The sequence below is a fragment of the Amblyomma maculatum genome, chromosome 5, assembly GCF_055883805.1.
Source record: "Amblyomma maculatum isolate TAMU_Amacu chromosome 5, ASM5588380v1, whole genome shotgun sequence".
Taxonomy (NCBI): domain Eukaryota; kingdom Metazoa; phylum Arthropoda; class Arachnida; order Ixodida; family Ixodidae; genus Amblyomma; species Amblyomma maculatum.
The window spans coordinates 71,245,748-71,317,836 of record NC_139348.1 but is presented as its reverse complement, the minus strand read 5'-3'; the positions used below and the strand labels follow the sequence as shown (position 1 = coordinate 71,317,836).

The 72,089-nt window shown below is 44.2% G+C and overlaps 1 protein-coding gene across 1 annotated transcript; it reads left to right on the top strand.

The window, feature by feature from the left end:
* Positions 1 to 19,171: 19,171 nt before the first annotated feature.
* On the top strand, positions 19,172 to 62,240 carry LOC146188485 (juvenile hormone acid O-methyltransferase-like). The gene is made up of 5 exons (XM_084603117.1): positions 19,172 to 19,274; positions 36,555 to 36,811; positions 52,043 to 52,409; positions 55,334 to 55,493; positions 62,011 to 62,240. The coding sequence occupies exons 2-5, from the start codon at positions 36,555 to 36,557 to the stop codon at positions 62,217 to 62,219; spliced, it is 993 nt and encodes a 330-aa protein (XP_084459243.1). The 5' UTR covers positions 19,172 to 19,274; the 3' UTR covers positions 62,220 to 62,240.
* Positions 62,241 to 72,089: the final 9,849 nt, after the last annotated feature.

Below are 72,089 nucleotides of genomic sequence, written 5' to 3'. Positions count from 1 at the left end.
TATCCCCTGGAATTAAAATAGACATAAATGTGTCAACAGGTTTATTGCTGAAAAATATTGGATTTGAGTGAGAATCTGGCTTCGAAAACTTCATATTTTCGAAACATTTCCGACACTGTCATCCTGCAGTGCTGTCCGAAGTCATAGCTACGCGGGTAGCAGAAAATGGTTATCTGGGGTAGGTTATCTAATACACTGAACATATCCCGGTCCCAAAATGCGAATCTAGAGCCGGCCACATTACAGAGCGTTTAATCATCGTGCTCTGAGGACATACCTTCCTGCACAATTGCGCAGGCGACTGCTGCTGGAGAGGTACTGGGTTGAGAGTTATTTTATGTATTTTTATTTATATGCCATGAGGCCCTCTCCCGAAGAGTCATAGAAGACAGTCACTTTTACATGACGGATTACAAGCATCTGAAAAAATATCCTCTTTACAGATATCACAGAGATAAGTTTCTAAGAGAAAAAGCAAGGGCAATCTAAAGATATTTTTAGAAATGTATTTAACTTTAAACGAAAACTGATACAGTTTTACATAGTCCTAAGTACTCAGCCATCTGCACGCATAATACTGAGCAGGTAATACAGCCTTATACTTTATACATCAGCACAGGAAATGAAGGACTATGTAGAAGCTGTCAGAAACACCGTCAAATAATAAAACAAAGAAATAAAGCTTCGCTATTTAACGCGCCCAACGACTTGTACAATACACAGCCGACATCAAAAGGAGATATGTTTTATGCGCAAATACCAAATAGCACGACTTAATGTTTAAAAAAAATTCTTCTGCGAAATATTGAGTTAATTTTAACGTGTGATTTTAGCGTGAAGGCATGTGATCAGCGCGGAAGAAATAATGTATCTCGAAATAGTGAAAAACCCATACTGTAGTTTATGAATAAAAATTAGACGAGCCTTTGGAGGTCCTTTATAATGCCGTGGCAGCAATCTAAGCTGTTGTCTGAGGCTTGATACATCAGTTACCAGCTCATGTAGAGAAAAAAAAATACAGTTGCTTTATTTTGAAAACATTAGGTGCAATTTGTTAAGTAAGCTTGCTGAGGATGCCAGCGGACGAATGTGCGATCATGTTCACACAATACAAGCGATGTTTAGGATAGTTATGCCTCAGGGCTAGGTTGATACACAGTGCGCTGATGAAGCATAACGCTGTAGCAGCCTTGTTAGTGCAGTGCAATATTACTTGAACTAACGTCATTTAAGAGAAGTATTCTGTTCTACGAACTGCATCACATTCCCCCACGAAAGCTCTATTGAACTGTATGCAATCGTCCTTCATTTGAATTAAATTCAGTCATATTGCTCCTTTCAGTTCAAAGAAGATTTTCCGTGGCGTCGTCCTGTGTCTCCAACACCCTAAGTATAACGTAGAAGGCAAAGAATGGCACTGCAGAAAATAAGGCCGGGTTGTTCTTGCTCAAGTGTTGCTTAGGACTTCAACAAGCAGAACCCTCACTTTTTATTGAATTTTATTACGTAGAGAATCATGTTTCATTGCCGCGTGACGAAGATTGGCTGTCGTTTTGCTTTAAACTAAATTCGCTATCCAAATAAGACTGAAGGCAGCCGAATTCATGGCTTGTACTGCACGCCTAATTGGCTAGACAGTCATAGCCAGCCATAGTCAGCCATAGCCAGAGCCTAAATCCCACTAGGCGCTTACCCGGCCTCGGCGGCCGCTTTTCGACGGAGGCGAAAAGCAAGGCGCCCATGTGCTGTGCGATGTCAGTGCACGTTAAAGAACCCCAGGTGGTCGAAATTTCCGGAGTCCTCCACTATGGCGTCTCTCATAGCCTGAGTTGCTTTGGGACGTTAAACCCTAGAAACCAACCAACCAACCAACCAACCAACCTCTAATGAAGGCGTAGTACGACGTATTCTGGCTAACCATGACCTGCGAAGCAATAATCTACTTGAAGAAAATGACCTTTACTGCCAAGCAGATCGTTGTGATGTGCAACGCTCACGTGAGTTTGCACAGATTGAAATCAAAATCACTGCTGGTCTAAGTTCAAAGCTGCTGCAAAAGGTCACTGCATTCTTCGCTTGCAAAGGGGCGCGGTGACAAATAAATGAGTTGAGGTATGATTTGATTACCCGATATTTCCTGGAGGTAATGGACACAAACCTGCTCACACTTAAGTTTCGCGAACTTTCCCTTCAAGCAACTTTTTCGTAAGGTGCATTCAAGTTCGTTCATGTAAAGTTTTACTATAGTGAGTTCAGAGCTAGTGCACACATGTTCAATGCAAACATCTCATCGAGAAGTAGGCATGAGGTACAACGCGACGTTGTTTAGAAAACTTGATGTATTTTTGGTTTTAACAGTATTTATTTCTATTTTGCTATTCAGTGGTATGAAGCTGAAATAGCATTTAAGTCATCCTTCAAGACACTACTCATGAAAGCGGAATTTCGGATAGGAAATGACACAATCAACTCCGAACAAACATTTCAGGCATAGCTGTCATAATGCAACTCATTTACGTACATGAGAGAAAGAAGTGGCCCAAGACGACGCAACGAAGCGCTCCCGATTTTACTAAAGCAGGAGGGAGGACATTTTCATCCGTAACTCATCAAATTCGATTGAATTAAAATATTTTTCTTCTTTAAGATTGTAGGCGATAAAACCAATGACTGAGACAATCTATTATTTGATTGTGATGAACATGGAGGGAAGAAGGTTCCGACAATTATCGACGAAGAAGGCATCAACGGACAGAGACGAATAAATAGACTGGCGGATACATAAAATGCCTAAACCTGCGGCGACCATATACTCGTTTGAATGCGTACCGGTTAAAACGTAGAGCTTAGAAAACGTCACAACGCGCACGATTTTCGACCATATGTTACGTCCTTTAGGACCTTACAGGAGACGCGAGTGAAGTCGGCCTGTAGTTATTAAATGTATTTTTGTTGATGTCAAGAAAGGAATGACCTTAGCGAGTTTCCAGCCATTAATCACACAGATAGGAAGGGACTGCAATTGAATTCTGCAATAAGGGCTCCACTGTCAAGTGTGCCGTCAAAAAAGTCGTACATGAGTTTGCTCAGGCCAGACAGTTTGAATACAGGGCAGCGGGGCACATCTGCTTGACAAACACGAATAAGGATAAAAACAGCATTCGGATTCAATTCTATTTTCAGGATCTCCAAAATAATTAACTGACAATTCCAGGACTATAAATTATGGAGTATCTTGTCCGCAAAAGCGGGTCCATATACCCTGAATGTAGTCACGTGGAAGGGGCAATACTTTCAGCAATCAACAGAGAGACAGGCATGACACTGAAAAGAGCGTTTTATTGTCCTGACTTGTGCCCTCAAGTAACCTAGAAAATCTGCTGTGGCAATAGCCGTAAAAGGTGCTCGCTGCCAGTCTAGTTTTGAATATGCCCACTGCTCTCTGCAGTGATCATTTAAACATGACGACGAAGCATCTACATAAACTGCCTCAAAGAAACTAGAACAACATGGAACATTGTGTAAGCAGACACAGTTGGGTTTAATCATTCCAGACACATACCGGCGCACCTATATACGCATAAAAAATGATAAAGTCGCGCCCGTTCGTTCGAGCGTGCCCAAACAAACAAATAAAAATACACGTGGCATTTCTCAGACCGTTCTGCGTTTTACAAGTGAAGTGATAAAACGCACGTCAGCGCGCGTTTGGTTTGGTTTAGTAAAAGTTTATTTCCCACAGTAGGGGTCCAGACTCGGCTAGGCGCTAGTAGCGCGCGTTGCCATGAACACATAAATATTGAAATGTCGCGCGAGAATATTCTCGATGGTGAATTATGCACGACATCCACAAAACACTAAAAAATATAACCTATAGACGCGTATTTCCAGTACAGATTACACTGTTTTCTACCGTTATCTATTAGCACGAGTTAGCGCAGACTTCTGCTTTGTTCCGCCTTAAAATACTGCAGGTGAATTATTCCTTAACTGGCTCGGGAAAAGTATTGCATGGAACTCCGGAAGGGTGCCCTAGTTAAAAAGCATTATGAAGGTTTACGTATTTGAAATTCAGCGTTCTAATAGCGCCTTAACTTAGAGGTGTTGTTTTCGATCTTAAAATCCGGAAGCTCCAATAGCCAGCAGATTTGCACCTGAACCGCCTGTCGAGGCTTTCATCTGCTTAGGACATAAACACTTGGGAAAAATGGCTCAAAATATTTACCATATCATCCTTTTACAGGTAATGAACATTCTGACAATGATGGAGGAAAGGCGAATGGCAGAAAATTTCGAACGACAACATCAATTGATGTTCTAAGGCTGTGGGACAAAGATGGATGCAGCATTAAATAAAGACCGTCTAGACTGACAGCATCGATTTTACGACATATCAAGCAGCTTCAACATTTGCTGACTGTTAATGAACTGGGTGTAGACTGTAGAATGCTGAAGCTCAGAGAAAACACTGCAAAGTGCGCTCTTTCTCCTGACTTGCCACTGCAATTGTTCCAATTACAAAAGCACCATTCTTCGCACAACCGGCAGGTTTAATCGAGTGACCAGAAGGATAACGAATGGCATCTGATTTTCGCTGACAAACCTACGTGGTCCGCTAGATTTGCTCATGCATTAAGCACATGCCCAAGTTATGCGGGTTCCCGCGAGATGTTTCCAAAAACTTGCTACAAGGTACGCAGATATCTGGGCGAGTTGTGACAGTGATTTTTCTGTATCATCGATCGATCTCGCAAAGAATTGTCTTTCGTGTAAGTCGGTTTTTGAGAACACGGTGATTTTTTTAGTTATGAAGAGAAATTGCGGAACCCTTTTTCATAGAGAACATGTTTATGCATAATGCTGTATTATTTTTATTTTCATTATTCGTAATTTTTCAGGCACTAGTGTTTTCCCGATTTCTGCATATATTATTTTGCCCCGTGTATTTCCATCCTGAAGTTAAGTTGAAGTGAGCGCCTGTTGCGCCCATATATTCACTCCGCGTCCGTGAAGAGGCATACATGTTAGCTATGTTCGAACAAAGTATCATGTTTTGCAAGCTCGTCCGCTGTCTGAAATAGTCATTAAAGGATGTATAAGAAATTAGCACTAAATACTCGTTCGAACGCTATGTGATTGCTATGCTTCCACAAGATTGAAAAGCAAGTACAGCACCCTTCCATGTCTCAAGTGCTGACATTTGTGGCACCACCAGGTTGTCGCGAAGAAACCTCCCTCTATAAGAAATAAATTGCACTGGTCATCTATCTTGTGATAAGGGCGGCTCATTTAGGACTTGAGAGAGACATATATCATTGGAACCACATTTAGCAGCTCTTGAAAAGCGCTTTTTAAAGGTTTAGTACTCCTCGAGTCACCTACATTGTCAGTGCTTTCCTTGATGACAGCCATCAGGGAGCTCCTGTATGTTAGGCTCCATCTGGAAAACATAGCTTGTTTACTGCATTGCGAAGGCACCAAACTTAGAAGATTTTTGAATTCTCCCCATGACGGTGTGACTTTTGGGAAAAGAGGTGTTGAATCAAGCAAATTATGATTTAAAAAAAATGGGATTACTAGTTTCAACTAGTCTCTCTGAACTAGGTAGAATAGGCGGGCAGTACGGTAAGCGCTCTCTCCTTGTTTCCTGTTGAGTGGAGAACGCATCACCGAACTGCCTAAGGCAATAAGGAGCTAAGGAAAGGAAATAAAGGAAGTCATTCGAAAAGTATTATGAAAATTAGGAAAAAATTAAGCTTTGCGTCAAGGCTACACGCGAAACACCTTTAACACCACCTTATCATTGCGCCAATTTCTTTCTTTTTCTTTTTAATTATTTCAATTTTATTTTTATTATTAGTGTAAAATTAGTACGCTTCTCAAACACACATTAGCAAATCACATGCAGCTCAACGCGTTCACGAGATGCACCTCAGCACGCTTGGTACCAACGACCATTCGCAGCATGGTATTTTTCGGCATGGTAGTACCATGCTGAAAGTAAAGCGTAAAGTATGCTGAAAAAAGGGCAGATGACCTGGGTTCGAACCCCAGTAGAGAAAATTTGTTTCATTCTATACATTTCATGACTGTATTTTAAATGTGGGATGTCTTAATTTTCCGCACGTGGTCATGCGGTTGTGACGTCATTGCTCTGTCGGCCAATCACGATTTTTCGACATTAATATTACCGACACGCTGGTGCCGCAAACTACTATTATGAGGCCGACGGTTTTTAGACCGCAAAAGATTTACACCATTGGGAAATTCTCCCAATGCTTCGGAACAACACGGACACCACTTTGAGTTATGGATTAATCCACTCTCGCAGTACCATCTGCTGTCCTTCTCGGTTAGCTCAAATGGTAGAGCGACTGCACCGAACAGGCGGCGGTTTCGGCCTCGAACCCCGGACCAGGAGGAGAAGGAGGACTAACTTTATTTAACCCCAGACCAGGAAGAATTTTCCTTCGGCGACGAAGGGTCTGAGAAGGCAGTGTAGCTCTCCTTTGTAGCCGTATCGCTGCCCAGATACTAATCACTCCCTTATTACAGCGCCAAAATTTTCAGGTACAGATAGACCAGATAGTATACTGCGGAGCGGCAAAATCCAATGAGTAACAATTACCCTTAAGGAGAAATGATCAATGAAGGCAAATTAATTCTTCAACGTTACCGTCTTCATCCTCGGCAGAGGGGTATACGCGGGAACTGATAAACTGGCCCTGCAAGGAACATAAAACTTGCAAGTTGCGTCTATGTTACTACCTCGATTACCAAGAGAGGAATAGAACTCTTGCATCCACTAGATGTAGCTGACTAAACACGAAGTCAATGAAAAACAAGTAAGTAAGCCCTCACGAAAAAAGGAAGTCAAGCCAAGACAGGATGAAAATAAAAACTATATCAAGCTTAATCAGGGCGTCAGCCGTCTATCTTAATCTACCATAAATCAATATCATTAATTAGAATTCCTGCTTTGCTCAGGGCTCGCCTTATATATTTATTTAGTATTAATGATTAGTACGTGGTTGCACTGAGAATGTCTCAGGCACAACCTAATATTTGCGGTGCCAACAACCATTCGCCTGTATCACAAAGCCAAAAGTAACAAGCCAATCCATGCTTTCATCGACTCCAGCAGACCTGCGTTCTCGTAAAACCCCCATTTTCGAGCTAATTCGTTGCATATATCTTCCACAAGAACAAGAACTCTGCGCTAAGGGGCATAATGAAAACAGGTGTTTAAGCCGTTGTACAAACGCGAACATAGCTTTCATCTGTAAACGTTGTAAAGTGAATAGTATTTAGAGAAATTGCGTGCATGGCAACGCAGTGCAAATCATCCCCTTGAGATGTTGTTAAGAACGAGTATACCTGCCTAACTCTGCAGATGATCACTCAGTTATGTTTTGTGCATTAATTTTTATTTATTTATTATATTTATGATCATCCTCATGGCCAGGGGCATTTCAAAGTAGTGTGGTTTCAAAAAAGAATGAAACAAAGGTTAAAGAACAAGATTAAAAAATACAAGCATTGAGTTCCTGGTCATAACCCCCCCCCCCTTTATAACTGAAATAGTAACAATATAGCTGTAAGGGCCAGGCAAAAATAACTCCAGTAATGTTAGCTAAGTTGGCACGGAATCGCAGGTTGTCTTAATTGCTGGCTGTCGATCCGGGAGGATGTTTCCAATCTGCTGATGTGCGGAGAGTAAACGACTGCGAAAAAGCTTTGGTTTTGTATGAAGTGATGCCGACTTTATGTGCATGATCAAGCCGGGATGAGATGAGATACGGAACAGCAATGATGTCATATCATTGATGGGGCCATTGTCGAAATGTTTATGAAATAGGCATAACCATAAGCATTTTCGACGGGAGGCTAAAGTAGGACGATATAGCTTGTATTTCATGGAGGTGGAGCTTGGATCCCAAATGGCTGATGCGTATTCGAGTTTTGTGCGTTAGTTTTAATGAAGTAGGAGCAGTGGAGACATTACGGCACAGGTAGCCTAGCATGCTGTTAGCGTTGTTAATAGCAGTTTTAATGTAGAATGATCATGTGGGAGAAGAAGTTGTACGGACGCCAAGATATCGATATGCTTTGACAGCCTCGAATACAGTGTTATTCAGGTGATATGTATTAGAGTAGCTGATATTCGAGAAACACGTAAAATTTTGCATATTGAAGAATTCCGTTGGATTAGCCATAATTTACACCACGTGAATATGAAAGCGAGATCGTCTTTAACAGCACGGACATCGTTAATGTCGTTAATTTCCCGACAAACAACGCCGTCACTTGCAAAAAGGTGTATGTATGTTAGAAGATTAGCTAAGTCATTAATATAGGTAAGTCATTAATATAAATCAGAAACAGGAGAGGGGCTAAACCCGAACCCTGGGGCACGCCAGATTCGACGGGACCTAATTGGGAAGACGTATTGTTAGTAGCTACGAACTTAGAGCGGTTACAAAGCAAATATTCAAGCCAGGAGAAAAGTTGTGGATCGAGGTTAAGTTTACTTAGCTAGAGGAGTAGTAGTTTATGGGGTACTTTTTAAAACGCCTTTGCGAAGTCGAGAAAGACGCAGTCGGCTAATGAGCGGCGAGTGAGGGTCGCATGAAATTTGTGTGTGAATGATACTATTTCGCAGGACAACCGCTTACGGAAACCGTGCTGTGTATTAGTAAAAAAATGGATTTGATTACAGGACGTTCGCAATGCCAGAATACAATATATGTTCTAATACATTACGTAGAATGCTTGTTAAGGAGATGAGGCGGTAATTCAGTGGTGAATTCATCTTCCTGACCTTCCAGTCTGCAGGTAGGGCACCAGTGTGGAGGGACTGCTGAAATATCTTAGACAGTAATAATGAACAGTACGCTTTAGCACTCTTTAGAAATTTTGAATTGAATAAGTCACTGCCTGGGCTAGAAAATGTTTTAGGGATTCGAATATATTCACAATACCTCCGGGTTCAATTATTATTGGATCCATAGTTAGGTAGTTATAGTTTTTAGTTTAAAGAAATGGGGTGTAGTTACTCTGAACAAAATCACTGCAGAAGGCGGAGTTCAAAACTGTTGCGCGTTCTTCATCAGGGATGGAAAGGCCAATAACGTCTAATAAATAAATGGTGTTAATACCCGTTAGATTAACCACCCTTCAAATCCTTTTTGGGTTTGTGGAACGAATGTTAGGAAGAGTATTATGAAGGCAATTATGCCTCGCGTTTTTAACTACAGATACGTCAGCATTGTTAGCCTCGTAATACGCCTCCATTTTTCTTGACAACAGGACCTTTGGTCAATTCGGTACAAGCCGTTTTAAATATGCGTTATAACACAGCTTTTTGAGAGGTAAGATATAGACCATAACGGAATATAAGTATTTGTTAAGTCATTTATTTTAGTAAGAAAGAGATCCCAGTTAGCGTCAACAGAGCGGTTATCAAAGCCCACGGAAAACAAGATGTTAAGAAATTCAGCGAGTTCCACCGTTATAGGCCTAAAAATTAACTTTTTTATAGTCACGGATTTGTTTGGTAAACTTTCGAGCTGGTGAAGTATGTACGCAAATGCCAAATGAGTGCGATAAGTGGTCACTGAGTCCAGGCAGGTACGTAACTTTTTAGGCAATATCGGGATGTGTGGTTTGTAATTAATCAAGGGTGTTAGCGGTGGTGTTGGTAATTCTCGTCTGTTGAAATGCTATTTGGATAATTCAAAAGTGGAACAAAGGTTTATGAAGTCGGTGCTTAGACTAGAAATTGGATTCCTGCAAGTAACCAGGTTGGTCACGAAGGTTAGGTTGTTTTGTCTCTGACTAAAGGACACTTTTGGCACAAAACATTATGGGTATGCACAAAACGCAGCTCTCAAGCCACAATTCTTTCACAATTGAAACTACCTTAGGAAGGGTATTATTCTATTTTTGATTCGGTTCCCAGCTAGCTCACCAACAGACCACTCACCTTTCCTCCTTCCAACAAACAAAATTTTGAGAACTGCAGCGCCCTACGGATATTCGCTTTGCATACTTAAGGGAACGTGCTAGTCTACCAGCTGACTGTATAGTCGCGAGTAAAAATTATGAATACAAATAACGAGCGCGAGGAGCTTGGATAGTACCGCGGTTCGCAGGCATACTTATCGGGCTGTTCTCATTTTTGCAGTAGAGGAAGGGGGGGGGGGGGGCAGGAAGAAAACTGAATCAAGCGAGCCACCGCCAGAGCGTCGAAGTGCCGCCTTTACGTGACTGTGCAAGTGGCATTTCTTAAATCTCAGACGTCATGACCAACGACAGCTTATATTTTGTTCCTTTTATATCCGCAAATAAAAAGATTATAGGAAACCCTATAATCAGCTTCATGACCTAAACATGTGGCTGATTGTTTGTAGAGAGATGTACAGCGTTCGTGAGCATAAGAAAGCTCGACGCAAATTAATTTACATTTTCAAATGGTATCACGCTGTGTTAGGGTGTCCATTTGTTTTTTTTATCAGTTCCGCGCCTACGGAACACAATCATTAGGATTAGAAAAGCTGGGCATTAGTATGGCGTGAAAATGACGTGTAAAAGGTATGTCTGCAGCATGACCTTGTTATCTCCAAGAACACATTGAGCCTTAGTTTCTTTTCTATGCATAGAACTATACGTACAGTGGCCCATTTTGACAAAATAAACAGCACTTTAATCCTCTTTATGCTCTTTCCCATTCCCGCCATGTAGAAAGCAGCGTCGTCACGGCTATTGCAGCTGTGGGGGATAGCCAGCGCACGAAGATAGACATGAAAAAAATAGCTGCCCAGCGTGCCCTCCAGGCCCAGTATATAGCTCTATTTTTCGAGCTTGAATGAAAACAAAAGTGACAGGCTCCGGCAAATAACATTTTTTTTGTCCTTCGCGAACATTGCCCTTTAGAAAAACAAGTGTCCTTGGTTAATACATTAGTTTTTCGCCATGGGAGGGACTTCAGAGCAGCAGGTTTCGGCAGCTAGGAGATGGGTAGTGCAGAGCCTCGCCTTTATTTAATGTGTTGGGTTAATCATTCATCATCAATTTCTTGATGTAGCAGACTTTGGAGAACCACTGGAAAGATATAACAGCGGTGCGAATAAAGTAGTATAGGAGTACACAGGCATTTATTCATTCATTTATTTAAAATACGCTCAGGGTGCAAATGTACCTTACAAAGAAGAGGGGCGGATAGAGGACATAATATATATATATATATATATATATTGCTTAGAAGAAGAAACTCGGCAGTAGCGCGAGAGGAGCCCTCGTGCTAGGCCAGCCAATAAATCATCTTTCACCACGTTACCATTTTCTGCCGTTCTTGTTCTCTTCCACGTAACACTTTGGTTAGAGATGCGGCGTACATCGTTCCCATCCTAGCCTTGGAGCATCACCGCCATCCTTACGCCGGGACCATCGACCGCGAGTCCTGGAAATACGCCGCGCAGCTCCGCCCCAGCCCTTCCTGGGCAGACCCGACCAACTACCGCCGCCCAGCTCCAGCCCGGATCTGAAGGCAAGGCGCATGCTGGAACTGACCAAAGACCATACCAGAGCAAAGCCCCGATGGACCCGATGAACCGAAAGACACCACGCAATCCCCGCCCCTCCCGATGCAACCACGAGCCATCGGTCACATGGATGCTTTGGTGGCGTATGGCTGAAGAGCTCCAGGGGAGGCGGGTCACCCAAGCATCATTGTGGTAGCAAGTGCATCATTCTCTTCTATCCTTTCTTGAACATCTACAACGTCGCGTCATTATCAGCTTCATCGAACCGATCATGACGGTCGCTGGTTGGCGGCCCTGGGATGTGTTGCGAAGATCGACACTGACGAGAGAGGACCCCTCCAGCTAGGCCAGCCATTAAATCATCCTTCACCATGTCACCATGCTGTAACAATGTTCACACACACACACACACACACACACACACACACACACACACACACACACACACACACACACACACACACACACACACACACACACACACACACACACACACACACACACACACACACACACACACACACACACACACACACACACACACACACACACACACACACACACGCGCGCACGCACGCACGCACGCACGCACACACGCACACACGCGCACACGCACACACGCACACACGCGCACACGCGCACACACGCACACACGCGCACACGCACACGCACACGCACACGCACACGCACACGCACACACACACACACACACACACACACACACACACACACACACACACACACACACACACACACACACACACACATATATATGTATATATATATATATATATATGAAGGGGAAATGAGGGGCTCGTTATAATACATGAAGGAAAGAAGCTAACAGTCGGCGAGGCCAAGGACAGAAGTGGGGATTGTACTTTATGTAAATGGGAAACACGACAATGTTTCCCATTTACGGTCATTTCACGCATGTACAGCTCCAGCTCGTCTAGGGTGGTGAGCGAGAAATCTACCTTTGCCCTTCCACAGCCGCTCGCGATGTGCTCGGTATCGTTACAGCAAAAGCAAACTGCAGGTTTCCTCGCCTCAAAGATTATAGCACGGTACTTCTCCCTCCTTTCTTTGTCAACATCCTTTCTCAAGGCTGCGCCGTTTTCGCGGTTCCCGTCTTTTGTTCCTTTCTCTCCCCGCGTGGGGGGTACTCGGCTCTCGTTCCTCGACGTATGCCTCACGAAATCTTTCCGAGGCTTTGCGACTGCCCGCATGAGCTCTCTCCCTGCGTCGCGCCTAACCTGAAACTCTTCTATAAGCTCGGCAGCGCATTCCAAGCTTTTTTTTTTCGGGCCTGTCTTGCACCCACAGCCGCATTTCTTCATTCAGAGAAATTAAAGTTGTTTTAAGCAGATCTCCTCGACGATATTTTCACACTCATCATAGACCTCGGCGGCCTTTAGCCATTCAATACGATTTGCCTTGAGATTGTAAGCAAAATCCGGAAAAGATCCGCAAGGCCATTTCATTGCTTTTCTGAACCACCGACGGAAGGCTTCGGCTGAGAGGCGGTACTTCTTAAGCAAAGTTGCTTTTACTTAATTGAAATCGTTCGCCTGCTCTCTGGTAAGCCAAGCAAGCAGGTCGACCGCCTCGCACGGCAAAACTATCAAGAGGTGCTTGGGCCAGGTGAAACGAGCAATTTAATTTTTCTCACATATGCGCTTCGAAGTTGACAACGGAGAGCCCGATATCCTCACCCATTGTGAAAGCTGACAGCAATTGTCATTCATTTTATGCAGCTTCGATGTCTGACGGCTCCCAACAGCAGCCCTTGTCCGCTTTCGACACTTCTGCCTGTGCTTCCGCTAGGCTCACCTCCAGTTGCTAGTCTCTAGCTCCATTTTCTTTTTTCTTTTATGGTCCTCAATTTCCTCTTTTCTTTTTGTTCCCCCTTGTGCGCTTTGCGGTTTATCTCCTCCCAGCATTCTACAATATCCTGGTCTTCATAACCATATCTTTCAATCGCGATGACAATCTGCTGCTTTTTTTCATTTCCCATAATCAATCCCCAATTCCTCACATGTCAAAATTACCTCCATTATTCGCAGCTTTCTCCAGTCCATGACTGCGCGTATATGTGACCACAAGTCTCTCAGAAGTACGTTGGTGTAAAACAAGGTTCAAATTAGAACAAACTTCGACAACCAACTTTTCTTACCAGGATTAGCACCTTACCTGGCAAAATTCAAGGAGAGAAGGCGACAAACTCACCAAACAGAAGGACACCACGCAGACGATCCCACAGCTGCAATCCCGTTGTTGTGACTCAGGTTGCCTGTTGTAGGCCCGTTTGGTTTGCCGTGGCAGCAGCAAGGACGAGGCGGCTGGAAACGGGCTTTGAAATGAGATGGAAAAACTTATATACAGTATTTACAAGGTAGCGTTTGGTTAGTCGGAGACTGACTAGAGGAGAAGTCTCTTTTTTACGACCCACGAAAACACACTTCTCGCAAGTTTTTATGCGGGTTATTCCCTATGTTCCCTAGATGAAAGGCAGCCCAGATTATGACGGAGTGTTTCTGTCACCGCACTCACACACTCGCCCCAAAACTGCTCGCACTCGTTAAAACGCCCCTCCGACTGGTCTCGGCTTGAGGGTGAGGAGGTGGTCGTCTAGACGGAGTAGATGGCGTCAGCCAATTGTCGCCGTGCGGGCTTGCACCTGGGCTGCTCACCGGTCCCGACGTCGCCGGGCGGCACTCAAAGAGGCAACCCAGCCGAAAGCTGTCCCCTTGGCCCACCACGGGACGAAAGGGAAGAATGCACGCCCGCTCTCCGTAGCGGTGCTCGATACTTGAAGTGACCGAAAATATGTCGTTTCCTCTCCTTTGTCCGGTCGGCGACTTCTTGGCGGGACTCCCCGTGGTAATTACCACCGGGTGACGAACTGCTCTCTTCGGCCGGCAGGGTGTCAGGTGCGAGGGCGTCTCACCGTCGCTGATGTTGGGCACTCACAGTCGGGCGATCCCCCAGCTCTGGCTTGGGGGGAAGGGGGGGTTCCGAGGCGCCAGTTTCCAGTCGCCATCATTGTCGCCGTTCTTAAGATCCGACGCGGTGGTCTCCGCAGCTCGTCCGATCACAATAGTGTTGACGCTCCCTGCAGCTAGGCACTTAAGCGACAGCTCCAATGCCTCTTTTTTTCTTTATTGCACAGGAAAACTTCCGTAAAAAATAAAAATAAACTTGATTTACTAAATCGTGTTCTGATATGAACAGCTCCACAATCGTGTTTTATCCTTCAATGCCGACTTCGACGTTCAACACAACAAGCAAAACAATAGGTAAAACTTAAGAACCGCATTTTGGCTACCATGGTAATAAAACTAAAATCGAAATTGGATGAGTTGACGATGTTGGAAGACAGCTCCATGACCGCTCAATAGTTAAGACGGTTTTATTTCTCTTTGTGCAGGAAAGTTTGTTCTTTGTTAGTTGTAGAGTGTGTGAGTGAGTGAGTGAAAAACTTTATTAAGCTCTAGATTGGCTTGTCCTCTGCGATTTTCAGATGGCTTCGTCCATCTTCTAAGACAAAGGTCGGTTGCCCTTAGTCCAGGGCTCCGCTGGATGCTGCTGCCAGTTGTGCTCGCCTAATCAGACCTTCTTGGTCGACTCGACGATCGCACTCGGGTTTGTTATAACGGGTATCACGCTTATCCTCTGGCATGCCCACGTTATGTGGCACAGCGTGGGTGGTTCTTGGCACCAAGGGCATTTGTCAGTGTATTGTGTTGGATACATTTTGTTACTTTTCTCGGGTGTAGAAGTTGTGATCGCCATTCACGGATTGCCCTTTAAACAAGCTGAATCCTTTTTCTGGCTATCACGAGGGGGTCAGCAATGTCCCGTGTCTTTATATTGCATCGCTTTTTTGCAAGCAACGCTCAGAATACCGTAATTCACGAATGCCAATTTTTTGTCATTGTCTTCCAACGCATGTAATTTTGCTACATACGGAGATACCTGATGCTATGTACTTTTAAAACTTCATGGGTTAGCTTTTCGTGATGCCGGAGGATCAGCGAGAGGAACGAATATACATCCGACTGTTTTACATATTTAAATACACGAAGAATCGTCTCCCGAAACGCCGCTATGTTACTTCGATGGTCAGCGACCGTGATTCATTTATTCTCGACTGTATCTTTTGTCGCTAAGAAAATGCTGCGTTCTTATTTGCTCTTTTGCTCTGAAGGCAGCAGATGTTCAGTCGCAAATATGAAGATACATCGCGAAATCGGACGAGCTCAAGCAACTGCGAATGCGCTAAAATGATGTGATGTGCATGAGTACTTGCAAGCGTGCACTTCGATGGCTTCATATCTTCGAGGTATTTGCAAATCAACGCATACTGCACATATCCAGGAACGTGTAATATGTATGCGTTCTTGCTTATTTAGCGGGCTGGCATGCTCCGGCATGGTTATTCTGGTCGATCTTGATCGATTGGTCCGGCTTTATTTGAGAAGCGGATATACTCTGTTCGGTATCACTTCCATAAATGACAGGTTTGTCCGGTTTCTGTTGAACCGGACATGATTTGTCCGGCCTATGAGCTCCACACTTGACCAGTCCACCCGGTTTCAGATAATACCGGACTGGAAGGTCCGGTTTGAGATGCATACCGGAAATGGTATCAGCTCCATACCGGACAGGTAGGGGTTGAGATTCATACCCCACAAGGCTTGACCGGTATAAGCCTGTTTAAACTTGATACAGGTTTGGTCACAAATGTGTCAGATTTATACGGGATAATACAGGACGGGTAAAACCCGGTTTGTCGTGATACGGGATTTCTCACCAGAGGAGGCTTGCAATTATACTATGAAGTGCACTTATTTCAAAACGTCGCTTTCAGAAGTGAGTTATACTTTATTTCGGCTTGCATCCGTGTCTTCCACATTATTCTGCTCTGGCTATAAACTCTGGATTACACTTTGGGGACCATTCAGGATATTTATATAACAACCACATTTGAGAGCCTTTACAAATGGATGTGTTCAGATAAGAACGATAATCGAGGTCCCATAACCTTTTTTTGTTTCAATAAAATTTTTACATATGATGACCAAATGTCTCGGCACAAAGGAATGAATCATAATTTTTCAAGCTACGGCGTATTTGTCTCGGAAAAATATTGTATATTATAAAAGCTGGAAAAAAACATTTTCACCATTTCAAACAGTTACAAGTTTGCAGACCTGCTGCTTCGGCACTAAGATCTTGCCCCCTATTATTTTTTATTCAAAAATTGTATGCAACCTTTAATTTTATAGAAACTGAGAAACCCGTTTTATTGTTGTAGTTGATTTAGTAAAATATAGCAAACTTTTGTGTCAGCACTGACGTGCTGCAAAAATATTAGTTTCCCAGCTTATATGTTCGCGTATTGCATATTATCATAGGTTGTCTGTATGAAAACATGTTTTCATTATTATGCGGCCGAAGTTCTAATTTTAACCTAAAATTTGGAGCTCTAGATTACAAGGTGTGTTATCCACAGGTCATTAAAATTGCCCAAAATTTGATAACAGCGAAAAAAGGACAAATTTGATTCCAGTTTAAAAGAATGCCACTTTTATTTTTTATTAAAATCCCTCACAAGAATTCTGACCTCAGAAATATTACGGGCTAAACGGTGTCGCACTATATTTTGAAATTTCTTGATTTCTTGAAAATTTGATTTTTTGATATTTTTGAATTTTGGTAGATTTCAAAATATTATGCTGAAAGAAAGGATATCGCTAGCTTCAAACTTTTCCTGAAGTAAAGAAAAAGGGCTGGATAATATCTACATAAAGTGTCAGTCAAATAACTTTATTGAGTAGCATCAGAATAGAGGGCTGAAAAACTGACATTTATTTCTCTTTGAATGGAATGAAATTACTCGAGTTTTGGCTGTTTTCAAAAATGGGGCGAATTTGATGCCTTGTATAGAACATACCTAAATCTAGAACTCCAAACATTGCGCGACATTAAGAACGTAATGGGCATAATCAATAGAAATGTGTTAGGGCGAGCAACTTAAATCATCATGCCAGTAGGTAAGGTTGGAAACGAACATCGCGTCACGTCGGTCCTGAAGCAGTCTTTGACTTTTAACGAAATGAGCTGCAAAAAAAGACGGGTCTCTAATAGTGTTTATAAAAATAACATTGACATAGAATTACTGAGCAAAAAATAATAGATATCAATATCTTTGTGCGCGAGCGGCAGGCCTTCAAGCTTGCAACTTTTTGAAATGAAAACAGGCTTTTTTTTCACCGCTTTTGATATGCACATTTTTTGTTGTGTATGTGAAAACTACGCGGTATTTTGCAAAATTAAGGCCCATTACTTTGTGTCAAGACATTTCCCCACAACATACAGAAATTTCATTCGAAACGAAAAATCATCAAGGGACCATTCTTAATCTTAAAACACCCATATTCATCCTTACACTGCTTTTGCTGGGATAGATGGTGGACAGTTGTAGTCAGTGCTCGTCCTCTCTGTATTTTTGTGTCATTTGTGTTAAATTAGAGCCGTTTACATTGTTTTAAAAATACGTCCTCTTTTATGTAAGCCACCTCGTGCAGCTGAAACATCAATGTATGCAGCCTTATTTAACTGAGGTGTTTAAATGATATTGGCATCGTACATAAAATTCACCATGCGACGTTGTTTTTTCACTTAAGAGCGTATTTATTTCCAGCATAGAGAACTGTGTCATTCAGTACCAAAACAACGTGATTTAAGTATGCGTTACCAGTCATTTATTATCCCTGCTTTCCGCTTACTAATTGTCACGCTGGTCGTGAGGTTTGATCTCGACCGCTTTAAATATTGGTAATTTTTATTTCTTATTAAAGAGTACGTTAGGCGTGTTACCGAGTGGTTACTAAAGAAGTGTATCAACCTCCTTAAACTTCTCTTAGGTACGGAGTCTGCCTCCAAGCATGCCACAGCTTTCCTAACACGAAGTACTACACAGCGTCGTTCCAGACCCTGCGAATTACCCTATTCCATTGATGTAGCTACCAAGCCGAACACGTTCTTGATGGAGTTTTATTTCTGAAGCTCGGTGTGGTATTGGGCCTTACCTGTGCGAACAAATACTTTTTATTCCTGTGCTCTCTTTCTCTGGTATTCTCATGACAGAGAGCTTTTCATGAGCCCATAATCGCCGCTTGCACTATCTGCGACACGATGAAAACAGTACTACGACACGAAGGGAACATAGATAACATGCCGGCTACGTCGACATAGAAGCAGAATGATCTCCCTCTACTTTCCTTAGGGAGTACTGCAGAGGTAGTTTTTCGAAACAACAGGTTGTGTCGAGCTGTAGTCGAAATGAAAAGATTGGTTTTGTCGCCTCGGATAATTAAGAGAGCTAAATCTGAGAAATGGCGTAATTGGATGAATAAATGATTTCCAGACATTAATAATTGGCCGGAAAAGATAATTTCCTTTTTAATACATGGACGTCGTCATTTTTTTTCTCTCAACAGTTTTGATCCTATGCTAGCCCCAGGCTTGTAATATAGTGTACTAATAGACTGTACCTGTAATCCACCTGCCTGTCTCCCCTCTCCCAATATTCTTTCAGAACACCTGTTTAGCAAGTGACCCATTCATTGCACACTGGGAGCAAGAAACGGTGCGTTCTATTTCACGTACCTCATCGCCAGCTGAAAGCACGTTGGTACGAATCGTGTCTGGTTATTGTCGAAGGTAAGCCTCTTACATTTCTTGTAGGAGTTAGTCGCCCGAACGTAGGTGGAAACTCACTTAACTGCCCATGCACGGCAATTTATGCGATAACGACATATAGCAACGACCCACGCACAACAGATTTGAAAGCAAAATGCAACATAGCCTAGTCGTTCTAGGTTCACCTTGTACTGAGGTCACCGAAACATTGCTTTTCGTATAGTGATATAGCAGCTGGTGCTTTGGCTGACTCGTAGCCAATCTTTTGCTTCATGCAAGATTGAAAATAATACTTTTTATGAGAACGGCCGACAATGTAACTAAACCGGTACTACTTTCGTAAACACTCCTGTTAATATAGTTACAATCTCACTAGTTCGTAAAGGACATGGCATCGGAACAACGACTAGATCTCCGAGAACCACTCTTGTGTCAGACATCAGGCTCCCACATGCCTAACGCGAATGATGTGAAACACTGCTGCTACTGCCGTCCGCCCCGCGAAGCGATAGTGATTGTGAACGAAATAATGCCTTTGGTACATTTACGGCGGCTGACGATAGCTGGTGCGAAGTTCACATTGACTTCTTTTAGACTGCAACCGATTGCCACGTAGACAGCATAGTATGCTGTAGTCACATCGACGTTACTACGCGTTTTGAGCGCCGGTGCGGCCTTTCATGCCGGACACATTGTGGGGTCTTCTTATCGCGGAAATCCTAACTTGCGGCCCAAGCTGCCGCAGCTATCAGAGCCCGGGAGCTTCATCGGAAGGATGCAGATGCAACAAAATAAATATTGCTACGGACTAGAAAACGAAGCAGGCAATGATGCGGGCAGGTGCAATCGTGCGAGTCCCGTTGGCATTCATTAAAATCGTCTCATAGTTATCAGTAATCTTGTGTCTGTACTGCGGCTAGGCTTCCCGTAACAATATTATAAGCGGTTGGGTAAGCTTCCAGCTCTAAAGGAAGTGAAAGGTAAACGAGCACAGCCGAACAAGCAGTCTAAGCGAGCTGTGCAAAAGATATCGTCCGATGCCGTAAACGTACCGAAAACATACATACCGCACTCGATGACTATCGCTTCGCTTCGCTGGCGGCAGTCTAACCCACGGTTTTTGTCATTCGCGTTAGCTATCTAGGCGACTGTACTCAAGAGGTACACAGGGAACCTGCTGCATCCCCTGACGGCCGCTTTTCAAGGCTGCAGTCAGCACGCTACTTCTTCTATATGTTGAGAATAACGAAGGCTTTGACACAGTGGATCAGAAAACGGGCGCAAGCATAGGAAGAGGGAAGCTTAGCAGCCAAGTATCGGTTGGTGTCGCCCTCATATTTGGTCAACTTTGAATATATCTGAGGGGATGTACAGGGTGACCCACTTCTAGCTACAACATGGTCACTGGTTTCAGAGCACCACTGCGTCGGATGCAGGCGCTTATCGAAGCAAAGCGATATCTGCACAGTGGGACGTGGACGCGATGCTACCTATGGCCTGCCGTTTATCGTTATGGAATGGCCGGGTCAGACGCAACCATGCTTTGAAAGCAGTGGCCTTGTTGTAGCTAGAAGTGCATCACCCTGTACACTGTTTGTCAGTGACCTATACTCGCCCAGACGACTGCTGATGAAATATCGCTTAGGAAGGGTGTCACGCAAAGCGAAAATCTTTGCAGTCCCACTCACCACGTGTTTAAGAGAAACATGACAGCGTGACTGAAAAAGCTAAAGAGAACAATGTGCTGCTCTTCGGTATGCTCATGACATAATAGTGTTAATTACAACGGGACACCGCTATTAGAACTATGGGAGAAAGACCCAAAACAGACAGATAAGATTAAGCAGTCTTTAAAGGAACCAAGGCTGTAATATCATTATCATCATCAACTAGACAATACACACTGCAGGAGGACAGCCTGTCCCATACTCCTGCACACATTTTCCTACCACATCCGATGATTCAATACCTCTAAGATAATAATAATAATTTATTATATATGTATTATAAAATACAACCATGTATTATATATATGCAAGCGGCGATATATTGGTTCAGTTCTGTTCGTTCGTTCAGTCGTGTCCGACTCTTCGTGACCCTATGGACCATATCACGCCACGCTTTCCGGTCTCTCACTATCTTCCTAACATCACATAACTTCATCTGCAGCGCCTCGAGGATGCCATCTAACCATCGCGTTCGCTGCCTACTCCTTCTCCGGTGACCCTCAAATTTCCCAACATCAATTCTTTCTCCAGCGACTCCTCTCTTCTCATCAGATGACCAAAGTAGCTGAGCTTTAATACTAGAATTTGACCATCCAAATAGCATTCAGGGTTTATAGTCGACAATATCGACTGATTTGATCTTCTGGAAGTGCAAGGAACTCTCAAGAGTCTCCGCCAGAACCAAACTTCAAACGCGTCAATTCTTCAGCAGTCAGCCTTCTTCACTGTCCAACTCTCGCATCCATACATCACAACTGGAAATACCATAGCACCTGTTATACGGATTTCGGTTGACAGACTAATGTCTCTGCTCTTTACTGGGCGGTCGAGGCTAGCCATGGCTCTCTTTTCCAGAAGCAGGCGTCTCCTCATTTCATGGCTGCAGTCTCCTTCCGGGGTAATCTGGTAATCCTGGAGCCCAAATGAGAAAATTTGTCACAGCTTACACTTCTTGTCCCTTGATGCTCCAAGACTTGATAGGGCAAAAAGCCATGATCTTTGTCTTTTTAATGTTCCATTTAAGCCCAAACTTCTCACTCTCTTCTTGTACGCGCATCAGAAGTCTCTTGAGTTCCACTTCACTTTCTGCCATTAAAGTGGTATCATCCGCATATCTAAGGTTGTTGATACGTTTCCCAGCAATCTTCATTCCAGCTGAAGACTCGCGCAGACCTGCCTTCCTGATGACGGACACAGCATATAGGTTAAATAGGCAGGGCGACAGTATGCAGCCTTGCCTCACTCCTTTCTCAATTGGAAACCAATTAGTAAGACCATGCCCAGTTCTGACTGTGGCCTTTTTCACTTCATACAGGTTCCAGAGGAGACAGATGACGTGAATCGTAACTCCCATCTCTGAAGAGGTTGGCACTATCTGCTGTGATCTACGCAGTGAAACGCTTTCACATAATCAATAAAGCAGAAGTAGATGGGTTTCTGGAACTCTCTTGCTTTTTCCATGATCCAGCGAGGGTTGGCAATCTGGTCTCTAGTTCCTCTGCCCTTGCGAAACCCAGCTTGCACGTTCAGAAGCTCCCGATCCACATACTGGTGCAGCCTACCTTGGAGGATTTTTATCATCACCTTGCAAGCATTCGAAATAAGCGCGATCGTGTGGTAGTTGGAACAATCTTTGCCACTGCCTTTCTTTTGAATGGGGATGTGAACTGATCTCCTCTAATCCTGTGGCCACTGCAGGGTTGTCCACATTTGCTGACATAATATATACAGAGCGTTAACAACGTCTTCGAGGTTGAGGTTTTGAAGCACATCAGCTGGAATGCCCCCAATTCCGCTAGCTTTGCTCTTAGCAAGGCTAGCTAAGACCCATTCAACTTCACCCTTCAGAATTCCCGGCTCGAGATCAGTAATCACAACCGTCTATGTTGAGTTTGCACATCTGGGTCTTTCTTGTACAGTTCCTCTGTGTATTCCTGCCACCTCTTTATCTCTGAGGCTTCAGTGAGGTCCCTGCCTCGTTTGTCCTTTATCACACCCAGCTTAGCACAGAAGCTTCCTTTGATATCTTTGATTGTCTTATACAGAGCTCTTGTGTTCATCAATTGGCTGTTGTCCTCAACTACTTGGCACTGTATACTCCGGAAGGCATTCTTATCTCTTCTGGCCATTTGCTGAAAATCCGCATTGAGAACCTTGTATCTTTCTCTTTCCCCCCATAACGTTTGCCATCCTCCTTTCCTCAGCTAATTCCAAAGCCTTTTCAGATAACCAGTTTGCTTTCTTGCAATTCTTTTGCTTTGGAACTACCTTAGTCGCAACTTCTTGTATTATATCACGAACATCAGTCCACATCTCTTCAAGCTCTCTGTCTTCTAGATCCAATTCTTGAAATCGATTCCTCACTTCCACAGCATATTCTGATGGAATTTGATCCAGATATTACCAGAAAGGCCTGTTAGTTTTCTGCGTTTTCCTCAATCGAAGCATAAATTTGGCAACAATAAGCTGATGATCAGTGCCACAATCGGTCCCAGGCCTTGTTTTACTGCTTGTATAGCGCTTCTCCATCTCTGCCGGCAAAGAATATAATCAATCTGATTCCTGTACAGACCGTCCGGTGAAGTCCATGTGTACAGGCGCCTCTTGGGCTGTTGAAAATGAGTATTCGCTATGGCCAGGTTGTTTTCTTGACAAAACTCTACTAGCCTCTGCCCAGCTTCATTTGGCTCACCAGGACCGAACTTGCCTGTAATTTCAGATGTTTCTTCACTCCCCACCTTAGCATTCCAGTCTCCTATGAGAAAAAGGGTGTCTGACGATGGAGTGCTGTCTAAAAGGCATTGCAGGTCAGCATAAAATCTCTCAACATCAGCTTCTTCAGAAGTAGTGGTTGGTGCATGGACTTGGATAATTAGTATGTTGAAATGGTGACCTTGGATCGGGAGTGAAATCATTCGGCAGTTTTTGGGGCTATACCCTTGCCCTTCTTTGCCCATTCTTCTGTTGACTATGAGAGCGACCCAATTCCTTCTCCTGGATCCGTGCCCACAATAAAAGACATAATGGTCGCTGGAATTAAATTCTCCCATTCCGGTCCACTTGGGCTCGCTGATACCCAAAATATCAGTGTTCAATCTGTCCATTTCTCGCTTGACGACATCCAGTTTTCCTTGCGTCATAGATCTTACATTCCACGTTGCTATGTAATATATCTCCTTTCAACATCTGATTTTCCGGTCGCCTCCCGACACATCCACAACTGAGTGTCCTTTTGGCTTTAGCCCAGCCGCTTCATTCGTCCTGGAGCTACTAGTAATCGCCCTTTTTTGATCACCAGTAACATGTAGGACGCCTTCCAACCTGGGGGGCTCATCTTCCGGCGCCATATCATTATTGTTATTGTGACTTGTCATATGGTTATCTTGGCAGGAATTACTGGAGTGAGTTGCCATTACCTTCTTCAGCGAATCACAATTTCTCAGAACTCTCTGTCGTGACCTGTCTATCTTGGGTGGCCCTACACAGCAGATCTCACGACGTAATCGAGTTTCGCAAGCCCCTCCGCCACGACAAGGCAGTGATCCATGAAGGGGGATATATTGATACCAAAGGGGAATTGTCTCTTTTGGCCGAGCATTCACAGCCATTCTCTCTCATAAGGAGGATGTAGAAGGGCACATTGGGCAAGTACTCTCATATCATGAACTCATGCTTCAGACGGTGCGTGGCATCGCACTTGCAGGTAAAAGCAGTCAAACAAGTATAGACTCCTATAGAAGAAATGTTTCAGGCGACTGCCATTTGAAATGATAGTTTTAACAGCAAGCCAATATAAAGAATGGTGCATTGCTTGGATCGATTTGAGTAATTTTTTTTAACCACCAGCATCTGTTACAATTAGGGCTGCTTCCTACAGGGCATTTGGTGGTAGTATTTTCTGGGTCTGCGTTCTGTATGATATATTTAATTTAATAAATCTGGGCTCAAAAACCAAAAAGCAAATAGCGCAATAGGCGGTAGCTGATGACGTTCTAAATGGCTGGTAGAAACAGTAGTGTACGTTTAAGCCAATACTGGTTTTTTATTCTATGATGAAGGACAAGCTCGCGCACTGAATTTCTGCGGTGCAAAGACATTCTAAGCTAACAACTACATAGGAACTTCACGCTTATTGCCTTTATTTAAAAAGATTTACCCCAGTCCTTCTAGTTTTAGCTTACTTTCAGGAAGGTTTTAGCGCCTGAAGTGGCCTGGTGGCGGACGGCTAGCAGGCATCCAGCCTCCATTTGCATATCATAGAAACCAGAATTAGATGTCAAAAGACAAAGAACGAAGAGAAACGCTGAGTAAAGATAGAACTGAAATTCTGAAAAGAAAAACGTCTAAATAAATTGCGGCAGGCTTGTTCCTCTCATCTTTTGGTCATTGTTGAAGCATTGCATGAAAGTATTTTTAGCGTTAATAAATTTCGTGTATGTGTCCCTGTAATACAACTAAGTTGTTGTCATAGTAATATAGGTAACAAAAACCAAACAGCAAAATACCCATGCCAGGCATGTAAAAAGCGCACGTATATTGAAGGTTATGCGGTGGCGTTTTGTCTGTGCTTGGTAGTGTATTAATGGACTACGTTTCTAAATTTCGAAACGATAATGTAGTACTTCCTTGGCTATTGCATCTTTCTGCCACATGACAGCTTGGTCGAACACTTCCCGCTCTACTGCCAACTTTTGGCCGCCCTCATACAGTTGATCCCTCTCACCCGTGTGGGCGAGAAGCCTTCAAGAGAGAAAATTTTCTCTTGTCAGCTCGAGTGCTCTTTTGAGTTTTACAATCTACTGTATTTATAGCGTTGCTTCCATTGGTTTCAATTTTAAACCGCTCTCTCGATAGGACACAGTACGCGTGAAACGAGATGGCCAAAGTCAGAGGCTGGGGACTCGCAATAGTGAGTGCTGCTTCTTGAACAGAATGCTCGCCAGGGAGACAACGCCAGTTTCAGTTAACCCCAAGTCTAATTTCCGTTTTCACACTCGAAGGAGAAGGAAGATGAGGAGGAAAGGCAGGGAGGTTAACCAGTAAAAGCAACCGGTTTGCTACCCTGCACTAGAGGAAGCGGATGAGTGGATGTAAAAGTTATGAGAGAGGGATAGTTGAAGCTAGTACAGTCACATAACAGACACACCACATCACATCACGTTACAGTCATGTCATAGCAAACTCATAGTCTTTCGATTAGGCCTGTGGTTCTCATAAAGAGGAGCAGTGCCTCGGAGGCCTTCACCGCAGACGATCGCCGTGGCCAGGGATGTAAAATCTTAGTTTCACTAAATGGGCGTCCATCTAGATGCTCCAGCGTACGGCACAGACACTGCCTTTCCTGATTGTATATCGGGCACTCACAAAGAATGTGGCCTATAGACTCGTCGCATCCACAGTTTGTACATGCAGTTGCACATTCAAAACAAGTTTAGCGACTCAAGGGAAACGAAGAACAGCAGCACGAACAAAGAGAACAAATAAATATGTCGGTCAATTCAAAATACAGGGAACTAGAAGAAGGGTAAATTACTAACTGCACCTGTCCCTCATAAGGGTAGAGAAGCCGCACGTGTCGACATTTCCTACTTCCCCATTTGTACGACAGGTGTTATCACAGTTCCGAACATTATAGTCGACCGAGACTAATGCAACGGTAGGCTACTCCGGCTGCGCGCTTGGCCGTCACTCGTTCGTCTTTATTCTCTGCTCATATTCTTAAAACTCCAGTGTCGCGTGCGGACCTTAATTACGTATCCCGCGAGCCTGTAGGGGAGGTATTTAGCAATCTTTCCTTCAAGAAAAGATTGCAGAAGCATGTTGGAAAGAAAAAAGCAAGGCCTAGTGATTTGACGCCGGTACACAGAGTAGGCGGGCATATGTATTTGGCTTGTCAGCTTATGGTTGCCTTTTTTTGTGGGTGTTACGAAATTGAATATAGTGGGCGCGAGAGAGTGATGGCAAAGCACGGGGGTGATCTGGTGCGCCGACAACTAAGATGCTTCATACTGACATTCCAGGAGATATCCTCCTGTCACGAGGCACTTTTGCTCCTCTGTAGAACAATGCTCATTATTTCGATGCAGACCAAGAGGACTTTACATGACAATTTTCAAATGCGTTCGAGCGAAAACCTGCTTTGATTAATTCCCATTCTCAAATGTGTTCAAGGTTTTCAAGTTTTGAAACGAAATAAAACCACTAACATTATTGGCCAAATTTATTTACAGTTATGAAAGTTCTTTTTTTCTGCATTGTACCGTTTTATACAAAGCAATAGAATTCAAAAATAACATCAGCTCCCTGCTCCTATCAAACGCGCACGATGAAGGCGTTCCCAATATCTTCAGCTTACTCAACGACCGTTGCAGCTTCATTATTTCATGGTTTGTGAAAGTATGTTTACAGTGCAAACAAGAACTTTCAAGCAGTGAAGAAAACTGAGGTCGCAACCTCAACGAACATTGAACATCAGACTGTAGCATCGAATGCTTCAATTGTGCTCGAAATCCTCGATGCTTATAACTTTAGTTGGGACCGAAAATACCAGTGTTACAAGGGTGTAATACTTTGGTTCAAACTTTTTCCGGTGGCATTTTGTTTTTGCTGTAGTCATTCAGTACGGTGAAAACAATGACAAATGTAAGCACTGAAATAGTGAACCAGTAATTCGAAGCACGCCCTATAACTGAAATTCAGGGTCGACAGCATAATTATTGCTTCTCTCCCTGGTTGCCTTAAGTAAGACTAAAGCCTTTAAGGCCCGTAATCGCTGTGGCCGTCTTTCCGTTACATCCTAAGGCTAGAACAGTGCAAGCTGTGACCCACACCTTCATCGGCGCACACCCTTCTCGCTCCTCGGGGACCGATGGTGGCGCCATGCACAGCTGTGTATAGCAAGAGTGACGTCAACTGCACTTGCAGGCGGAGCGGGTACGCTCTACGACGCCGTTCCGTCACCAGACGTGCCGTTGCAGTCGAGTGATTGAGTCGCATGGTTCCCAATCGGAATGCCTTAATGGTTGCTGCTCGCGGATCGTGTCTGCACATCCGCCCGTAACGCTTTCGTTACTGGGAGGCGTTAGCTGGCAGCTGACATGGCCGCGCACTATCTGGACGTAGGGCTTCCTGACAGTACGTTTGGCAAGAGCTCCTAACTCGGGCCTCTCCTTCCATATGGGAGAGTGACATCAGAGTCAGCCTGCCAAAACCCTTGCATGGACTTTATCCCTAGGCTACGTCGGGACATTCGTAGGGCTCGGCTAAAGCAGGGCTTTGTATGTTGGCTGGTAGCTTTACGCTATCGTGTCGAGCAAAGGTTGGAGGGAAAAATGAGCGAAAGAACTGCCGTATGGAAGGCTTCGGACCACCGCGCGGTTGAAGCTTTCGCCTCATTTCAATTTAGTGATCAGAAGTGCCTCCTAGAATGTTTTGCTTAAGCTTTTTAAGGAAATATCTAAATTACATTTGTAGTTGGGCCTTACTTGTAGAAACCATGTGAAAATGCGCTAAAACATGACACAAGAGAAGCATACAGAAATTAACGAGCACCTGGCGGAAGTCCGCGCTTATGAAGTCTTGTGAGCACAAATTAAGTGAAAGTTTTGAAACCGAAATATCTACATTGCACGCGGCAGGATACCCCTGTTGAATTTGGACGACGGTGAATGAAGCCCTGCTCAAGAAGATAAAAGGAAAGCGCTCATAATGGCTAAAAACAAGGATGTGACTACCATTGTGGTGCCTAACATGTAGAAGATCGCGAGTAACATGATGAAAGTGGCCAACGGGTACGCAGTGCTGAAGGTGTCCTTGCACTAAAAAGGCTAAGCCAGCTGGGCTCTCGCACAGTAAAACCTAAATCAACTGGTTGTAGCAGAAAGCATGTCAAGCCCTTTCTGAAATGTCTGACAAGTGGTTTGTGAAACGATGCCAGTAACGTGTGTCAAGGTCTACGCGTAGGCGAGATCGGGCGCTCCATAAATGATCACACAGGAGATCATGAACCTCATGGGACGAGAGATAATATACAAATTTTTAATACAATAAAAATTGCAGTTGTGACCCACATGTTCAGGAGATAACGATTCTTGGCAAGGGCTGCAGTTTGCAGGGCTGCAGCGTCGCCGTGCGCAGCAGTCATAGTGCAACCGCGGCGGCTCACAGCAGCCCTGCCAGCAAGCACACTGGCCCAAATATAGTTCACAGCAGTTAAATTAATGGTGATTCCTGTGCCATCACAAAAGGTGGCTGCCACATGGACATATGAAACCATGCCGTACGAGTTAAATTTGGGCCAAGCTTTAATGTAACACTAGGAAGGCACACAAGACATTCAAGCCTGTAAAACAGAACCAATCTTCTCATATGGATGAGAACTGTGCTGTATAAGGAAGGAAGAAAAAATTAGGGAATGTAGCAGGCAGACTTTTAATGGTTGACCTTATTTCTCACATGCGACGATGAAAAAAGACTACAAGAATAAATGTGTGATTTTTGTTGCATTCACCTCTGCTTTGTAAAAAGAAACCTGAAGTTTTATTAAGCATGAAGCTCGCAAACTCTCTCTCCCCTCCTAAAAATAGAACGTTACTGCACACCCCGAGAACACGGAATCAATTTGGGCATGCTAGAGCATCTAAAGGTTGCCGTATATTCTATATGGGAGCTCGCACTTGTGAATCCTCAACACTTCGCCGCCGGTCGACGCTACGATGACGCGATTTCAATGCTGTATCGCACCTTCCGTGCCATCGCTTCCCCTCCTTCTCTACTGGCAGTTCTATCCGGCGCCGCTATGCGGTGTTTTCCTCTTCTACTATGAGAGGCTTTTCTCATTCCTCTCCTGAGGTACGCAGCCTGCTGTTTAGGTGTCGCGAAATGAGCGTCTCATGGTTCAGCAAAGGACTGCAGTGTTGACAGCTACTTTAACAAACCATAAAAAAAACTACACATATTGACAACAATGCGAATGTAGCGAATCTCTGCTACTTTCGCGTTACATGAACAACAGTGAAAATGTGGAAAACGGCAGAATTCGTCGCAGATGACGCTCGGCGTAACGGAGCTTTTGCGTCCTTGTACTTGTGCACAATGTCCATAACGTTCTCGGTAGTGGACGTGGGATGCTCGCTGCAGGACGTTGAAATTGCACGCACGTTTGCTCCGAGGCTTGCCCCTCCCCCCCCTTCCCCCGTACTCAAGGGAATAGGCACACTCTACTCTTTTTTTTTTCTTCAGGTAACCACTACATCACTCGACGCGAGGCTTATTGAACAACCGCATAAATTAAGGTTGGGATGCACAGAGCGATGAAAGTGCTTAATCACGCATTTTAAGTCTGCTAGACGATGTTTGTAGCAATCAACGTATTAGCCTGTACAAAGCACGATAAGGCGCAGGTTATAATCAATACCGCAAACTCTCTCACAACTACAATTTTGACCAAACCTACAGGGCCATTACGCGCTGCTTCAATAACGTGCAAGTGTCGTCCAGCATTTAACCTCCTGGCAAATAATACTATTCGGTAGCACTACCAGCTCTTGAACCTGTTTCGTGGCGTGTGTGATATTTCGGCCAATACCGAGTGTCAGGTCAAATGTTTGCGCCATGGCGTCATCTGTGATGTCATAAGTCTTACTATGTATTAGCGTTCGCATTTTGAGCGACGCATTTTCAAGCGACGCAATAGATGACCCGGTGCGCGCCATCTGCCGTACGGAGCTCCCTTGTTATCGTCATGCCTGTCTATAGTTGTTCTTCGATGCGACCGGACTTATTTGTGGAGTTCCCGCCTGTGTCGCGTTATGTCCGGGTCCTTTGCGTAAGCAAACTGAAGTGGGCATGGCAGTGAATGTTGTGGATGCGGCCGAGAGGAAGCAAAAGTGTCGGAAAAAGGCAGGCCTACGGAACATGGAATTTGAAAAGCGAAATATGCTTGCGCATATTCTGATGTAAGTTATGAAAGTTATGCAAGCCTACAGCGCAATTTTCAGTTCTCTCCTGACTAAAAAGCTAGCGAAGAGAAAAAATTGTGAGGTTGGTGATTTTGCATCTTTCTGGAAAATAGTTCGAATTGAAAAAACACACGCTTCATACGGGAGCCGGGGATATAAACAGAACACACGAAAACATTTATCGACGATAAAGAGACATGGTCTCCTAAAACAAATGGCACAGTTTAAACTTTATAAACATTTTACTATAATGGTGCTAAAACTCGCCTACTGCTTCCAATAATACACAAGAATGTTCACCTATGTGGATGGTCAAAGCAGAAGTTAGCTGCACCTAGAAATGAAGAGCGACGAAGGTGCGCAGGTGGGATTGGTTCTCAGTACAGGATTGCCTTTGTGCGTGTGTGCGTGCGTGCGTGCGTGTGTGTGTGTGTGCGTGTGCGATTGTGCGTGCGTGCGCAGTAAGACGGCAATTTGAGCTAGTTGGTTCATCTTCACTTCTACCAGTGCTGCGAGAGGAGACAGGGAAAAAGAAGAGACCAAAGGACAATCGCTGCTAACAACTGAAAGTTTATTAAAATAAACATGGTTAATATGCTCTCATGTGACCATCAGGAGCGCATGCGCTACCCCTTCCCGCCAAAACCACAAAACATACTGTTCTGCAATGTGAGGCTAAGTTGCATGAGGGAGCTCCTTCCAGAGACGTTTTATGCTGGCACAGGCGCGTATTTATACACTTCCCCGTTTGCCTTATATAATTATTACCGCACGTAAAAGAAATATTACAGATTACCCCTCTGCGCATGGCCCGAAACGCTGCTCATGTTTCACTTGACCTCCTTTTTTAGTATTTTGTTTTGCTCTCGGCCTCTTCTATCTACACTAGCACAAATTTCTCCTAGCTTATTGGGAGCCGAAAGCAGCACTTGAACCCCATATATACACCCAACTTGCCTGAGTCCATGGGATAGCTGATGGACGTACGTTATTACTGCATACTTTTTTTCCCTGCTACTGGAGCTACCCGATGAATTCCTCTTATCAAACGACTTTAATTTCTTCAGGATTTTGTTGCAGGCAAATATTATCACTTAGGCAAAGATTCAAAACAAGTCTTCAGATAAGTAGACGATTACCTGGTTTTTGTTCCAGACACAGGTGGAAGGTGTTTTAAACGCCTTTGCCCGCAGGGCGTTTGGTCTCAAATTTACTTACGAAACGCCGGAAAGAAATCGGCTGCAGTTCATGGATATAAGACTAAAAACAAAAGTGGATCATGTGTGTTGGTCATTTCTGCAGAGGTCGGAAAAGCCTTTACTAAATCACAATTCGTCGCATTCAAAAATAGTCAAGTGCGGCATAGCTGTGTCGTGATTGGGTTCGGCAATTACTAAATCATGTTTCCACGGTATTAACAGCAGTTTCAAGCAGCTGGTTAAGAGACTAAGGATAGCAGTCTTCCCGAATGACGTGATTGTGCTTGCCTTCCACAAAATCCTGAAAATGTTATAGTCGTTTGGTAAGCGGAATTCATTGGGTACTTACAATAGCAGGAAAAAAAAAAATATACGGTAATACCATACGTCTATAAGCTATCCCACAAGCTCAAGCAAGTTGGGAATAGATATGGGGTTAAAGTGTTGTTTTCGGGGCCCAAAAAGCTAGGAAAAATTGGTGCTATGGTAGATAGAATAGTCAAAGAACAAAAACAAAAAACTAAGAAATGATGTCAAGGGAAACATGAGCAGCCTTTCGTGCCGCGCGCAGAGGGAGTAATCTATGATTTTTCTTTTACCTGCTGTATGAATTATATAGGTCAAAGGGGGAAGCGCATAAATACGCGCCTGCCCCAGCATAAAACGTCTTTGAAAGGAGCTCACCCATCCAACTCAGCCTTATATTGCAGAGACTGTTATCTGAATGATCCCGCTTCGTCAAAGGTGCCGGGAAAAAAAAAAGCGTGCAATCCGCTCCTTGGTAAGACTAAGACTATTTTCAGGCATCAAGATAAATTGACCACGGAACTGAGTGAAGCTTGTTGCATTCATAAAAATATTGACACGTGCGTAAGTACACCATCAGTAATCATCGATGATTGTGAAGTTGCATACTTGGACTCATAAAAGTATGTTTTGTAGTTTTGGTGGGAAGGTTTAGCGCATGCGCTTCTGATGGTCCCATGAGAGTATATTAACCATATTTGTTTCACTAAACTTTCAGTTGTTAGAAGCGCTTGTCCTTTCGTCTCGTCATGGTCCCTGTCTCCTTTCGCAGTGATGGTAAACGTAATGAAGTGATGAAATAGTGATGATGATGATGGTGGGTGTGTTTGTTTGTTCGTGTGTCTGTGTGTTCAGTTCAGCTGCGTGTTACATCATCAGTGCTCCGTTTACCAGAAAAGTGCGTACCAAAAACACGTGCGTACCAAAAACAGCAGCCAGCCCAGCCAGCCTGAGCACAAATTTCATGTTACGAAAACCGCACCACACCACCTTGCCGAAATACATTCGTCATGGCAGCGATGTGTCGAGAAACACAAGTCATGCGTTGAAGTCTCGGAAGGAAATAACTGAAAAGAAAGTAAACGTTTATTACTTTGGACATATTTGCAGAATACGTAAAATACAGACTAGGGTCGCCTAATCATAAGGATGTACCGGGACCGTCGATAGATCATTACAGCAAAAGAAATAATAACAGCAAAGTTAACGAATGGCTATAAAATGCAAACGATGACAAATCGGTACTTGTTAGCAAAAACAAAAGCAATAACGCAGCTATTAGACGTGTAAAATGTATAACAAATAAGCAATTCAAGAAATGCATATCCAAGCTATTCTTAAATGTGGGCAAGGACATTGATGTTTTCGGTGTTAAAGTTCCAGAACGAAATGGCTGTAAAGTTGACAATTTTTTTTATAATTGGTGCAAACTTTTGAGAATAGAAAACTGTTATTTGAAGCACATCTTGCAGGGCTGTAGTTCGAAAGTAGTATGCTATTAACAAGCTGAAAATTCAAGATGTCATTTAATAGCTTAAAGAACATAATTACAAGGGCATACTGAAAGTTCTGATGGACTGATAAGATATGATGTTCATATAATAATGAACCAGCGTTAGTAGAAAAACTGCTGCGGATGATGATGCGGATGGCCTGATTTTGTGTACGCTCTGCCGATGATAAATGACAGTGGTAAACATTTCCCGAAGCGACAATCCCGTAAGTGAGGCGACTGTGAACGAAAGCATAATATAAAGATAAGAGGATGTAACATGAGAATATATTGACGCGCTTTCGTCAGAACAATTGTGCCAAACACAGATATTCTTTTTTAGATGAGTGATGTGGGGTTGAAAATTTAGGAGCAGGATTAAGATTAGCGCAGACACAATTAATGTTATCGGAAGCTGTAATAGTACAAGAACAGAAGGTTGACGTAGGAATGCATGATAAAGTTTCTGGTTACTTTTGAAGACTAAAAACGTCGTTTAAGCGGTATATTACTCAGCGTTTTTTGAAACACCATATCTTTATGTTACTCAAAACGTCAAATAGGAGTTAGATTACATCAATTTTGGGAGAATGACTTTGGATTAGAGGTGACGAATGTACCAATAAGGGTGGGTTGCCTTTAAAAGAAGGAAGATCATGTTGGAATAATGTGTATTAAGAGTACAATCTGCTGGATCGCGTGTCACTACGAGCAGAAAATGTTTTACTTGAAATAGGCCAGGTTAAGGGTGGATTAGGAGTAGATCTATATAAGCCGATTTAAGAAAGAAGGGGAAGAGAATTTGGCTTTTGCACACTGAGGTGAATTTTAATGGGGTCAGAGGTATTATAAGTGGACAGCAATTGAATAAGTCCAAGTGACGGCGATTGTGGCGGAATAAGATGGCCAGCAGTTGGGTAACGGGCATTTTTAATGTGTAAAGTGCTATAAGGTGAATTATTTACAATACTAAATGCCTTCGCCTGTAGCATATAATTGACTTTTAGCACCCTTTACAATTTTTGTAAGGAGACTTTGCCATAGGTGTTGGCCCAAATTTGAACTTAAACCTTACAGTCTCCGGCCAAGACCATTATCGACTACGCCCAAACAGATGCTTGTAAGGCTTTGATCCAACTTAGCTTATACCCATGTTACATGCTCATTTGTAAGGCTTTTGAAATTAAGGTTATTTGCTCCAAAGGAGGTTGGCGCACAGCTACACAGCAGTGTCTCGAGACCTTTGCGAAAAAGGTCCGTGACGGGAAAGGTGGTCGACAGCGGCCTTTTAAATGCGTAAAGGAGCAGCCCAAACATAAGCGGCAGCGAGCGAGCTCAGAGGACAAAACCGTTGACGCAAATATAGTTTTGAATATTATAATTGGGCCTAATTCAATTCAAGGGGTTATTTCACATTGCGATGAACATTAAAAATCTTGAGAGTTGAGATACCATTTCAATTGTTTTTAGCAGCCACATCGACATACACATGATAAGCTTTCCTCCTTATGCAGTGTTTTTATTTCATTACCCTTTTTCTGTGTGCTCATATTTGGTTGGGCGGTATTTACTGGCTGATATATTATTTATTTCATATTGTCAGGCTTTAGTTCAACTGTTTTTTATTCTTAAATTGATTTTGCCGGTTGACAGATGACGGTAATTGCGGTTGCGTTGATCATCATCATCATCAATGTATTTCGATAGCGGCCTTTAAGATGCGTAAAGGAGCAGCTCAAACATGAGCGGCAGCGAGCGAGCTGAGAGAACAAAAATGTTGACGCAAATATAGTTTTGAATATTATATTTGAGCCTAATTCAATTCAAGGGGTAATTTCACATTACGATGAACATTTAAAATCTTGAAGGTTGAGATTCCATTTCAATTGTTTTTAGCAGCCGCTTCGACATACACATGCTTAGCTTTCCTCCTTATGCAGTGTTTTACTTCATTACCATTTTCTGTGCGCTCATATTTGGTTGGGCAGTATTTTCTGGCTAAAGTACTATTTATTTCATATTGTCACGCTTTAGTTCAACTGTCTTTTTAGTCTTAAATTGATTTTGCCAGTTGACACATGACGATAATTGCGGTTGCGTCAATCATCATCATCATCATTGTATCTATCTCCTTTGCACTTGCAGTGTAGCTGCGCCTCTGCACCTTTTTGGTTTTACCCCTTTAGAGTAATAAACCTTCTTTGCGGTTACGACCTCGGAGAAGTGCCGTTATATACATATCGTGGATCGTTTTAATAAAGTTGTATCTTACGAGCATGTATCCATAATTGTGGGGCTAACGTGAGAATATATTATTATGAAATTAGAAATTAAGCGAATAGCAAAGTGTATGCTGACCTCTATTTGACATGATATCGCGGCGCTGGCATGCGGCGGTAAACGGAACTGTTCCGCTTTAGGTACGCGACAACGACAACAGATTACACCTGGATGAAACGCGTTCTCATTTTAAGACAGCTTTCGCAATATAAACTGTGCTGCTTCATCCATTTCTCAGTGCTGAAGCACCCCACAAAGCCATGCCGCTATCTACTCATGCCGTTAATGCATAGAATAGGAGTACTGATTTGTACATTATTTACTTTTACCTCTTGCAGATGGAAGCAAGAACTTCTGTAAGTATGGAAAATGGCTCCGCCGCCACCACGAACGGCCCTGATATGTTTGCCATCCGCAAGTCCGTCGAGATGTACGACGCACTAATGCTACCCCTAGAGCCCCTCTTAGGAGCCATCCTTGAAGCCTTCCAGCCGTCTTTCCTCGACGAAAGCGATCTCTTTAAAGGGCAGCTGACGGCAGAGGAAGAATGGAAGCATAGAGGCCAATTCATCGATGTCGGCTGCGGGACCGGCAGGTACGGTGGTGGTAACAAACATTAGAGAGAATTAGCTTACCGTGATCCGCGATCCGCCACCGTGACTCTCTACCGCCCGTGGGCGGGGCGGGGCGCTCAGGCTGATTGTTCCCGACGCGGCAGGTCTGTATGCCGACATCCAGTATGTGGCGCCATCTGTTGGCGTCAAGGTGGTTGGCATGCGCAGTGGAATGTGCAGTAGTGGATCACGGTAGCGGATCGCAGTTCACGGTAAACTAAAACTCTATTCCGACAGGTAAGGCGGAGTCATCCGCCCCTAGAGGCGTTAGCTGTATGTTGGCCGTTTGCTATTAGCGATAATGAACGCTACTCATTGGGGGTTCCGCAATCTGAAGACACGGGCGGATTTAATGGTGGCGGGGATCGTCCACGCAGATCGTCGCCACGCTCCATCAAGGGAAAGCGGTCGTATAGAAGAAACATGTTGAACCTTCTTAATTTCGCGCACCACAAAGGCCTACAAAGTTACGTGACTAGAATGTATGTACAACCTGCCGACAGCCCCATCCAGAAGGGACCTGTAAATCTGCTCCCGTCTGAAAGTCCACTTGAGATATACGAGACGCTGATGTAGAGAGGTCCACATTACCTTTTACCACATGTGGTTCATTGCCATGCACGAAGTATGCATGGCAATGAAGGTTCGATGTCATTTCCTTGTGGCTCAGCAGACTACAGCAATTCCAACTAGTGCTCTCTGACATGTCACATGAAGTTTATTTCACTTTCCTTGGTACCATTCTAACGTCACCGCTACTGGAGAAGGACGAGTTATCTGGCAGACTATTCTTTACTTTTTACACAAGGGAAAGTGAGAGCAACAGCTACAAGTAGCTTAGGTCTAGTCATCATCATCATCATCAGCCTGATTATACCCACTGCAGGGCGAAGGCCTCTCCCATATTTCTCCACTTAACCCGGTTCTGTGCTAGCTGCATCCACTTGACCTCTGCGAACTTTTTAACCTCATCCGCCCACCTAACTTTCTGCCGCCCCCTGCTACGCTTTCCTTCCCTTGGAATCCAGTTTGTTACCCTCAGCGACCATCGGTTAACCTCTCTTCGCCCTACATGTCCTGCCCATGTCCATTTCTTCTTCTTAATTTCTACTAGAATTTCGGTAACTTGAGTTATTTCTCTGACCCACTCTGCACGCTTTCTATCTATTAATGTTACCCCTACCATTTTTCGTTCCATAGCCCTCTGGGTTGTCCTCAACTTAAGTAGAACTCTCTTGGTTAGCCTCCACGTTTCAGCCCCATAGGTGAGTACAGGCAAGATGCAACTGTTGTATACTTTCCTCTTGAGCGATACCGGTAAGCTGCTAGTGATATTCTGCGAGTGCTTGCCAAATGCGCTCCATCCCAATCTTATTCTTCTTGTTATTTCCTTTTCGTGGTCCGGATCTGCGGTTACTACCTGTCCTAAGTAGACATATTCGCCTACTACTTCCAGTCTTTCGCTACCTAATGTAAACTGCTGTTCCTTCCCGAGGCTGTTGAACATTACCTTAGTCTTCTGCATATTGATTTTCAAGCCTACCTTTCTACTCTTCCTGTCTAGGTCATCAATCATTATTTGCAGTTCATCCCCCGAGTTGCTTAGCAAGGCAATGTCATCAGCAAATCGCAGATTACTGAGGTATTCTCCATCTACCCTTATCCCTAACTGCTTCCATTCCAAGTCTCTGAATACTTCCTCTAAACAAGCTGTGAATAGTACTGGGGAGATTGTGTCTCCTTGCCTAACACCTTTCTTTAGGTCTAGTGACGGTTTTCAAATACTTAACCTGCTAAACGATTTCTTTTTCACCAATTAGGGTACGAATGGCGGTCGACTATAAGAGCAATGAGTTAGGCAGATCATAACCAAAAAAGGACAAGCGTATTTCTTCAACGAAGATTTGTTTATGAACGCAATTGTTTTCGCACATCGTAAGATTCCGTCATATCATTCAGCATATCAGCAGATCACCCGCTTGACGCTTTTAGGTTCCTGCCATTTACTGGTAACACATACTTTCTTGGCTTTGATGGAAATATCTAAAGAACAGCGTTAGCAACAGGAAGAACGCGGGAAGAGTAACAGATCATATAAGATGCATGAATACATTGAAGCCAAGTCAATTCTGTGCGATCTGACGCTTGTGTCTGTGCTTCTTTCCTTATTTCGTCTTGTTCTTAGCGCTGTTTATTGGTTATGAAACACCAACTAGCCCCTAGCTTCTCTAAAGTTCAACGGCAGTCTTAACTACATTTTGCCAGCGCAGAAATGTTTTAAAAACCAAGATATTGCTCCACCCCGGAAGATGAGAGCGTTCACATGGTTTATTTTTATTTAAAAGGATGAAAGCTATTCATTATTACTTATTGCATTCCTATGCAGGGGTTTCGGAAAGGCGGAAATGCATAAATAAGAAACACTATTCATGGGGTGAGTAATGTGAACAACCGCACATTTAAATAGTGCGAAACAATATGAAATAATAGCATTAAACAAAGTAACACTTGCCCTGGAAAAAGGAAAAGCCCTTCAGATGCCATTCAAATTATTTGAAGGATGTAGAAGAACTTGAATGTTGGCGAGTAAATTGCAGTCCATGGCTGTTCTTGGGAAAACATTGATCTTAATATGTTAATACTTGTAAAAGGGTGTTATTGCCAGATTATGACGATGCCCTGTGGCCTATCTGGATGAAGACTAAATAATGTTTGCAAAACGTACCTAGTAATGTCCGTTAGTTATTGGTGTAGATATTTAAGGCGCGACAAGTGATTTCCGTTAAATAATTCAACGAAACATGCTTTTGTCAGTAGTGTGCTTGGAGAAAATCTAGGAAAGGCGTCACAAATATATATATATATATATATATATATATATATATATATATATATATATATATATATATATATATAGACGTACTTGGTTGCTAGAGGTTACATAAAAGTGAAAAATTGCTTCATACTGTTTCCAAGTTTATTTGTAGTCGACGTTTCGGCAGGAGCCCTGCCTTTCTCAAGACTGATGGTACATGATTCTTGTTTGTCTTCTTATAGGGTTGGCCAGAGGTGATACAAACAATATGGGCACACACAGGTGAGTCAGCCGGACACGCACAACACACACATACACACACAGCTGCGGAGAGCAGGCTAGGCCCAATGGGCCATCAACCCAAGGCACCGGCCGCCGCGAGTCATCTGTATACAGTACAAGACACAATACAGGCAACCGCGGCAAAACCTTGGAAGGGAAAAAAAAAAAAAAAAAAGAAAAAAAAATAAGACGAAAACAGGTGGGGGAAGGTGTCTGCTGCAGGTGGTGAGAAAATTATTCTTCTTGTTCTCACTAAAAGATGGGAGCGCCCAGCGTGATGAGAAAACCAGGTGGACACTGCTGGTTAGAAGAACCTGACAGCGGCGAGTAAAGTTCGAGCAACTTGCGACGGGAGATGAACCGCAAAGAAAGAATAAAAAAAAAAGAAAAAAAGTAAGTAAATATGTGGGACAGTAGAATGGTGAAATACTTTGAGGTTTTCGCTAACAGATGTGAGGGCTAAGCAAAGGAAGAAAACAGGTGGGGGAACGTGTTTGCTGCAGGTGGCGAGAAAATTATTTTTCTTGTTCTCACTGGGAGCGCCCAGCGTGATGAAAAAACCAGGTGGACACTGCTGGATAGAATAACCTGACAGCGGCGAGTAAAGTTCGAGCAACTTGCGACGGGAGATGAACCTCAAAGAAAGAATAAAAAAAAAAAAAAAAAAGTGAGTAGAATGGTGAAATACTTTGAGGTTTTCGCTAAAAGATGTGAGCGCCAAGCATAAAGAAGGTTTTTTCGAGAAGTGGGATGTGGAGGGTATCAAAGAAGCGAGAAAAAAAAAAAAAAGGAAAAAAAAAAAAAAAAGAAACCGAGGAAAACCTGTAAAGGGATAATGGTTGATATATATGTATAGCATTAAGCTTGCAGGGCTCGTAAGGACGACATTGCCCCAATGTTTTCATTTATCCCAGTATTAATTGTCCTAAACTTATAAATAAAGTATGACTCACGCTGCTCCCGCTCCCGTGTATTATTGAATCCCCCCTGAAGAACTGTTAGTTTGACTGAGTCGAATGAGTGCTGTTTCTGGTTGATATGTTTTGAAAAAGGAAGGTTGGGCAGAGAGCGGACATGAGCTCGGTGATTATTAAACCGCATTCGAAGAGGGGTAGCTGTCTGGCCAATATACTGCATGCAGCATACACCGCATTCTAGGAGATATATAACGTTTGAGGCATCGCAATCAAAGTTACCATCTATTCTCCACTTAAAACTTGACGCTGTGCTTGTTGCGCAGCTTGATGTCTGCATGTGGCTGCACACCTGGCATCTACTCTTTCCGCAAGGCCGGCACCCCAACCGCGGGTTATTACCTATTTTTGAGTGGACTAGGATGTTGCGGATGTTTTTCGGTCGTCGGTAGACAACTTGGGGAGGAGTCGTGAAAATACTGGAGAGACGTTCGCTCTGTTCTAGAATGTTGAAATGTTTCTTTAGGATTTTGTTCACGTTGGGGGGGTTACTCGTGTAGGTGAGTACCAGGCTTGTTCGGCGGTCTATGTTTTCCTTTCGTGGACGTCCCTCCAGTATCTCCTCTCGGTTGAGTTCACATGCCTTCTTTATGGCGTCGTCAATAATATTTGGCGGGTACCGTTGTTTAGTCAGGACTTCCCGCATACGCTTTGTGTGCCCATATTGTTTGTATCACCTCTGGCCAACCCTATAAGAAGACAAACAAGAATCATGTACCATCAGTCTTGAGAAAGGCAGGGCTCCTGCCGAAACGTCGACTACAAATAAACTTGGAAACAGTATGAAGCAATTTTTCACTTTTATATATATATATATATATATATATATATATATATATATATATATATATATATATATATATATATATATATATATATATATATATATATAAATGTACAGTGCAGTCCACTTAATATGATATTTAGAAAACCTGAAAATCCTATCGTTATAACCGATTACCGTTATATCTGGGCCGGCGAAAAAAAAAAGTAAAACGAGAAAAAAAGGCACACCAACGTATTTTCCCATGCTGTAGGCTTGCCTATTTAATAGCGATGAGTAAATCAGAATCAACAATGCTAATCATCGTAAAGAGCACTAAACACTTTATTATAGTATACATCAGTAACGCTAAAGCAACTTAAGCATACCTAAAGAAGTCAGAAATTGCACTCGCTTGAACAGCAGCTGAAACTTGACAATCGCTGTCAGCATCGCTTCCAGTAGCGTGTACTCTGGCGGCAGTCCTCTTTGCGTGCAGGAAACCGATTAGCGGCTGGATGAACTGAAGGACATCTATGCCTTGATGTTCGTTAAAATCGTAAAGTGCATATGTTCGTATTTTGTCAGGAGGCGTTCAACCTTGAAACCCTGCCAGAAATCCTGATAAATCTGCCGTATTATCTCGTGAGCTATCGCGCCGTCCGTCTGTGTGGTCGTCGCCATCTTCGTTGTCGCCATGGCGATGACGATACGGCCGCAGCAGCACCCTTTGCGCGGCTGTGATTGCGATGATGCTAGTGCTAATTTTATTCCGTTTTCGTCGCATATCACCATTTGCGCGCATATGCAAAGTTTTCACGTCATTGTCTTTTAAATATTTTATCATTTTTTGAAAATACTGTCAAATTTATATGGTAAACAGCTACCGGGTGGCGATATATCTATCGTTGTATCCGATGTACTGTGGATAATCGATCGTTATATCTGGTTTATTTTTACATAGGCCCATGGAGTAAAATGATAAATCACAAGAATTTCATCGCCATAAGCGATATATCGTTATATCTGGTATCGTTATAAGTGGACTGCACTGTATAATGCCACCTGACGGTTCGAGGTAGCCCTTGAAAGACGAATGAAGAAGTTGGAGACTCTCGCGCGCTTCGGCTAGCTAGGACTGTGGACTCTTGAGCTTGTGTCTTTGTGTTACCGTTTCCCGAAAACCTCTATCTTGACTGTGTGTATCTGCCCCTGTTGCCGATTCCCATAAATCCCTGTCTTCGTGACAGTTTTGGTGGAGGTGCTGGGGCCTCTCAATGTCGCACACCCCTCCGCGAACCAACGACACCGAGCTTTTGCCTGTGGACACGCCAGTTAATCGCGTCAGCCGGAGAAACCTGGGCCTTCCTCCCGAACACGGGCCCTTGGAGTCAACTTCAACAACGAGCCTCCGGCCAGCCACGCAAAGCACTACGTTGGTCATGCAAGGTACTCCTGTTTACTTTCAAAACCCCCGAGTGCCGAAATCGTTCCATGGCACTGCGCATGAAGACGTTGAGGATTGGCTAACTCAGTTCGAACGAGTCGCATCCTTTAATCAGTGGGACGACAACTTAAAGCTACGGAACGCCATTTTTTGCCTGGAAGACCATGCTTTGACATGGTATGAGAACCGAGAAGGCACAATAACATCATGGCCTCAGTTCCGCCGTTTTATCATAGAGGCGTATGTCAGCCTGGATAGGCGCGAACGAGCAGAACGGGCTCTACAATCTCGGAAACAGATGCCAAACGAGTCCGTCATGATGTATGTTGAGGACATGACGAAACTATTTCGACGTGCGGATCCCAACATGTCTGAAGACAGAAAGCTGCGCCACCTGATGCATGGGGTTAAAGAACAGCGTTTTGCTGGTCTTGTACGTAGCCCGCTACAGTTACCTCATTTTTAACAAAGGCGGTCACCATGGAAACGATCCTACACCAGCGCCGCTCGGCGGTCTACGACAGCCCCATCCTTGCTACGACTGCTGCCAAGCCTCTTACAGCTGCTGTAAGCAATACTGAACACCTCCGAGATCTTTTTCGTGCAATTGTACGCGAGGAACTGCAGAAGGTTTGTGGCGCGTTCCAACCCAGGGGTGATTCTCTCGCACATATGATCCGCGAATAGATTCAGCAAGTCACGCAGCCATCTCTGCATGTTGCTGAAGCTCAAAGTACCCCTGTTCCTGATTATTCTCGTCCGACGTACGTTGACATTCTCCGACGTCCAGTTCCCGCCCAAGCTCCGTTGTCTACGTTACCACCATCCCAGTGCATGCCCGTCCAGCAGCAAACGCAATACATTCCTGCACAGCAGCCAACGCGGTACGTGCGGCCACAGCGGTCAAACGTTCGACGAACGGACGTCTGGCGGGCCCCTCGAATCCGCCGCCTTTGCTACCACTGTGGGGAACCTGGTCACATTTTCCGGTGGTGCCCTTATCGGGAACTCGGACCGGAGGGTTTTTACACCAACGCACCTAGACGCACGTTCGGTCAACTACTTCGTGACATTGGAGACAACCTCGCACAAGAGAGCCTCTGGATGGCGCGCCGACAATCCAGGTCTCCATCCCCATGTCGGCAATCCCCTTCAACAACTGGTGACTTCCCGCGAGCACCGCCTGGTCGCTCGCCAAGCCCCCACCGGGAAAACTGAGTAGAGCGACCTCCGGGGGCAGGGCCGCTAAATGTCGGCACAAACAGGTCCCCCCAATGAGAACAGTTATGGATTTTGGAGCACAAACGACAGCATTTGGTTCACGAGACCGGCTATCGCTGGACATCCCTCTGTGCATCGATGGTCATAACGTCAGCGCTTTGGTGGATACCGGAGCAGACTTTTCGATTTTGAGTGGGAACCTGGCAGCGCATCTTAGGAAGGTTATGACACCATGGTGTAGCACGCAGATACGCACGGCTGGGGGCATGTAATTACTCCTATTGGACAGTGCGCGGCTAGAATCCAGATTCGTACGTCAACGTTCGTTGTCAGCTGCATCGTTCTCCGGAAATGTTCTCGTGATTTGATTCTCGGTGGTGATTTCCTGCAGGAATATGGCGCCATCATTGATCTCCGACAACGAACGGTCTCGTTCTCAACGGAGAAAGCGGCTGCTAGCCCCACCGATGGCTAACGTACGTGCGCCCTATGAGTTTCAGCCGAGTGTGTTTCAATGCCTCCCCGCTCCAGCGTGTTTGTGAGTGTTGTGTGCGACGGGCTTCGTGACGGGCCAATAGCTGAAGGCAACCGTTCGCTTTTATTTTCTCGAGGCATCTGTGCAGCTCGAAGCTTAATTATTCTCATTATTTCTTTTATTATTATTTAATTATTTCTGTCTGTCAACTACGCGACCTGCGTGCCTTACTGCTGGAGTACGCCCCGTGCTTTGCATCATCATCGAAAGTCCGGCAAACTTCTATCACCAAGCATCGCACCTTAACGTCTGACGATGCCCGACCTATTCGACAGCAGCCGTACCGTATGTCGGCCAAAGAAAGTGCGTCAATTCGGACACAAGTCTAGGAAATGTTTAATGATGATGTTATTCAGCCATCTAAAAGTCCGTGGTCGTCGCCAGTCGTGTTGGTAAAGAAAAAGGATGGCACGCTGCGTTTTTGCGTTGATTACAGGAAACTGAATGACATCACAAAAAAAAGATGTATATCCGTTGCTGCGTATCGACGGTTCAGTCGATCGACTTCGAAACACGAAGTTCTTTCCCTCCATTGATTTAAAAAGTGGTTATTGGCAGATAGAAGCGGATGAGCGCGATCGGGAAAAGAGTGCCTTTGTGACACCCGATGGCTTATATGAATTTAAAGTATTGCCTTTCGGTCTGTGCTCAGCGCCAGCGACGTTCCAGAAAATGATGGACACCGTACTTGCTGGTCTTAAATGGCAAACCTGTTTGGTTTATTTGGACGACGTCATCGTGCATTCAGACACGTTTGACCAACATCTTAAGCGGCTGCGAACGGTATTGAATGCTCTTCGCTCGGCCGATTTGACACTCAAACCGGAAAAATATCACTTTGGATACCAGCAGCTGAAATTTCTCGGTCATGTGGTTAGCGCTGACGGTGTCCGGCCTGATCCTGATAAAACAGCTGCTGTAGCCAATTTTCCCATCCCTACCACGAAGAAAGCAGTCCGACGTTTCTTGGGCCTGTGCGCGTACTATCGCCGTTTCATTGCCGATTTTGCCAAGATTGCAGAACCTTTGACGCGCCTGACACGTGATGACGTCCCGTATGTCTGGTCTTCCGAGCAGCAGGAGACATCCACCGAGCTGCGCCAACGGCTGCACAACCCTCCCGTTCTTGCACACTTCGATGAGGACGCTGCCACCGAAATTCACACCGACGCCAGCAACGTCGGTCTGGGTGCTGTTCTGGTCCAGCACCAGTGATCGCTTATGCCAGCCACACCCTTTCTCGGGCAGAATCAAACTATTCAACTTCTGAAAAGGAGTGTCTCGCCGTCGTTTGGGCCACAATAAAATTCCAATCTTACCTCTACGGCCGTAAATTTAAGGTTGTGACAGACCATCATGCTTTGTGTTGGCTGGCTAGTCTTCGAGATCCATCAGGACATCTTGCACGGTGGAGCCTTCGTATGCAGGAATTTGATTACTCTATCGTTTATAAATCCGGACGTAAACATGAATATGCTGGCAAACTGTCTCGATCACCCGTGGAGTTGGCCCATGACAGTACGGATGAAGACGCCCATTTTGTTGGCATTATCAGTTCCTCTGATTTAAAGGCCCGGCAACGGGATGATCCAGACCTCAAAACCGTGATCGATCATCTGGAGGGTTTCGATTCTACAGTATCTCGACTGTTTGCTAAGAACTTGTCATCCTACTGTATGCGCGACGGAATCCTCTACAAGAAAAGCGCCGGCAACAGTGACCGAGCCTATCTTCTAGTCATCCCTGCAGATCTCCGCGATGAAATCCTTCATGCTTGCCATGATGAACCCACTGCTGGACATTTTGGATTTGCACGCAGTCTTACCAGAGGGCGCCAGGCCTACTACTGGCCCAAACTTGCCGCCACCGTCCATCGATATGTTAGAGGTTGCCGCGAGTGCCAGCGACGCAAGACACCGCCATTGAAGCCAGCGGGTTTCCTGCAGCCTATTCCCTCACCGCTAGTACCATTCGACCAAAGTGGTATGGACTTTCTCGGCCCTTTTCCTCTATCGTCAGCTGGCAGTAACTGGATTATCGTGGCTACAGATTATCTGACTCTTTACGCGGAAACTATGGCGGTGCCACGTGCAACATGCTCCGAAGTGGCACAATTTTTCATGACGCAGATTGTCCTCCGGCATGGCGCCCCTTTATACATCATCACTGATCGTGGCAAGGCATTTACAGCGCGTCTTCTTGAAGACGTTTTCTAACTAAGCCAGACACATCACCGAAAGACTACTGCTTACCATCCTCAGTCTAATGGCCTTACTGAGTGACTAAACAAAACAATAGCGCACATGCTCGCCATGTATGTCGATGTGCGGCATAAAACATGGGACGAGATATCGCCTTATGTCACATTTGCATATAACACGGCCGTCCAAAAACAACTCGATTCACTCCGTTTCGCCTAGTATACGGACGCGATGTACAGACCATGCTCGACGCTATGCTGCCATGTGTGGCTGATGACCAGCTGCTTACCGCTGACGCAGAAGAATTCACCAACTACGCTGAGGAAGCTCGCCAACTCGCCCGTGATCACCTTACAAAACAGCCAGCAACAGATGCACGCCGATATAACGACCGCCATCACTATGTCATGTTCCAGCCTGGTGACAAAGTCTGGATGTGGGCACCTGTCCGGCGCCCAGGCCTGTCAGAAAAACTTCTCAATCGTTACTTCGGACCCTACAGAGTGTTGCGTCGCCCCTCAGAAGTTACGTACGAGGTTATTCCAGACGGAATTGTACCGAGTTCTAGCCGTCAGTGCTCGTCTGACCTAGTGCATGTGCTTCGCATGAAGCCGTATTTTACCCGTTGCAAGTCGTATTTGCCATCCAGATCAGTTTTTTTCTGTGAGCTTGCGGTTTTTTTGTCTGTTTTTTTGAGAGTGGGGGGGGGGGGGGGGGGGGGGAATAATGCCACCTGATGGTTCGAGGTAGCGCTTGAAAGACGAAGAAGTTGAAGACTCTCGCGCGCTTCGTCTAGCTAGGACTGTGGACTCTTAAGCTTGTGTCTTTGTGTTACCGTTTCCCGGGAACCTCTATCTTGACTGTGTGTATCTGCCCCTGTTGCCGATTCCCATACATTCCTGTCTTCGTGACAATATATATATATATATATATATATGCATATGTGTGAAGAGATACGAAAGTACTGAAGTACTGATACTGGCCGTGCTGGGGCTACGACAGATAGGTCACCGCCGCTTTCGAAGGAGCTAGCCTGCCACTGAATTTTTATCTGTTGTAGGCCGTCATTGCACCTGCCACCACATCGGTGGTGAATGACAGATATTGCGGCGCGCGTCTTTCTCTCCCTCTTCCTTTTCTTTCTTCTCTATTTTCTCTTCTCTCCGCATGAGGCAGCAGAGGTGGCTCAGCTACAGAGTCAGTAGCAGGCCGGTGCATTTTCTTTACCTTTTTCCTACAGCCACCAACAACAACCACTTCTTCCCTTCCTGTGTGAAAACGAGCCCCTCATTTCCCGTTACATTTTCTGTTTTGGCCACTAGCATTATATGTGGAGTGCTAGCGGCCCTTTTTCGAGCACTTTCTGTTTATTGATAATAATTTTATGCGTACATGTCACAAATAATGGTGGCGTAATGTAGAAGAAAGCTAGGAGAAGGAAAATTAAGGGCCCTTCAAAAATGAAACATTTTCGTAGTACTGTATTAGCTATGACATAATGTACGTGGTTTTTTCCAATGAAGATTATTCTGAATAGAAAGTCCTAAATATTTGTGCAGTATTGTATATCGCTACATACTTACCTGACAATTATAATTCATCACCAGGAAACTACGAATCGAAAAAGAAGAGCGAAAGTTAACTTTGAAGGAAAAGAAGAATGCCATTTTCTAAATGACTTTTGGCAGGGAGCACGCAGCGTCTACCAAACACTAGAATGCGTAGTTCAAAACATAACTTCACTGAGGTCAAAATACAACCAGCTTAAATTAAACGTCGAAAAACAGAAAAACGCGCCCCAGATTTTTTATTTCAAGCTATCCCTAACATATCTTGTACAGTGTCTACGTGTGGCGTGGAAAGCTGAAATTCGGCAATAATTTTTACGTAGAGAAATATGTGGCAGGGAATCATACATTTCTAGATTCTACTTCGGTGTTTTCTGACAGCTGTGTTCGATGTTCACGCACATTACTAGCCTCCTATTGCACATCGGGCCCGTGGAGGCTGCGCGCTGGTTATGCAGGGAAAAAAAGATTTCTGGCCCAGAAGGGAGAATTGCTAATTTTCGGTGTACAGTGTGAGATATTCCCCAATGACGGTAGTAGACATAATGCTTCGAATTTCCACTATACTTTTTATGGAACTTTTTGCGCCAATTGGAGAGGCTTGAATGTTGCTTTTTCATCCAAATGCACCTTTGTTATGCAGCTGACCTCACAGGTATCATTATATCCGCAGCCCAAAAGCTATAGTGTATGCATGCGAGAGACGAACGTAAAACAACTGCCACCTAAAGTCCTTGACGACCGTCCATGTCTTCGCGAAGGTTCCAGGGAGAACGACGTTGTGCGCCCCCTTTTTCGTCTGTGGCGTTCGTCACGTTTTATTCGTACGTTTTAACGCCATTCAGAAACACGTCAGCAGCACCTCTTGCTGCATGCAATTAATTATCAGCTGCGACGAAAGCTACTGTCTGTCTTTCAATTTAACTGCGGGCGAATGATTCGGAGCAGTGCATCGCAGTATGGAGAGATATGTGTTTTATTAACTTTTTACAGAAAAGTTCCGCACAGCAAGAAAATACAGCACAGTATTCATTGCTTATGAAGCTGTTTGATATAAAGCTTGCCCTGTAACCCTGAAGCGCACGCACTTCAGTGCTGATACGCTTATTGCTTGAAATAGCCTTGACTTGCATAATATAGCTGCTGATTAAGTAACAGTTTAATAATATCTGAGAGCCACATTACTGACCTGAACGCCATTGTATATTAATACAATAGCTTCAGTATTACAGTATCACTAAATAAAGTTTCCAGGAAGAATTTTGATATGAACGAGTGTATAGTATTCCGGCAGTTGAACGGCGTATATAGATATGGACGGTTAGTAGGACGCCAGTAGCATGACCTATGTTGCAAAATAATAGTTAAGCGAAAGCTTTAAAGTTTGTTAGAGACATGGGCGTATGTATCTACAGTGTCGATAGCTAAGAATGCCTGTAACACTTCATTTGTGAATGAGTGACAAAACTCAGCGTAAATACGTACCTGGATCAAAAATATAATTGAAGATTCAAATAGTTGAAACCCCGGCCAATGTTCTAGGGGTCATAAAATTCTAGATCCCTTATTATATCTTGCGCTCATTCATCTTTTAACATTGGGTGCTAGTGTATAATAGAAACCTTTTAATACCGAATTCAATACACTTCATTACTGTTCGAAAGGAATCGAAATTCTTCTGAACTCTCCAAATACGACTCAGCTAATAGGAACAAGGACAAATATTGACGCCCTCCCCACTGTTTGTTTTTCTTTTCATGAACACTCAGGGAAAAAGCTTCTTTAAGTGCGACTTGTCTTTCAGACATTGTAGCATTAACTGCATATTTTTTTAACACCGTACCTGATCGGCGCTACTGGCGCTTCTTTGGTTCGCACGATTCTTCGATTTGTACAAATATTCCCACAGAGAAGTATTAACAAGGCTCTAGAACCAGTTCAAAATTGGCAGGCGTTATCTGAGTGAAATCGATTATAGTACTAAAGTACAGAAAAGTGCAATTTTAACTGAACATGTGCCGACGTCTGTGCGCCGCGGAGTCAAAAGGTGGAGGTTTGGCTACTCATCACGAGTAACCTGATTTGAACTCGACGTACACTACCTCTGTGCTGTATTCGAGTGTAAATTCCTAATTCTGCCTTGTCCTGTACTTCTCACATAAAATGTCATACATGCACATGTATATTGTTTTCTTGCTGTGCCAGTATTTAAAAGACTGACTTTATTTATTGCACACCTCAATTCGCATTGTCAATGTCATGTTCCCGGCCTTCATCTCGCCTTCCCTTTTTCTTTTTCGGATTTTGGTTTCAAGTCGCACTCTCCCTGTTCTATAATTCCCACCATGCCAGAAAGATGCTTGAAACAAATAAATTAATAAATAGCTTAGTAGAGAATATTACCAAAATATTTCATTTATATTCGACTCGATAGCGAAGCTGCAGTCTCCGTATTCGGATTGGTTTAGAACAAAGTACTGTTCATGCAATTCCATTGAACAAGCCTCCCGTAAATTAACGAGCTGCACACTGGTGCAATATATAGGTTGCGAACTGCCTTTTTTTATTATTGTCAAGAAATTACCGCTTATCTGCAAACAATTAGGCACTCTTCGTCATACATGGTAGTTCGGGCATTACAGGGCTGCCCCGCCGGGGTGGTGCAGTGGTAAGACGCCCGACTACTGTGCCGGAGTACCCGGGTTCGATCCCGACCTCGGCGGCTGCGTTTCGATGGAGGCGAAACGAAGAGGCGTCCGTGTGCTGTGCGATGTCAGCGCACGTTAAAGATTCCCAGGTGGTCCAAATTACTCCGTAGCCCTTCACTACGGCTCCTCTTTCTCTCTTTCCACTTTCTCTCCCACCTTCCTCCCTTCCCTTACGGCGCGGTTCAGGTGTCCACAGCTACAAGTGTGACAGATACTGCGCCTTTCTCTTCCTGTGAACCAATCAATCAATCAATCATTACAGGGCTAGAGGCTGATCGACACAAGACCCAACAGATACTCATCACAAGTTCTGTAAAATATTAAGCGGGTATAATGATTTGTTAGCGCGTTAAGAGCAGCTGTTTACTCGAGCCATTAAACTGGAGAAACAAGCCCAAACCAAACCTTTAGTAAGTCATCGTAGTAAGTCATCGTTTTTTTTTTGTCAAGGGAGTAAGCTGATATTACTTAAGCGCTACGGAAAAATTCCGAGACAAGACCAACATGTAGACAGCTGATCCCGGCACAAAGAGTTGGGTGGGTGGATAAAGAAATCTGCGCAGCTAGCGAGGCAGCAGCTGCCTCAAGATCGCATAATTGGAGTCATTCGAGAGGCTCTTATAATGCAGTGGACGTAATCTAGATGCCAACAATGTAGCCGACATACATGTCTTCTAAAGTTTACTTCGTGCTCGCAGCTTTACCCTGAATTACCTGCGGCCCCAGATGCCAACCTGGTGCAAGCGGATTGTGGCTGTTGACAAATCACATGCCACGCTCCAGTTTGCAAGCGAACGTTACTCCGATCCACTCATCGACTACCGGCACTTAGACCTCCTGGACGACGACAGCGTGGCAGAGTTCGTGCAGGAGCAGGGCTGCTTCCAGAGGGTGTACTCCGTTATGGTGCTCCACTGGATCGCCGACCAGCGACACGCGTTGAAAAACATCGCCACGCTCATGGCGCCGGGAGGGGAATGCTTCCTAGTCTTCTCGAGAATACTCAACGCCCACAGAGTCTTCATCGAAGTGAAGAGTTCGCCACAGTGGAGCAAGTATGCCCATGTAAGCAGCAGCAAAAAGCATATTGTAGCTCTCCAGTACAATAATGTGCGAAAACAGGGGCACTCGAGAGGACACTCGAACGCCGTGAAGAAAAGTCTTGCTTTAAATTTTCTTGGGGCAGTTAGAATATGGCATTATTTCAGTTCATCGTACAGCATAACTCAAAGAACCACGTTCACAAAGACTAAGCAATGTATACTATCCTTCATTAATGGTTGGTTGGTTCATAGGAAGGGAAAGGCGCAGTATCTGTCACACTTGCTCTGTGGACACCACACTTGCTCTGTGGCAGCCGCCGAGGCCGGGATTCGATCCCGAGAACTCCGGCACAGTAGTCGGGCGTCTTACCACTGCACCACCCCGGCGGGGCCGTTAAAGATCCCCAGGTGGTCAAAATTGGTGGTCAAAATTACTCCGTAGCCCTCCACTACGGCTCCTCTTTCTCTCTGTCCACTTTGATTCCCACCTTCCTCCCTTCCCTTATGGCGCGGTTCGGGTGTCCACAGAGCAAGTGTGACAGTTACTGCGCCTTTCCCTTCCTGTGAACCAATTTAACTTTAACAAAGTGCTCTGCGCGTGTTTGTTCACCAGCCTGTTTGTATTTCATATCTCGAACGAGAACAGATATCAGAGCGCCGATCTGCGCTGCTCCAACCATGCTTTACCCATTTCATTGCCCTTTTCGCTCTCGCCCTCCAGGCGCCTTTTGTGCTCCTATTCACTTAAGAACCTAATTCCGTCGCTTGTGACATATAAAACAAAGCATAGATGATTGGTGCGTTCACTTTGTAACAAATTAATGGAAGGTGACACCCCTTTTTGATAATATAGCTTTTTATTTTTCATATCTGCTATGTTTAAAACAAATTGTGTAACATTCTCTATTAGTCCATACCTAAAAATCCTATAGGCATTTATGTACGACAAAATTTTCCTCATGAACATCTATCCTTCCGCTGCCACCCTGCATTTAAGCGAACAGTGTTCCAGTTGCTTTCAGCTACCATCTAGATGTGACACATTCACATTAGTTTTCCCATCCCTAAATATTCTCAAACTGAGTAAGTGTGCCTTGCCTAGACATACATGTGAATTCTGGCGCATTACAGCTAAACATGTCCCATTGATCCCGACGTCCCCCCCCCCCCCCCCCCCCCCCCCCCCCCCAGTTCGCATCTTTCAACTTCTCATGAAGTTCCTTTCCGTAAGCATCAAGTTTAAAGACAAGCTGACCTCGCAACAAGCACTGGGTTGTCAGAAATTGAGGAGAATAATTTAAAACGCCTGCAGGTAGGTCTAAAGTAAGAGCCCGAGGTTCATAGGTATGAATGAAATCTATATGTAAAGGGCGTTCATTGCAAAATGGGCGCTTGATTGAGATGAACCAACTGTGGCTGCTTCTGTTCTCATCACATATACAAGTGCTTATTTATCCCGTACAATCAGATCCCTTCACAAGGGTTGTTTCAGAGTACAAACGTACCATTAGAAGACGTTAAGAAAACAGCTTTTGGAAACTCGAGATGTTTAGACAGGAAATGTCTAATGCCAATGTTTACAGTTTGAAAACCATGCTGACAATAACAAGTATTGTTCATCTTATAGACAATACACGGACACGGGTACAGAAATACTGACGCCAAGACTAAAGCTTAAAATTTTTCCGTTCGTAGTCAGAATAGCCGTTTAAATGTTTCATAAGACAAAGAGAGGAACTTATGAATATCATTCTATTGAACTATGAAAATATCGAATCAATTGCAGCCAACTACTCTCCGAGGAAAGACGATGTAATTGAATACATGTTTCTGACATAAATAGCGAGCAGAATGAGGGCATAGCGACTGCTAGCGGCATAACTGGATGATTGATTTCACTGGTGAACATTCTCACTGAAACGGGGCTTAAGGGAGGGCGTGTAAGAAGGAATACACGAGGGGTAAAAAGTATACATTCTATAGTCCAGCAGTCAGTTGTCCTCAGCTGGGGCTCCAGCTCGCTGTGTCAATGTGAACTTGCGTGCAGTTTTAAGTCGTCTTGAATATCCTTCCATTGCTCAAATCAATGGCTATTATTTTAAACCTAATGGCAATAGTCTGCATCCCCTTGTTGCATATAATATCTGAACAATGTCTTCGCACCAAGCATATTCGCTTATATTAAGCCGGGAGAATGAATGAAATACTGTGAACTAGCAATATTTAATAAAAGCTGTGTGGAGAAATGCTAGTCAAGGACTTGAGCCTTGGCCTTTTAACGTGTGTCATCTTTATCCTTCCTTCTTTCTGATTCTGGCAAGCGTGCAGGCTCACGTTGAACATCCACGCAACCTATTAGCCGTGAAAGCTGATACAAAGTTTACGGTTTTTAACTCACTTAGGTACAAATTTATTTTTATATAAAAACTGCACCTTTTTAAAGGCCTTCCGTTCGTTACCAAGAACTTCTCCCAAAAGCAAGTTCTCGTTGCTCCAAAGAAATGACGCAAAATCTCAGCTGGGGTGCTTTTCTGTCGGGGCGTGCAGAGTACTCTTCCTTGCGCACAAATGTTTGAGTGAATGAGAGGCAAGAAGTCACGTGCCTACGCAGGTGAGGAAAAATCATCGGCACTCGAAAATCCGGAGCTCGCAGCTACGACGCGTCTTGTACTCCAGAATGTCGTCGCGAAGGACCTCCGAGTATAGACGCATTGATAACAGTCCCTTACGCCATGTCTGCATTATAAAAATTGTTTTTAACTCGTGTGCGGCGAAAATAGACAAGAAGAATGATATATAAGGCTAATATCCTTCCTCAAGATCCGACGGACATGCCGCAAGCCTGAAGAGCAGCCACTGGGTATTGGGCAGCAGTCCTTGTGTTCAACGAGTGTTTTAAGAAGTGTTTTTGAACTCAGTCTTTACCTTCCACTCTCCGCCCCACAGCTGTTGGAGGACGTGATGCCGGAAATCACGTTTATGGAGAACAGAGCGTCGGTGCGAACGTACGCTGCGAAACTTGTCCACGATGCCGGGCTGACTGCACTGGCTTGCGAGGTTTTCCGTGTTGCTGCTCACGGCGGATCCAAGAACGACTCTGTGGGTGGTACGTGTGCCGCACTGAAAACTTTCTAGTTCCCCTCTTTTGCCCATTGAAAGGGCGCGATGGGCAAAATTTACTATTTAAATGCAAAACAATAGTTTTGTTCTTTGCGGTTATATGGTATTTGTTTTGCATTCCAAGACCGGCAAGTTATTATTGATGAAATTGTATTTATAAGCAGGCGATTGATCTCACTGCACTGGAGTAAAACATGTTTATTTATTTTACCATCATGGTAAACATTAAGCCGGCGAGGCCGAAATAGCTCGATTATAATTGTTTAAACTGAAAAGCTGTGATCTCGCCATGATGGAAAAATTTCTATGTAAGCCGTGAAGCTTTAGTAATGGAAGTGGTCGAGGCGATGACGTCTGTATTTGAAATTTACGATATTTTGCCGCCAGCATTATCTGTGAGAGTGTATCAATATGATCTATAGATATTGGGTCACTTCTACACTTTGCTTCTGACAGCACATCAAACACGTAAGCAACAGAGACAGACACGCACACGTGCGTTGGCTTACAACTGTTATGCTTATAACGCAGAGGCGCATATTTTGGCGGGAACAGGAACAAGTATAAAATACACCACAAGAGCAAAAGAAGGCAAGGGACCATCAAAACAGTTAATCTTCTAGAAGGTTTCACTATTATCAACAAAAAAAAACACAATTTTTTCTCTTAAAACACACACGGCATGCTGACACATGTTCTTGATGTTGCATAGGCATGACCGAATGTTTGTCAACTTGTCTCCGTTGTGATAATGCCTGTACAATAGTAAAAATGTGGTCGAAAATGCAAGAATTTCCTTCAGTGAGCTAGTAGATTTACTTTGACAGTGTTTTATAAGTTTTATTCTGCTTGCCCAAGTAATCATTCCCGCGCCTGCCCGTTTGTCGAATGTGCTTTTTACTGCACCTAAATTGAAGGGAATGAAACAAATCAATGCGTTGTCACATAGATCGAAATATTTTCATGATTCTCTTTTAAAATGTTATCTATCGTTGGCCACGATATGACTCGCCTGCAAATGTTTGATAGCTATCTGAGACCGTGAACTCCGCTTTCACTTTTCCACGATTAATAACATTTGTGAGAGTGAGTGGCAAACGGAACGAATGCTACCTTGAATAATGTTTTTAAGCGTCATTCTGATCATTAGCTCTTACTTTGAGGTTTGTCTGAATCCGGAGTTTTCGTGGTACCAAAGTTAACGCCATTTCCTTTATTGTTAAAAGAGCACGAGTATACCCTTATGTTTACTTGAGCACCTTAATGTTAGCGTCGACATTGTTCATTCATAAGCGGCCTCTCAAAGCGCGAATCGGGCGTCTAGATTTCAATTACTGCAGGCACTCTACGCAGAAGACACCCAGCCGCGATCTTTTAGGTTGTTTATACAGCAAACCACAATTCTAATTTAAGTACAATGAAGCAATGGATAGCGGTCAATACAAAGGCGTCATGTAGAAAGAGTAAGTCGGGGGCTGATTCGTTGCATTGAATGATGAGCTCACCTAAATGTTTCCTTTTATTGACAGTATGGCACGTATGGGTATGCCGCCAGAGTCCTTAGTTCATCGTATTGAATAGATAATGTTCCTACGCGTGTTGATCGATACTGCATGCCACTGAGTTAACTTACATTTTTAAATATTAAGCCTATTTTCAACATACCGTGTAATCTTGGCACTCAAATGCTTTTTGTCTGCCTATCACAAAACTTTCTAACCGTCTACATGAATTTCCTCAAGCTTTGGTTGGAAGTAATTAATGCATCTTTCATATTCCAACGGTTATATATTTAGTCTGTGCTCCTTTCATCTAATGAATGATTGTCGGATGTGATCGTGATTGATGCACCTGGAGTATGGTTCTCTGCACCTTTCAAGTCATTTTTGATCGATCAATTTGAAAGCAATTAAATAGACTAAACCCTTAGTGAAGCGCTTCTACATATCCCTTGAAAGCTAGTACGTTTTCCGCGATGGAACGGAAAAAGACTTTCTTGCCAAATCTGAAATTACCGATCACATCTTAAATATTATTTAAGACAAATTGACACCGGCATGGCGAAGTGTTTGAATTACCAAGATACTTTGTTGGGCGAGTTGGTACTTATTCATTATTAATTTAAACAGCGCGAACACAAAGACAATGGACAAGATAAAAGAAAGCCACAGTACAAGCTCTGACTCACAACTATGCCTAAGCCCTTTACTCTAAGGCCCAGAAAAAACAAACATGAAGAAAACGAAAAAATCACGTGAAACAACACCTGGGCTCACCTGCTGCACAAAAGGTCACATCATAAAGACACCTCTTTGCTTGAAAGAACAAGAGAAGTCTTGCTGACACACTTATTGTTCGTTGAAATAAAATATGATTCCACTATCTCTCTCGCCATCTTCTCTTTAGCGGGATACAAAATCCTAACCTTGTCAAACTTAGGAGTGCACTTGTTCTCCTTCGTCATTATTTCACATGAATGGCAATATGATACCAGAAACGTTTTGTCCTTTCCCCTTTCCAAGTTGTTCAGGTGTTCCTGTAGTCTCTTATTATTACATCGTCCTGTGTGTACTATATAACAGGCTCCACAAGAGAGTGGAAGCCTGTACACAACACCTGTCTTGCATCCAACAAATGGGTTTCAATGTTTCACCCAACATGCTTGCTTCTTTGCTTCTCTTTCCCTTTAAATAGCCGGGCAAATCCTCTCATCTTGAGCGGGGCGGTCAATGCGACGTCAACACCATACCACTTGCCTACATTTTTGAGGCCATGTAAAATTCTGTGTACATACGGTACTATCGCAACCTTCATCTTCCTCTCACCCATGCTGGGCAGGGATTTCAGTCTGTGCGTTCTTTTAAGGCTCTTCAGTACCCGGCAACTGGCCTCAATAATAACCGACTCCCGATAAGCGGCCTTTGCAATTCTTGTTACTTGTCTTTCAAAACGCTTGCCCATGCCGTGGTAAGAAGATTTCTTCAACGCATTTAATAAGCATGTGTTGATCATCCCATTCTTCACTAATTTGGAATGCCCCGAATTGGAGCTTAGCAAGGGCTTCATTGATCTCGGGTTGTATTCCCAACAAACATGATCATCACCAAATGGAATCAATTAATCTAAATACTGTAACCGATCGTCCACTGGTTCTTCAACACTAAATTTCAGCCCGGATGCACACTCAGTAAAGACATCCATAATGACCCTCATTCGTTGATTGAATCCTTCACGGTCATTGAATACTAAAACGTCGTCCACATACCTGAACGTGGAATGATGTAGGCGCTCCAAGTTACCCTTCAGGTGTCTGTCCACGTACATTAGGAAGATATCACTCAAGACCGGTGCAGCACTCGACCCAACGCATACTCCAGCCTTCTGCGTATACAGCTTGATCTTCCAGCCTATGAAGGTGGACGCCAAGTAGACACTCAAAAGTTCAAGGAAACTTCCAACACTTACACCTGAGGCGTCAATGAAGTCACATTCATTATTGTCTTCAGTAATGCACATTTGAACGCGCTTAAGGAGGCAGTCATGGGTTAGGGTATTATACAAATCCTTGACATCCATGCTGAAGCCAACACATATTCTTGGGTTGTGTTCTTTGAGGAATTCAAGAAGGGCTTCAGAGTTAGGTAGCCTTAGGGGGTCTGATAAAGTTAACGAGGAAAGGTGTTTCTGAAAATATTTGAAGACCAGGTGCTGCCAAGTGCTCTTCTCAGATACGATGGTTCTGAACGGAACATCTCGTTTATGGGTTTTTGCCGAAAAGAATACTTCCAAATGTAATTGCTTGCATTGTTTCACCTGTTCAAGCATCCATTCAAGCCTAAGATCACCTAGTAGAGCCATAGCGCTCTCTTCTAAGCCATATTTCTTGTGCAACAGACTCTTCCTGTGTCCTTCAGAATCTTTCGTTTAATGACCCTGAGGTGTTAGCGCCTGCTATCGCCGTTTGTGTCTGCCAAGCAAGAAATGCCTCTTGCTACCTCAAGCTAGGCACAGTGCCTCCGGGATTCCTGAATACCTTTGGGTTCCTGAGGCCGTCTACTGGTCATTGCAGGAGACTCTGCCGCATAATGGTATCTGAGATGTGGAGGCAAGCCCTCCACTTCAAGGATTGTCTACGGCTCTCTTGTGAGTTCACGTAGAGCAAGCAGCGTGCGTATCGCAAGTACACAGAATGGAGTGCCCTGAGTGAAAGAGTGACGGAATTTCTTTGGAAGGTGGTTCTACCTCGGCTTCCACGAAAAGAGAAGATCAACGAAGATTAACAAGGCAAGGTATTGAAGTTCGCTGATGAAGATACGCCTCTAGATATTGATAAGATGCTGAAGCTGGGTTTTAAGCATGCTTTTGAGCCTAGAGTTGATGAGGTTGAACAGGTGACCATGTCACGCTGTATTGTAAATAGAGTTCAAGATTCTGATAGGTCGCGGTGCATCCATGAGTGCATAAAAGTGTTACACCACACAAACGAAGGAATAAATGGAAAACAGTGCCCTATTACCTATATTGCGAAATGGATGGCCTCAAGAGCCCTCAGAGTTATACTATCAGATAAAATGGGTATTTTACTATTTTTTCTGAGAATCAGTTTCAAGAAAAAACGCAGGCTGTTGTTGAGAAGAATTACAAAAGGTTTCCTATGAAAGCGACCATGATAAAAGAGAGGGCTATGGCTCTACTAGGTGATCTTGGGCTTGAACGGATACGTGAACAGGTGAAACAATGCAAGCAATTACATTTGGAAGTATTCTTTTCCAAAAAACCAATAAACGAGATGTTCCGTTCAGAGCCATCGTATCTGAGAAGAGCGCGTGGCAACACCTGGTCTCCAAATATTTGCAGAAACACCTTTCTTCGTTGACTTTATCAGACACCCTAAGGCTACGCAACTGTGAAGCCCTTGTTGAATTCCTCAAAGACCGCATCCCAAGAAAATGTGTTGCCTTCAGCATGGATGTCAAGGATTTGTATAATAGCCTCCCCCATGACTGCCTCCTTAAGCGTGTTCAAATGTGCATTACTGAAGACAATAATGAATGTGACTTCATTGATGCCTCAGGTGTAAGTGTTGGACGTTTCCTTGAACTTTAGAGGTTCTACCTGGCGTCCACCTTCATAGGCTGGAAGAACTAGCTGTATACGCAGAAGGCTGGAGTATGCGTTGGGTCGAGTGTTGCACCGGTCTTGAGTGACATCTTAATGTACGTGGACAGACACCTGAAGTATAACTTGGAGGGTTTACATCATTCCATCTTCAGGCATTTGGATGACTTTTTAGTATTCACAGACCGTGAAGGATGCCATCAACGAATGAGGGACGTTATTGATGTTTTTACTGAGTGTGCATCCGGGCTGAAATTTAGTGTTGAAGAACCAGTGGGCGATCGGTTACAGTATTTAGATTTATTTATTCAATTCGCTGATGATCATGTTTGTTGCGAATACAACCCGATATCGATGAAGTCCTTGAAAAGCTCCAATTCGGGGCATTCCAAATTAGTGAAGAATGGGATGATCAACACATGCTTATTAAATGCGTTGAAGAAATCTTGTTACCACGGCATGGGCAAGCGTCTTGAAAGACCAGTGACAAGAATTGCAAAGGTCGGTTATCGGGAGTCGGTTATTAATGGAGGCCAGTTTTAAAAGAACGCACAGACTGAAATCCCTGCCCAGCATGGGTGAGAGAAAGAAGAAGATTGCGGTAGTACCGTATGTGCACAGAAATTTACATGGCCTCAAAAATGTAGGCAAGAGGTATGGTGCTGACGTCGCATTGACCGCCCCGCTCAAGATGAAGAGGATTTGCCCGGCTATTCAAAGGGAAAGAGAAGCGAAGAAGCAAGGATGTGCGGTGAAACGTAGAAACCCACTTGTTGGATGCAAGACAGGTGTTGTGTACAAGCTTGCACTCTCTTGTGGAGCCTGTTAAAGAGGACAAACAGGACGATGTATTAACAACAGACTACAGTAACACCTGAACAACTTGGAAAGTGGAAAGGACAAAACGTTTCTAGTATCACATTGCCATTCATGTGAAATAATGACGAAGGAGAAGTGCACTCCTAAGTTTGACAAGGTTAGGATTTTGTATCGCCCCAAAGAGAAATGATGAGAGAGATAGTGGAATCATATTTTATTTCAACGAACAATAAGTGTGTCAGCAAGACTTCTCTTGTTCTTTCAAGCAAAGAGGTGTCTTTATGAGGTGACGTTTTGTGCAGCAGGTGAGTCCAGGGGTTGTTTCACGGGATTGTTTCGTTTTCTTCATGTTTGTTTTTTCTGGGCCTTGGAGTAAAGGGCTTAGGCATAGTTGTGAGTCAGCGCTTGTACTGTGGCTTTCTTTTATATTGTCCTTTGTCTTCGTGTTCGCGCTGTTTAATTTAATAATGAAATGTTTGAAATTTGCGAAAAATATTTTTGAGCATATATAGCCAAACAGTTAGTAACGCACCTGTTTCCTCTCTCTCCCCATTCATTTTCTCCAGACCTTTTTACCCTTATGAATCCAATACACCAGAAGCTCAACAACGACGAGAAGGAGGAGCTTCGGAAATTCACGCACCGCGCTCTTGAAGACGTTAGGAAGAAAACTGCCGGATCAGCGAGCACCACGCGAGACATGGTTGTAATTCACGCTTGCAAGCCACAAAATAAGCATATTTTTCAGACTCCGAATGGCATACTGGAAGAATAAAAGTTTACTATGAAGATCAAATCTGCATTGCTGTAGGCTGTTATTTGAAAACGATTATCTTTCCATGAAGCAAATTATAATGCTCTCATATTGTGCCCGTTCCCGCCCCTCAATTCATTTACTCCCAAGTCTAGATTTATCTTAGCTTTTCATGTGCACACTAATAGCGTTCGCTAATGCTTTCTACTTTGATGAATTGGCAATCAGCAATTGGCAATTAGGAGTGTCGCCATCTAGCTTTTTATGAACTTGTTGGTTTCTGACAATTTATGAAAACGTGCTCTACAGTGCAAAGTCTTTCAGTGAACTTTTTGTTCTTTTTATCTCGAGCATTGGAGAAAGACTTTCGGAAAAACGATGCCAAGTGTGTGACAAATAGGTCTCTGAAAGGCGGTCAGAAGGTAGCTTTCAATACCTGCCTTGTGACAGACAACACCCCGAATGTGCACGCCTCTTACAAGCCCTGAAAAGTGAGCAGATAATGTTCAAGGCGTCAGAGAAACCTTCCACCGATCTGCAACCCCTGTCATGCCTGCTATCGTCTATCACCTGCCAAAAACTTCGCACCCCGCCCGCATTTTGCAGCTTTGATTGTGAAGTAGAGCTTTCGCTCTCCGTCATAATTCTTTCATGCTTTTCATCATCAATTATCGAAAGCGCGCGTCAGTTACTTTAACAATGCATGGCCACATACTTTCAAGGGCTTTTTCACATGTGCCGATTCCACACAACGATGCGTCTATCTTCAAAGGACATACCTCATCATACAAATTTATTTGCCCCCATTGTGTTTTCGTTATGGCATGCAACGGTAACAGAGGGCTCTCCATGGACCCACTCTCTGCGCACCAGCTCGTGTAAAAAGAAAGATCGGTGTCAAATGCCCTTGCCCACTTTGGGAACGATTACGCCGGTTGCTGTCACTCATACTTTACGCGGCCCCCACTTTGAATCCCTCCATGGGCGGCATCTGCCGCCGGTGGCTTGTACTTTTATAGAGCAGCCCCGATAGACACTTACACTTACACTACACTAGCCTATATGTACCTGATACTCTTTGACGGCTTACAGTGACGCTCTGAGGCAAGTTTACAAGAATAAAAAAACTCTTTGATGGGGTAGCTTTTTAATTGTTCATGATTTCTCTGCAGTTTTCTTTCAAATTATGTGATGTATCTTCCAGAAACAATCTGCGAATAGAAATGCAACGGGCTGCCATTTAACGATTGGCTAAATGTCCTATCGCCCAGTGATCCTGAAGTCCGTCGAGATCAGTTTTTTTGTATTTAGAATTGCTTTCAGAGACTAGTTCTTTTAAGTCATCATTAAGATCACTATTCATTCCTATCAGCTCTATTGCCTGTTCTACAAATATTCCCGCTGTACAATCTACATTTTCCAGAGGCACCGCGCTATGAGAAAATTAACTTTCAACTGAGAAGTCTAACAAATAAGTTTAATGTTGTTGTGATGACGATTAAGATGAGAGACAAACGATTCGGGAGATTCTGATTCATGCTGCCCTACCATGGAGACGTTGATATAGCGTAGGTATAAGAGGAGTTTTTACAGCCACGAATTCAGTATTTTGGATTCGAAAACTGCCATGAATATACTTCCGTAAATTGGCGCTGATCAGATACTCATGCTGGTTCCGTTTATCGGCATATAATAAGATGAACCAAACATAGAAATAATTTAAATTGAGGATTAATGTAAGCAGAGACAGATAAACCTTAAACTCACGCCGGTGGAAGCTGTTGATTAATACTTGAGAGAGGGAGGCGATACTTTCATTGACAAGAATATTATTGCAGAGTGCGCTGAGCTCAAGTGTTAAAAGCATACGTTGATCTGAAAGGTTGGCTCTGTTAACAATAAGCTCCATTATTGGAAGAAACTGAGGCGCGTTCTGCACGAACGAAGGGAGAAGGGTCAGGAGGTCTGCTGGGTAGTTATTTAAAAATAATTACGGTTTTTTTGTGGACGTATTATTGCTAGAAACAATCGGCCTCCCCTTATTTCTCTGGTGAACAATGTTTCTGGGGAAACAATGTGAGTCCATGTCAGAATGTGTAAACGATCTGGTTGTTTTTTTGATGGCTTGAAGAATTTGCAATCAATCTTGACAATTAGTGCTCTGGCTAATATATCTCGTTTTTATTGAATATCACTTCAATAAACTCTTCTGTAGCATCGGTATATAACATTTTATTGTGACAAGAGTTTTCAAGCTATTTATACACCTCTTTTTTGTAATCTTTCACGTCTAGAAAAACTATGCTGACGCATTTCTCTGCAGCCTTGATCCTAGCTTCTCAAGAGTGGCTATATCGGTTGAAGTGAAATTTTCAGTCTTTCGAGCTAGGTTTGTTTTTTCAACAAATTGTTTCGAGGCAGCTTGCCTGTTATTCGCTGCGCCCATATGTTTATAGAAGAGAGATATACATTCAAGAAAGGAGGAAGGAGCCACTGACACAAGCAAACAATGGTAGTAATTTTTGGTGTTGAAAATGGTAAGCAATAATGGTGGAGCTAGTTGGTTAGAAGGCAGGTGGAAAGAACCAAATTGTCTAAGTTGTGTATAATCTAGCTATCATTGAGAGTGTTCGCCAGCGCCACCCTCCATCATAGCCGTGTGATGTAGAAGGTGAACTAACAGGGAGAGCGGAGACGGGTTATTTCGCGCTACCTAAAAAAACAAAGCTGCAAGATTAGAAGCTCTTGTTAAGGTAGGGCGGGGAGATTGAGGAGTTACGTTATGATTTCATTTCCCCTACATTAGGTTGGTGATTGGACAGGGAGAGTTAACTTTATTGCTTGCATGCTTATGTTTTGGCTGGCGGACATTAAGCCTTATATTGAACTTGTGAAGGGTATGTCCCTAGTTCTGGGCGCTGCACGATGTTGCTGTCAGTTACGCTTGTGCCCAAGGTTTCGCTCGGTCTCCTCGTCCACGCTGCCAAGACTGGCCGCTATATGTGACGGCTACTGCAGCCGTAGTTATTAAAGAGAACATGACGATGCGAAAGGAAAACAAGTGCACTGCGCACAGTCCACGTACGCTAAATTTAGAGTAGGAATCAGGGCAAGGTTGACGGGCTGCGGCATGCAATATTTTCTTTATTTCAGGACGAAACAGCTCACATTAAAAATTTAAGTGTCCTAGTTTAGTGCAACTGCTTTCCACCTTCGGAGGAGCATGAAATGAGTCGCATGGTGGATTGGCCTGAATGGATAATGCGCAGCCCGTACTTTATACAATATATTTGTCTATTATCTTTATCCTGACATTTATTTATGTGGCACTGTTAAAAGAACAAGTGAAAAAAAATCAATAACTGCGTAAACATATTGCAAATAAGGATACTGCTTTCACTGCAAACAACCACGTGATACTTGCAAATGTGAAACGATAACCTTGAACGTTATCTGTATTGCGACAGTTCAGACCTTTTAGGCCTGTCATTTAGCGCGATTTCAAACACGTGAAGGTATATCGTCAATCGCAAAGACCTACAAAGACACTGCGAAATTACGTGCGCATTGTACGAAAACTCGCTGAAAGTGACACTTCACCTCTGAGTCCCTTTACAGAAGCCTGCCTAGCTTTCCTCAGTTATTACCGCAACCTCCTTCTTCGAAGGCGTGCACCTTCTCGAGTATTTCCCGTAGTAACCTCTATTACGAAGCCTAAAAACATATCCCCCTTCAGGTTCATCGGGCCATCTTTAAGCCCTAAAACATCATTCCATGAAATGTCTTCTTTTACTTTAGAACGTTTATTTGTATAAGCATACCTTTGCATAAACAGCGTCGTGAGAGTTTTGCCTTTTCATTTAAAGTCGCATTTGCACGCCAGCAAAAGAGACCTCTCCTTAAACCGCAACGACGTCTCAAGACGGAATTATTTTACCAGGCCTTTCTTGCTTAGTGTTTCGCTTACCATTCGGCTGGTGAAAGATTCGTGTCCTCCACTAAAAAATTTGGGGGGTTAACCATGCATTCAACCTAATGAGAGAGCGAAAGCTGTGATAGTCGCAGCGATAGCCTCTTTAACACCCCCTATTCAAACAGCGGGTTGTCCCTAATTTTCATTATAATTACTGGCTCATAAGAAAGGAATGGCAAAGAATCGGTCACACTTGTTTAGTGGACCCCTGAATCGCGCCGTAAAGGCCGGAATACATGGAGCGTTTTTGCCGCGTCAAACCGACGTTTTACGCCCGACTGGCGCGCACTCGACGCCCCGCGTCAGAAAAACCTCTGCCAGATATTTGACGCGCGGGCGGCGCGGCATCCTCTCGAACCGGAAACTACTGTCGACGCGAGCCAATAGGAGCGCGGAAAGCTGGCATTTCCGGTTTGAGAGGCCGCTGTCAACATGGCCGCCATGCCTGACGAGGTATGGGGTAGTTTGGCCGCAGAAATGTGATTATCGTAAAAATGAACGCTTAATCAAGCACGGAATGTCTCTTTTTTGTGAGTATACGACCTATTCTCAGATCGTTGTGTGTTTGCTCCCTGGAGTGAAATTTGTAAAAATAAAAAAGAAAACCGTGCCGCTGGTATCCGAGCGGGCATTCCGAAGTATCTTCGTTCATTCGAGCGAGCCAAATCCTTGCGCACCTATGTACGCTTTCTACATTTAGCACAGTAGCATTAGAATGAGCACTTTCGGGATTTTACCACTAGGGACAGCGTCGCTTCTCTTACGTACCTCTCTCGGCGGTTATTTCCGCTCGCTGCTGCATTTGCTTTCGCATCAAGGTAACCGCGGCGGCGCTCGCGCCGCTTCGTCGTTTTATGTATCTCGAGCTGGGCGTTGCGTCGGCGCGGCAGTTTTCGACACACGAAAATCGTGTAAAAAAAACGCCTCATGTATTCCGCCCTTAAGGGAAGGGGAGAAGGTGGGAGGAAAAATTGGAAAGAGAGAAAGAGGAGCTGTAGAGAAGGGCATCGAATGCAGCAGGCGACTTCGTCTTGATAGAGGCGAAATGGAGAGGCGTCGTCTGCTGTGATTTGTCAACGCAAGTTAAAGATTCCCAGATGGTCATAACTTTTATAATAAAGACATTAGCTGGGGCTTAACGTCAGTTAGGCCCGAGGTTGCGAAAGCAACAGTAGCAAGGCTAATAACACGTCGACAAAGAGTCTTCGCTTTCAAAGCCTCCAGTACAATCCATTCGAAGTCGTCACCGGTTCAGGACGATTCAAGAGAAGAGCGACGCGCTCGTTTATGCTCGGGGACAGTTTTCTGTGGTAATGTAGCCAAAGCTACGAGGGCGGGGCTTTCCTAACTGTATTACTACGCCATGTAGTTCCAAGTACCTGGCTTCGGCTGCGGTTTCGGCAACGCACACGACGTACGCTGTCAAAAGCAGACGAGCGATAAGAACGCGCGCAGAAATGGGCGGAGAAAAGCGGCCGACGCATCCCACCCGGTCCCGCCTACGCTCTTGCGCTTTACGAGATTGTCAACCGGCCGCGCAGCCATCGACATGAACGCTGTCTATTAAACTCCCGCTGTACTGGCTAGTACTGTAGTTTAGCCTGATACAATAAAGCTTAATAGTTCCGTAATGGTTTATCATTCCAGAGCATCAAGTGCGAAATTTCTGGAGGCACTATATGCTTGTGCGGAGTGAGCTGGTGCGTTTCGGCTCCGTAGCTTCCACCACATTGCCACAGAAAGTTGTCCCCGAGTATAAGTGCATCTTGAGCGCACCGTCGCACGAGGCCCTGTTCCCGTTTATCTGTCTCTGTAGCCCGCTGTCGTTTCCCGGCTTCATCGAGACGGCGTGACCTTTCTTTCTGTTTATCAGGATGCATAGCGAGTGCCTCAGCTGTTGTTGTTGTGGCTGTAGGAAGAAGGAAAAGAAAATGTACGGGCCTGCTACCGGCTCCGTGGCTAAGCCACCTCCGCTGCCTCGTGCGGACAGAAGAGATTGATTGATTTATAGGAAGAGAGAGGCGCTCTGTCTCACTTGTTTTCTGTGGACACCTCAACATCGCCGTAAGGGAAGGTAGGAAGGTGGGAGTGAAAGGGGAAAGAGAGAAAGAGGAGCCGTAGTGAGGGGCTACGGAGTAATTTTGACCACCTGGCGAGCTTTAACTTGCGCTGACATCGCACAGCGCACGGATGCCTCTTCGTTTCGCCTCCATCGAAACGCAGCCGCCGAGGTTGGGTTCGAAACCGGGTACTCGGCACAGTAGTCGGGCGGCTTATTTGGGTTTGCTCGGTACGGTGGCTCCGCAAGGGACAAAACGGCAGAAGAAACGAAGAAAGCGGGCTGTTCCGACTAGCATCTACCGCCCCCAGGAGCCGAGCAGCCTAGCGATTAGCGGCGCGTGCTTTTTCAATGGGCGTCATGTTGGACGCGGCACTAGCTTCAGAAAGCCTATACTACTACTACTGTTACTCTACTACTACTATTACTATTATTGTTATTATTATTATTATCCCTTGGTGTCTGTATGAAGGTGTCCACAGACACAAGTGTGACAGATACTGCGCCTTTCCCTTCCTGTGAACCAATCATTATTATTATTATTAATTAAAACTGTGAAGATAATATTTAGCCAGTTAATTCGGCCGTTAACTAGACAATTCAGTGCCAACTTCGTGAAACGAGTCTTCCTCTATACTACTACTACTACTAATGATAATAAGAATAATAATAATAATTAGAGAAATGTTACTGTGTAATAATATTATTATTATTTAGTAGTAGTAGTAGTGGTAGTAGTAGTAGTAGTAGTAGTAGTAGTAGTAGTAGTAGTAGTAGTAGTAGTAGTAGTAGTAGTAGTATTATAGGCTCTCTCAAGCTAGTGCCGCGTCCAACGTGACGCCCATTGAAAAAGCACGCGCTGCTAATCGCTAGGCTGCTCGGCTCCTGGGGGCGGTAGATGATAGTCGGAACAGTCCGTTTTCTTCGTCTCTTCTGTTGCTTTGTCCCTTGCGGAGCCACCGTACCGAGCAAACCCAAATACGCAGTCGGGCGTCTTACCACTGCACTACCCTGGCGGCGCCGGACAGAAGAGAAAATAGGGAAGAAAGCAAAAGAAGAGGGAGAAAAAGATGCGCGCCGCAACAGCCGTCACCCAACATCGAAGCGGTGGCGCGTACAATGACGGCCTACAACCGATAAAATTCGGTGGTAGGCTAGCCCCCGCCGCAAGTGGCGCTGATCTACCTGTCCCAGCCCCATCAGAGCTTGGATTAGCCACCCTTCCCCACCTCCTGCCTCAGCTTGTTGTTGTGGCTGTAGGAAGAAGGAAAGAAAACTTACAAGGGACTTTAGCGACTAAGGTACTGGACTACGAAAGCCTCAGAAGCTGCATCTTGTCTAACACTCCTGCCATTTGCAATCCCACACTTGAACGCGCGTCAAGGAACGCCACGCGACAGCCACCGCAAAAGCGGGACACACTGTCCATGACAGTATGAGCCAATAAAGGCTTTGGCCTTAACATTAGAGGGTCTCTGAAAGCGTACCCTTCTATCCTATAATTTACCTTCCATATTTAGCCTCTTGTCGGAATTCGTTGCAGTGCTACATATAATTATAATTGGTTTACAGGAAAGGAAAGGTGCTGTATCTATCGCACTTTCTCCGGCATCTGAGTTTGGACAGTACAGCATCGCTCCTGTCGGGTGGCGTTTCTTCGCGCGCGTTCAAGTGTGGTATTGCAGTCCAGGGAGTGAACAATGCTGCGATCCCTGAATCGAAGCGACATAGGACGACGGATTGTCCGGAAGGCATCAGCGCGCCACCAGGTGCCGGATAAGTGCCGACTTCAGCTCTTGAGATCCCCACAGCAGGTGGTGGATATCGGCTGCAGTATCTCAGGACTAAAGTTCCACATCAGTTGACAAATATCCAATGTCGCTCTGCTGCTGCACCGCCTAAGAGAAAAAATGACTGGTCTGGATTGTGGGCAAGCACATTAGGTTAGACAGAAAGCGCATGAGGTCACTCACCTCGGCCTATATTAACTGACCACTTCTAGGTGTAATTGCATTGGACGATGAAAAGTGATTGATTCTCAATAAAGTCTGATATCACGTGATAGGTGCGTGGTAATGTCAGCTGAATAAGTGGTATTATTTAAAAGGAAGCAATACAGCTATCCCTCGTCAAATTTGGTTTGACCACGTTTTGTAACTGTAGTTTTCTTATAATGGAGATTGTCGCAGTTGTGATGGCTTATTAAGTGAAGCGACATGTTATGCTCAGTTCAAATGTTCTTTTATTAATGCAAATCGTTTGCCATCAGGCAGAGTTAAAATGAGTGGGAAGTAGGAGAAATTACGAGTGTAAACTGGTCTCTTCAATATTAGCAGACGTTCCCGTTAAATTGATTGTCTAGTGTCCACTTGAGGCAGTCACATACAAGGTCCTACCACAGGCCTACTTTCTTTAGGTAGCACTTTTTTCACGAATGCCGTAGCGATGTAGATCCAGAGCAGGTGTTTCATTTCGTGCAGTTCCGGCGAAGCACCACAATGCGCGCTATTGTCGGTCACTCCAAGCCGTACATCACGCCGACGATGACGCACACAAGGGGTCAGAGGTGCCGCTGTTTGAATCCAGAGCACAGATACCTCCTCTTTTGGAGTGAGATTACGGGGGACAGGGTACGAACACAGAGGAATTAGAGAGCGTGTTCGCTGGCCCAAAGATTCTTTCTCCGAAATATGGACAGGAATGTATCATCTACGCGATGAGTGGTTATCTCTGAGTTGTCAGTAGGCCCGAGGACGGTGCTGTGAACGATGCAACTGAAGCGACATTTTGCGTGCTCTGTTTTGCTCACGCTCGGCTATGACTTCAGTTAATGCATTAAGTTGTGCATACTCTTGCAGAAGGGGAATGAGTGTAAGACGATGGAGATACGTTATGGGGTACATAGCCTCACGATTGATAGCTTCAAAGGGGTCCCATTGTCGATGGCAGAGGCGATGAAATTGTGCCTGGTGCACTATACGTAACTGAAGGATAGGGCGCACAGGCTGACGAAAAGTGTCAGAACGGGCTCCGCCTCAGCGCATACCTATGCAACGAATCAGACCCAGTGTAGCGTGAGCCGACTTACGGGTAGCGTTTAGCCAAGGGATTTCTGTCCAAGATACATAAAGAAGGCCTATTAACATGAAGAATTTCCACTTGATGAATTTGGTAGTTATCTTCCAAGTTATCTTCCACAAAAGAAAAATGCCTGCTTTCCGTAGGCCAGATTTGTTTCTGATGCGAATGAAACATGAGGCGCTCGGATGTTAAGGCATCAAGGGCGTGCTGGGGGGTTCTTGCATACCCAAGAACACTTATAGAAGGCATGTTTTAAAGGCTCGAACCAGAGGAAGAAAAGCTACGTTAAAAACTCTGGAGATATAGACGGTGCTGTGGGGCACCCCGTTGTTGGAGGTAAAGTTAGCAAAAGGCTTCGCTTGCTCTCGAACCCTAAATGATTTGTTTGTTATAAAAGAGTGAATTGAGAAAAGAAAGCGAATCTAGAGACCGAGATCCTGAAGGGTGCCAAGAAATGCAGAGTGCAGGACATTTCGATATGCCTGTGTGATGTATGTAGCGATTCCACAGCGAACAAATATATTTCTGGGGAGAATGGTTAAGTACGTTAACAGCCAAATTTACAAGGCCGTCTTCTGTTCCAATTTGGGGATCAAACCTGATGTTAGATAGATTCTGGATAACAAGCATTCGATTACGACCACCATGATAAGTGAGCTGTGACAATGTGTTTGTAAATATTGCAGATAGTAGGCGTAAGGGAATTAAGACGGATGGCAGAATACCTGGTTGGGGTATTTAACCCAAGATAAACTCTTTCCCCTCTCTTGAAATTAAT

Coding starts and splice junctions, on each gene's coding strand:
- LOC146188485 (XM_084603117.1), top strand. CDS start 36,555: ATGGAAGCAAGAACTTCTGTAAGTATGGAAAATGGCTCCGCCGCCACC. Junction 36,812..52,042: donor GTCGGCTGCGGGACCGGCAG/GTACGGTGGTGG, acceptor TCGTGCTCGCAG/CTTTACCCTGAATTACCTGC. Junction 55,494..62,010: donor CAAGAACGACTCTGTGGGTG/GTACGTGTGCCG, acceptor CATTTTCTCCAG/ACCTTTTTACCCTTATGAAT.